The sequence below is a fragment of the Petaurus breviceps genome, unplaced genomic scaffold, assembly GCF_028583685.1.
Source record: "Petaurus breviceps papuanus isolate PSGF00001 unplaced genomic scaffold, PetGlider_PUasm1.0 90775, whole genome shotgun sequence".
Taxonomy (NCBI): Eukaryota; Metazoa; Chordata; class Mammalia; order Diprotodontia; family Petauridae; genus Petaurus; species Petaurus breviceps.
In genome coordinates, this window is record NW_027187342.1 from 368093 (window position 1) to 429287 (window position 61195).

A 61195-nucleotide genomic window follows, 5' to 3' on the forward strand; every position below is an offset into this window, starting at 1 on the left:
ACACGGTGTATCTGATGTAGAAGGGACCTTAGAACAAAGAAGTCAATTTAATGAATAATGACTAAGTTCCAGATATGTACATAGCACTGTGCTTAAAACTAGAAATATAAACTAGTTCCTGTCCTCAAGGAGTTTATATCCTAAAGGGGGAAATAATGCTTTGTATACAAGTAGGCATCATTATGATCATTTTTTTTTTTGGAAGAGGAAATGGCTAACCACTCTAGTGTCTTTGCCAAGAAAACTCAAAATGGGTCATGAAGAGTTGGACACAACTGATAACGACTGAATAACAACAAATAGTTGCATTTTAACATTCTGAACATTTGCACAAATAAGTGTAATGGAAGGACCTCAGAGTAGAAGCAGAGGGAGGTGGAAAGACACAAGGGAAGGTTTAACAAAGCATAGGGTTCCTGAGCTGAGCCTTCAGCAAAAAATAAAGATTATCAGAGATATAAGTGATGAGCAATTGAGCGTATTCCAGGCATTAGGGACATTCAAAGGGATGGAGATGAGAGACGAAGTGCTGAGTCCAAATTCCCTGGAATATGGACCTCATAACGGGTGAGTGGGATGAAATAAGGCTGGAAAGCAAGTGAAGAGCCAGACTAGGGATGGCCTTACACTCCAGGCTGAGGAGTTTGTATTTTATCCTAAGAGCAGTGGGAAGCCACTGAGGCAGGCTGGCACAAACTATGGTCCACAGGCCACTTGCCATCTGCCCAAGGATTTGGGGCAGCTGGAGAAAAATGTAGGGTTGCCATTGCCCGTCTCTCTGTTTATCACATGACCCGTGGCCACCAACCATCATCTGTCTGTCTCTAACCTATCTGCAGCCGGAAGAAGTTTAGCCCATTTTAATTTTGGCCCCTACCTACTGCTAAGTTGTGCAGGTCTGCACTGAGAGTTTTTGAAGGGGAAGGTGACATGGTCAAACCTGCCTGTGCCTTAGGAATATTCAACTAGCAACAGTATGGAGAGAAACTGCAAGTGGAGAGACCAATTCAGTCAATCAATCAATAAGTATTTGCTAAATACTAATTATGCAGCAGGCATTGTGCTAAGTGCTAGGGATGCAAATATAAGCAGAAAGAAAAAGAGTCCCTGCCCACAAAGAGCTTACATTCTAACAGGGAAAAGACAACATAAAAGGAAGGGAAAGGGGGCAGATACATGATAAACAGGCACAGTAGAAAAAGTCCAGAATGTAGCCTGGAGAAACATGAGACAGGAGACACGGCTGCCCTGGACACCCTGAACAATGGCTCTGGTAGGAGCTGGCCTGTCAGATGGAGAGGCTGGGAAGATGCTTCTGATGTGTGAATGGCAGTCTGGAGGGAGGCTTCAAAATGAGCAGGCTCCTGGAGCGTGGCAGAAGTCCTGAGCGTATCTGGAGAAGGATGAGGAATTAAGAAGCTGCCTCAGTTAGAATGGCAGCAATGTGAATACCAAGAGAAGAGGAGAGATGTGAGAGATGTAGTGAAGGTAGAATCAAAAGGATCTGAAAACTAAATACAGAAACCAAGGAGAAGCAAAAAGTCAAGGATGCATCTGAGTTTAGAAACGTGACTGGCTGAGGCAAAGGGACCATTGGACAGAAATGGGTAAGGTTAGAGGAAGAATAGGTGGATGGGAAAAGATAAGTTCTATTCTGAATGTGCTAAATTGGAGGCCTTCGAGATTACACAGCCAAGTTGAATTTGGGGATAGTTAAGCCAAACTCTTTCAAGTGATGATGGATCTCATTTGGGGGCCCTTTTATGTTTCAAGATGTGATCCAATCAGCACAGCATCATCTGCAAACAGAAACATAATGAAGCACCTCACCATCAATCGCAGGTGTCATTTTTTTATGTCATAGACCCTTTAAGAATAGTCTGGCAGAACCTATGAATCCCTTCTTGAAATAATGTTTGTAAATGCATAATATCAAATACACAAGATGACAAAGGAAACCAATTATGTTGAAATCATTATCAAAACATTTTTTGAACTCAAAAACCACTGATTAAGATCTCCAGTGCACAATGTTTCTTTCATTTAGACCCAGAACATGCTGGTGACGAACCCTTTTGGCAAGAATATGTCTCCCTCTTTTATTCTTCACCTGATATTAATAAACAGAGGATCATCCATTACTCTATTGTTATATCCATCAAGGAATCATTTATGATCTTAATGTGAGAATGGAAGACATATTGTTGGAAGATAGCCTATAAGGAAGAATTTTGTTCTACTCAATCAAATTATAGCCAAAGCACAGTAAAACTGGTGGGATGTTGTATTCTCTTACCTTTTAGTCTATGTATTTGTATATTACATTATATATTAATATATTACATTATATAGCCTATAGCTATATATTATATTATTACATTATATTGTATTCATGATATTTGTATATTTGTAATATTGTATATTATATTTATATATTTGTGTCACTATAAAGATATGGTCTTTCACATATAATTTTCAAATATCTGTCCTCTTTTCTTATTTTCGTCATGGATGCTTTCAACACATGTGTAAATAATTCTCATAATGGTCTTGTAGAGATAAAAAATGTATGCACATGCATAAGCAGTTATTGATATTTTTCAGTCACCTTTTTAAAGAAATAATATTATAATTTTTCAGCATAATTTTGGCTATTTTGAGCCTCAATCCTTAAAAATTGTTCTCAAAATTGGGTCATATCTAGGATGCACCTCCTCTCTTTATACAACTGCTCTTTCTTATCTTTGTTTTCATCAGTTCCACTTCCCCATGTGATGCAATAGACCAAAAGTGGTAGTTCTGCTGTCATTTGAGAAAAGAGTTTGTTATAGAAATATTGATGAAGGTAGAGTGGTGTGCTGGCTAGTGCAGAGGACTATATTTGTTTGTTACACAAGGAAGACTCCTATTAAGTGCTGTGAAGACATGTAGAGAGTGATTTAGTTGGCAGAGATAGACATACAAAAAAAAAGATCAATAAAACATTAAAAAGTACACAGAAAAAAATAAGAAGTTTAAAAGGTCAGAAGGATACAAAGAAGGCAATTGTATTACTACATCATTAAACTTAATATACTTTAAAAAAAAAACTGTACAGTTTAATCTGATGGACCCTGAACCCAAGAGCCTTTGGAATAACAATGCTTCCAACCCAGTGTCAGATGGTTCAATATCAGAAACCGATGGAATTTTTTTTTTAATAATTTTTTATTGCTAGAAATCAGTACTTGGATTCCAAGGCTGTTCTGAAATCATGCAATCAAGAACCAGCACAATCACTGTTAAAAAAAAAAAAAAAAACAGAAAACATGCCAACAACAAACCAGGAAGTAAACTAAGATCACAGTATAATTAATGCAGAGCACAAGTCAATAGAAATATTAACATGTGCTTAATCATCAATTTTACAAATAAAATTAAATACTAACAAGAAGTGATGGGGAATAAGTGGCAGGGGAATAACTATTTACAACCTTGTCATTCCAAGGAACCTCCCCAACCCCAGATAAGACGTCCTCTCCTATACCATGTGTTTGGATTGAAATCCCCTGGATTTCCTATTGTGACTATTCATGGGATCATTAGATCTCAGAGTCACTGGATTGGAACTAAAACTAAAAAGCCTCAAAATATCATAGCTTAGAAAATAGCTATTATGTACATGAGCACCACAACAGAATTAGGGACAAGAAGTTTTCCTTTTGGGGAGGCTAGGTGGTGCAGTGAATAGAGACCGGCTCTGGAGTCAAGAGGACCTGAGTTCAAATGTGGCCTCAGACACTTAATACAAAAAACTAGCCATGTGACCTTGGGCAAGTCACTTACCCCCAACTGCCCTACCTTCTCCGTCCAAAAAAAACCCCAACAATTTTCCTTCCAAGATTAAACAAACTTTAAGTAAACTTTTCTAAAATAATCCAATTTTTCAGTACAAAAATATAAAATGCTGATTACAGACATGGCACAAATTAAATTTATTGTGATATATATACATACATATGTATACACACACACATACACATATATATATATTTCAAAGGGCAATGAGAACTGCTGATGGAAAGGGTTTTTGAAAGGATAAAAACACAACTAGAAACCTATATGATTTTACCAATTTGTTGTTGTTGTTCAGTTCTGTTCAACTCTTTCTGACTCAATTTAGGGTTTTCTTGGCAAGAATACTAGAATGTTTTGCCATTTCCTTTTCCAGTTCATTTTGAAGATGAGGAAACTGAGACAAACAGGGTTAATTGACTTGCCCAAGGTCACACAGTAAGTATCTGAGTCCAGATCTGAACTCAGGTCTTCCTGACTCCAGGCCTGGCACTCTATCCACTGTATCACCTAGCTGCCCTGATTCTATCAGTGGAATGATAATAATGAAGAAGTATTACCATCTTTTTTTGTCCTTGCATTTTAAGAACTATGGGACTTTTGGTCTGACCTTAGCATGTGAGCTACCTGAGAGTACAGACTTCTGCTTTTTCTATTTGTATCCCTCAGACTTCAGTACAGTGCTTCGCACATAGTAAGCATTTAATAAATGCTTTATGCATTCATTTAAAAACATAAATTCACACTTCCCCATATGAGCCTTTTTTAAAAATTCCTTTTGTATGTTGAAATGTCCGTGTTTGTTAAGGACTGTTAGGTTCACAATTTTTAAAATAGAACTCTGTGCATGGAGTCAGGAAGATCTGAGTTTGTGTCTAACCTTAAAATGCACACTAACTACAAATTAATTAAACTTCCTTAGACTCAGTTTCCTTATTTGTAAAATTGTGATAAGACCACTTATCTCAAGATGTTGTGAGAATCAAATCAGATAAAGTGTTAATATACATGAAGCTGTTTGGAAGCCTTAAGGTGCTACGTGTCAGATAGAATTATCTTTTCCATTTTTTTTTGTCTGTTGCCTTTCAGTTTCATTCTTCTATAAATAGGGACTTTCTCAAAGCTTTCCATAAAATAATTACTAATTCTCACTATTTTGTGAAGCAATATTGCTCATAATCTTCGGCCACAAAAATTTACAAATGACTTTTTATTTTAAACTGATGTTACCCTTGGCTACCATATATCTCTTGGCAAATAAATCTAATGTTTGTTGATTAAGATGGTTTCTAGACAATTTTTGACCTGCTCAAGCTGCTCCTCTATTTCCTTTCACCTTCAGGAACATCACACCTTCCCCAAAATAAACTGTCACCTGAAATCTCATCAGCATGAAGATTGATACAGATTTAATACTTATCAACTTCTTAATACCCTCAGTTGCCTCCCTCCACCCCACATTGGAAGCCTGGAGGACAAAGCAATAAGCTTCTCCTGAAGCTTTCCCTTTATAGAGGATTCTGAACTTCTCAACTAATTTCATTTTCCCTCAGCTGCTCTGCTTGATCTCAGCTCCACAAATATCATGTCCCCTGCAGAGGGTAACCCCTGATACTACCCCCTAACTCCTTTCCAGACTCCTTTTATACATTGTCTTCCCCCATTAGATTTGTAATGAGAGCAGGGACTGTTGGGTTTTTTTCCTTCTAATTTATCTCCCAGAACTTAGCACAGTGCTTGGCGCAAAATAATTGCTTAATAAATGTTAATTGACTATTGGTTGTCGATAACTACTTAATCAGTTAAATTTCCTTAGAAAACTATGATATTACATGTCAATGTTTGTTCTTATATCCATTTCCTACTTGGACCTTAAATAGTTTGCCTAAATAAATTAAGATGACTATGATATCATATTCAACCCATCTTAGTTCTCCTAATTTGGTATTGGTTTTGATCTTTGCTCTAAATGGTTCAGAATCTACTTATACAAAAGCAACTAATTTGTATTTGAACCCCACAGAAATCAGTTATCTCCAGTTTGTTGAGATTATAGGCAACTCTATTTTGTTCAGTGTTCTCCTTTGTAGGTTATATACCATGCCTTCCAAATCCTTTAGAACTCTCTTCTTAAAGAGTTGTTGTCATTCAGTTCTCTGACTCTTTGTGATCCCATTTGGGGTTTTCTTGGCAAAGATACTAGAGTGATTTCCCATTTCCTTCTCCAGCTTATTTTACAGATGAGGAAAGTAAGTAAACAGAGTTAAGTGACTTGCCCAGGGTCACACAGCTAGTAAGTCTCTAAGGGTAAATTTGAACTCAGGATGATGAGTCTTCCTGACTCCAGGCTCTGAGCTCTATCCACTGCACCACTTAACCACCCCTTCTTGAAGAGACTATCCATGATATACAGGCATGATAACTCTGTAAGCTATCAGTGTTTGTTATGGGAATCTCAACGATATATTTCTCCTTTATTCCCATCTTTTCAATGTATTCACTGAATATCATCAGTATATTTGTTGATTAAAATTGGAGAGCTTTCCTAAGTTCTCTAGAGTATTTCTCTCTTTTCATCTTCTGCAGCGAAAATTGGTCCATAAGCCGAAACTGTCTTCATGATGGTATTATTGCTTATGACTAAGCATCCCATAAAGTGATATTTCTTTGCCTTTGGAAATACATTAAAACCAACTTTAGTCTCCTCCTTTATGTGCAAATGTGCTTCATTATGGCAGAAAGAGGGGATGAGTAATGATGGACCTCTCTATCCCCCAAAACTCCAAGAATCATCTCTACTGAATGGCTGGAGGTGTCTTCCTGTCTTGTTCCACTTCTGTAGTTGGCTGGTGACATGGGGAGGTAGTCCTGGTGGCAGATGGAAGAGAATGAACAATGGATATGGAGTTCTATTACTTCCTATATGAATGACCTTGAATAAATTGTTTCCACTCTCTGGCCTTCAGTTTTCTCCTCTCTAAAATGAAGGGAGAATGAATGAATGAGTAGCATTTATTAATTGCTTACTGTGTACCAAGCACTGTGCTAAGCTCTTGGCATACTAAACAGAAATTGAAAGAGCACGACACTTAGAATCAAAAGACTCAGAAGACAGAGTCAATTTCACCTCCATGCTTCCTCCCCGTGTGATTCTAAGCACGTTAACTTCTGTCTGAGGCTCAGTTTCCTCATCTGGAAAATTAGGTGGTTGGACTAATAATCTTGAAAATCCCTTCCTGCGCTAGCATTCTGTAACTACATGTTTGCTGAGGTCGATTCCAGCTCCAAATCCTGTGACTAAGAAGTAACTCAGCTGGTTCTAAAAACTACCTGGCATTCATCTCTATACAATAATCCCTCCTTCCTTTGACCTCTCCTGGCACTTTGTTTTTGTTTCTGTGATGCACTTATGACCTATTTTTTTTATCATAATTGTTCCTACCTGTGTTGCATCCAAGTACTAGACAGTGAGTTCCAGAAGAAAATAGAGCAAAGCTAATTAATGTATTTTACATTAATTTTGCCCAGTAGGTACTGCATAAACATGTTATAACTGAATCAGCCCATGCTCTCACTCCTGTTGTCCACAAAGTAAAGGGGTCTGAACACGTCCGCCTCTAAAATAATGTCACATTATCTAGCTATTTGGGTTTACCCACAACACTGAAAGGAAAGCTGTATTGCTGTCCCTAATGGGGAGAGAAAGAAACTAAGTCTCAGAGATGTGAAGTAATATGCCCAGGACAACACGGCTGGTCTGTGTCAGAGGCAGAGTTCCTGGTTCCACATCCAGCACTCTTTTCATTACCCTAGCTACTCTGGCTGGCTGGCTGGCTCAGTCTTATCCCCTTGTGTCATCTCCACCCCTTCCCTTCCCTTCCAACACTGCTCTTGACCAGTCACGTGTAGCAAGGACCAGCACATGCTTCCAGCACCTCTGATGGAATTTCTTGATAAGGAAAAGTTGAGGGGACTGCTTCCACGAGAGTCGAGACGATGAACGATGAAGGAGCCTTGAAGAGATTGTGACCTATATGTCTAGACATTCTGTGGAAGGAAGAAGGCTTCTTCTCCATCATGTCTTCATGACTGTTCTGGAAGAAGTCTCTCTGTGGATGCTGTCAAAGGCGCTTTGTGCATGTGCCTTTCTTGAATTTTGGGGGGGAGGCAATCTGGGTTAAGTGACTTTGCCCAGGGTCTCACAGCTAGTAAGTGTCTGAGGGTGGATTTGAACTCAGGTTCTCCTGACTCGAGGACCAGTACTCTATCCACTGTACCATGTAGCTGCCCAACACCACCACTCCCACACACGATCAATGAACAAGTATTTATTAAGCTCTTACCATGTGTCAGGCACTCTGCTAAGTACTGGGAATACACTTTTTAAAAAAGGGCAAAAATGGTCCCTCTTTTCAAGGTGTTTACAAGGATGACAACATGTAATTGAATAGGTGTGTAAAGATATGTACAGTGTGGGCAGAAAGTAACTTTATTGTTCACTCTAATCTAATTTTACCTGGATACAAACTTTGAAAGGGGAACAAGTGACACAATGTAATCTGCCCTGAGGGAGAGAACCCCAGAGGTTTACCATCACAGGTGGACAAGATGATTTCTTAAAATCACAGCACTGTTGACCTAGAGTCAGACTAAAAGCTGTTTGTTCCCAACTCCTGCCCCCATTTTACAAATGAGGAAACTGTGTCCCAAGGAGGCTGTGATTTACCTAAGGTCACACAGGTAATAAGCATCAGAGGTAGGATTTGAACCCAGATCCCATGACTCCAGAGTCAATGCTTTTTTCTATTGTATTCCTCTTATAGCCTGATGGCTCCTAAGATTTTCATACCCTCTGTGCCCAAGCTAGCTGTGGCAACTTTAGCCCATTTTGAACCATCACTATGAAGAGGCAGGGCACAGTGAGAAAAAAAATGGATTTGGCATCAGAGAACTGGGGTGTTAATCGAGCTGTGTCAGTTATAAGTCATGAGATCTCAGCCAAGTCATTTCCCCTTCCTTGGCCTCAGTTTCTTCAACTGTAGTCCAACATTTCATGATTTCACTAGGTGTGGGTGTTCCCTCCTCTGACACAGATTGCAATCCTTCTCTGACTAGAAGATGACCCTCAGGAATTGCAATACCCATGGAATTCCTCCCACTGTGGCCAGTCTTGTGAGACTCTCCACACTCAACAAGCCTCTCCACACTATTTGGCAGCAGCCAAACAGCCTATCCCTAGGCCTCTACTGAAAGTCTTCCCAATGTGGTAGCACCAGCCAGAGATCAAGGCTCACTGGCCAGGCTTTGGAGGGCCCACCTTCACAGCAGGATGAGTCATGAGAGCTCTTTAGCTGAGTTTCCTCATCTGTAAAATGGGGATAATAAAACTTGCAATACCTCCCTCACAGGGTTGTTTGAACAAAGGCTTTACAAACCTCAAACTGCTAAAAGAAATTTGGGGCCGCTTTCCTGCATCACAGGATCAACATGTTGAGGGAGAGGGTGGGGCTCAGGTGTCCCTCCTGCCCAAGCTCCTGAGGCCTTCTGTCACCAGCTACTGTAGAAAATGAAATTGTTTTCACAGGTGGAGGAAGTGTGTGTGCGCGTGTGTGTGTTTGTGTGTGTGTGTGTGTGTGTGTGTTGGGCTCCCTCCTGATCAGAGCATCCCAATACCTGGGGCTTTCCTGCCTGCTTCTCCTGCCCTGTCAGAAGCATGCACTAAAGTCTAGAAATAACTCTCCTAGGCCAGCTGGGGTAGGGAAGGTGAATTTAGAAAACTGATTGAAAGAAAACAGGAAACCGAGTTCTCCTCACACTCCTGTCATTTCCTTGTTATATGGCCTTGGGCAAATCCCTACCTCTCTCTGGGTCTCCGTTTCCTTCATCTGCAAAATCAAAGTTTGGGCTAGCAGGTGGGGAACCAAAGTTTGGATTCAGTCAAAGGGCCACACTTAAGGACCTAGAGGGCCTCATGTGACCTTGAGGCCCTCAGGTTCCTCATCCCTGGTTACATAATTGCCCCCAGGTCTGCTGTTGTTCCTTATCCTTCATTCTAGAAAAGGACCAATGACATTAGGTTTATTCCAAAGGTAAATCCAGGGACCTTAGAGGATTTCCAAGAAACCTTTCTAGTTCTAACAGCCTGTGTGTCTGTTAAGTTTACTAAGTGCTGAATTTGTGGTTGAGGGAATGAAGGGGGGAAAGACAGGCAGCTGTAGGAACAGGGCTGTGGAGGGAAGGCCTTGTTTGTACAGAGATGCTGTGGTCAGTGGGAGAATACACAGAACTCAGGGTGGCCTGTGATACACACACACATCTGTCAACAAAGGCTGTTATTACAACAACCAAGTGGCTTATCCAGAAACAAAGAGGTCTTCTAAATGCCCCAGCTGTGGACAGCGTTAAGAACAATTGGTTGGCCAAGAAGGAAGTATTTGGGGGCAACAAGGCAAATGAACCACCTCCTACCTAGAATTTCAGGGAGAAAGCCTGGCTTTATGGCTCCCCAGCCCAGCACGTCTAAAAGAGCCCAGCACCCTGACACTGCTCCAGTAAATCACAAGACCATGCGATTTTTAAATTGAAAGAGAAGAAAGTCATTTATAGAGGAAACTGAGTCTTAGAAGCAGAACTTGGATTCAAACCCAGGTCCTCTGATTACAGATTCAGAGTTCTTTCCACCGTACCAGACTTCCTACTAGGAACTCAGCACTGTGCTAGGTGCTCTGAGGAGCAGTAGAGAATAAGGAGCTCCTGCCCTCGAGATTAAAGCCTCACTCAGGAGATAACACATAAAAATTCACTAACAATACAAGAAGTGTCTGGCTGCCTAAGGGAGGGCTGAGTGTGGGATGTGGTTTCATCATCCTTCTTATTACAAACAAACGTTCACTGAACACCTGCTGAGGTAGCCTGGTACAGTTAAAAGGGTAGGGAGGGGTCTCAGAGGCAAAAGAACTCGGTGGTCAAGAGTCAGAGGAGCCGAGTTCAAATTATACTTCTGTTCCTTAATACCGGTACCTATACTAACTATCTCATGCAAGTCACTAACTCTCAGACTCTGTTTCTCCACCTTTAAAATGAAAGACGGAGGGGCGGCCAGGTAGCACAGCAAGTAAGAGCACCGGCTCCAGTGTCGAGAAGACCTGGAGATCGAATCCCGGGCTCAGACACTTAGAACCCACCCAGAAACACCTGGCCGTGTAACCTTGAGCAAGTTACTTAACCCCAATTGTTTAGGGGTGGCCAGGTGGCTCAGCGAGTAAGAGCACCGGCTCCAGTGTCGGGATGACCTGGATCAAATCCGGGCTCAGATACTCAGCACCACATCCAGAAATAACTGGCCGGGTAACCTTGAGCAAGTTATCTAACCCCGATTGCTTTTAAAAATAAAATAAAATAAAATAAAATGAGAGACGGAGGGAAGGAGGAAATAAACATTTATATAAGACCTACTATGCACCAGACACTGTGCCAAGCACTTTACAAATATTATCTCATTTGATTCTCACAACTCTGGGAAGTAGGTGCTGTTATTAGAAGCTCAGATGAAATCAGGGGCTCTTAACCTAGGGGTTAACTCTCAGGTGAGTGGGCAAAAATGTCAAGAAATCTGTGCATTTAGGGAAGAAAATGCCCCTTTATTTTCAGTAATCTCTAACTAAAATTTACGATTTCTTTCCATTATTTAAAAGTATTATTCTGAGAATAAGCTTCCCCAGATTGCCAAAGGAGTTCACCCAGTCTGTCAATATTAAGCACCTACTACATTTCCAGGAACTATGCTAAGTGCTAAGGAATACAAAAGGAGGCAAGCATTCTCTGCCCTCAAGGAGCTCACATTTTGGGGAGAGAGACCACAGCAAACTAATATGTACAAACAAGTTCTATGCAGGATAAACAGGAAGTTATTCAGAGAGGGAAGGCGTTAGAATTAAGAAAGACTGGGAAATGCTGACACCAAAAAAGGTTAAGAACCCCGGGGTTAGATGGTACCTGGGTTCTCTTCTGGCTCTGAATTCTATGGTCCTATAAGCTGAGTGAGTTCCAGCTTTCATACTTAGTAACTGTGTCCCTGGACAAGTTGGCCCATCTCACTGGACCTCAATCTCTTTATCCAAGGATAATGGGGCTCCTCAAATGGGGATAATGGTTCTCTCACTCCCTTCCTCACAGTATGTTATTTGGAAAGGCTTTATAAAGACTAACATGCTGTGGGAAATATGAATCATTACTACATGCAGGATAAGTTGAAAACAAAGAAGTTTAAGGGTTCCTGGTTTCAAGAAGAATAGTCTAATTGGAGAAGTAGGACCTGGCAGTCTTAGAGTGATAGAGATCAGTAGGTATAGTGTGGGATTTGGATTCTGAAAGACCAGGGTACAAATCCCATCTCTGACATTTACTGTGTATGTGACCATGAGCAAATCACTTCAGTTTCTGAGTGAGCTTCAATTTCTTCACATGTAAAAATGAGAAGGATTGGAATAGATGGTCCCCAAAGTTTCCTCCTATAAATCAACAATCCTAAAATTGGGATAATAATGCCTACAGATCACAGGCTCATTGTGTGGCATTTATATGAAATTATCTGAAAACATTTTGCAAAAGCTTAGAGCATTATATAAATGTCAGATATCATTATGATACATTCAAAATATTCATGACAATTGAAGGTCAGCTATGTTAAGTGTCCAGTGAGTGGAACAGAGATTAGTAGAACAGCAGCCCAAGAGAAGGGGGGGAGGGTGCTGCCACAAGGGCTAAAGCATTCCAGAAAACCCCAGGAGGAGGTAGGACTTGAGCAGCTTGAAGGAAGGGCAGGATTTAATTGGTTAGGAGTGGGGAGGGCATTCCAGGTCAGGGTAAGTAGTGTGAGTAATAGTTCTTGAATACTCCAATGAATTCATGGCCTCATTGATGTTGGTACTCCCTCTAATGGTGCAAATCCCAACCCATCTAAGTATTCTCATCCTATGCAATTTTGGTCCATGTTACATATCCAATGCTTAGCACAGTGGCTGGCATGTAGCATATGGTTAATAAATGTTTATTGACTAAAGGTCATCAAAGGAGAATCCACCAACATTTTATGTATTTTCCTCTAAATCTCTTAACTTTACAGGAATACCAATGCAAAATTCAAATTGTCTATCTGTTATCCCTCTTTTTTCACAATGTACCTGTCACATGACCTCCTTTTCTCTAAACCACTTTTTCTGTTTTATGAGACAATCGATGTCATCATTTACCAAAAGTCTCCCCTGCAAGATCCTACAAATCAGTGTTGCTCTTAGCTATCATATCTCTCTAACAGGCAAGGAGAACAAGAGTTTGCTGGCTAGTGTAGTTTCTGAATTATTTGGTCACCTACTTATGGCGGTCAATGAGACCTTTATCAGAAAAGATTGCTGCAAAAATTAGACAGGTAGGTGGTCATTTGGAGGGAGCTCTGGACTTGAGTCAGGAAGACCTGCATTTGAAACTGCCAAAACCACTTAGTACTAATGTAATGATCAGAAGAAGAGATACAAGGACACTTTCAAGGTCTCTCTTGAGAATTTGGAAATTGATTGTGTGACATGGGAGACACTGGCACAGCACCACTCAGCTTGGTGTGCCCTCATCAAAGAAGGTGCTGTGCTCTATGAGCAAAGCAGGATTGAAGTAACTCCAAAGAAATGTGAGATGTGAAAATTTAGGGTATCCACCCCAAATGTTCACATGGACTATTTGTGCCCTACCTATGGTAGAGCATTCTGAGCTCACATCAGTCTTATCAACCATAGTTGGACACACTGTGACTTGACTCCAGCATAATGATGCCATTTTGGTCCTCTTTGAGAACAAAGGACAGCAACAACCAACCAACCAACTGAGCTGCGTGACCCTGGATAAATCACTTAATCTATTTGCGTCAGCTTTCTTATCTGTAAAATAGGAACAATAATAGTACCTACCTCCCAGGGTTATTGTGAGGATCAAGTGAGATGATATTTGTAAAGTGGTTAGCAAACCTTAAAATGTTTCTATAAATGCTAGCCATTATTTTTCCTAATTAATTGTTTCCCTTTTAATCTTAATAACCAATACAAAATTGTTCTCATTACCACTTTGTGTTTTTGAGATTGTAGAATAGTTTGGCACTACTAGGCCTCCTTTGTTCCCATTTTTTATTATTTCTCTTGGGATTCTTTAACTTTTTTCCCTCTTTGTGAATTTTACTATTTTTCCTAATTGTATAAATTCTATTAAGTATGTAAGGAATTAATTCAAATTTTAAAGAAAAAAGAGCCATTCTTCAGTTGATAAATGGTCTGAGGATATGAATAGATAATTCTTAAGGGGAGAAACTCAGGTTATCTATAACCATATTTTTAAATGCTCTAAATAGGGTAATGTAAATACTAATTAGGGAAATGCAAATTAAAGCAATTCCATGTCACACTCATCAGAGTGTCAAAGATGACATTTAACAATTGATTTATAGAGGCTAAACATCTGAAGGAAATGGTAATAATTCACGTTGAAGTCTGTTCCTTTATCCGTTTCTAATTTTTCATCATTGATGACATACTTGTTTTTTGAGGTCTCAACATTTTATTCAAGTCGTATTCTTAAGTGGTGGTAAATTCAGCACTTGAAGAAGAGGGTATTTCATACTACACAAAAGGAAGGCTAAAATGTATCTGTTTGTTTGCTAAAAAAAAATTAATGTGAGAATACCAACATAACTTCAATTTCGATTCCAAGTGATGTCACTATACAAACACCCTCTTTCCTTGCTTGTAATTCTGTGTCCTATAAGCCTTTTTGTTCATAACTCAATCAAAGAGAGTGGAATCACAATAAGAACTAGGAAGTAAGTGCTGCATGATTGACTTATTAATCACATCAAACTGGTTCCACAACAAAGTAGTATAAAGTCAACACCTAAAGGATTTTGCAGACTACTTTTGGCAGAAGAGGCATCTAATCAAGACTGGAACAATTCATGAGAATTTCTTTTCTTTTTTTCTTTTTAGATTCTATTTTCAGACAAGTTTTTATTCTATCAAGGAAGGAGTCTCTTTCTACCACTTAGGATAGACATGGAACCAAACTGATTACAATGAAGAAGTGAAAATTTGATTCATTTACTCACTACATATTAACAAAATACCTATATGTCATTATCCTCCACTAGCAACTATCTCTAGATATTAAGCGTAGCTAATGTCTCAGAGAATTCTGAAGGCTATTGTGGGAATCACCACATATCCCAAAGCCCTGGAGCTGAAAGAACCTTTTTACTGAGTTGGATTTTTCCTTTAACTCTGAAAAGATAACACGGCAAAGATGTAACATCTTTAACTCAGAGCTCTAACATGATTAATACACTGCAATACTTGTATCCCAGCCATGAAACATGGAAAGGTACACTAATTTCTGAATGTAGCTATCCTGCAAAAGTTTAAAATTAAATGATTGTACTATTTTTTATCCTTGAAATTCCAGTCCTAGACCAAGCTTGTGGCCACTAGCATTGGCGACGCCTAATTTAGACAGGTTGGCTTGGAGCTATTTGGATTATATGCCATATTGTCTCATTTTTGCTCTTTTTAAAATTTGGTGTGAATCTTAATCTTCATTCTAACAAGTTGATGTTTTTACTGTTGCTGTTCAATCATTTCATTCATGTCTGACTCTTTGTGACCCCATTTGGGGTTTTCTTGGCACAGATACTGGATTGCCATTTCCTTCTCCAGCTGATTTTACAGATAAGGAAACTGAGGCACACAACTGTTCCCAGGGTCACACAGCTAGTCAGTGTCTGAAACTGAATTTGAACCCAGGAAGGTGAGTCTTCCTAACTTCAAGACAGCCACTCTATCCATTGTGCCACCTAGCTGCCCTGAAGCCCTTACTATATGTAGACAATTGATTTGAAAGTGACTTCCATACCAGTAACTGGCATTTCCTGTATGTTAAAGATTAAGTCAAATCCATTTTTGTGATGTTATTCAATGTTCACTGTACTCACTGCCTCCCACCTTTCTTTTTTAATAGCATATTCGTGATTTATAGGCATGAAGCGTCTGGTAGTCTACAAGTCTTTTGGCTGCTTTTATTTCTTGATTGTGAACCATATTTTCCAACATGTTTTTTGCATCCTCCCCATGCCCACCTTAGCATTGAAAGTATCAGAGTATATGTTGATTTACTTTGGAAGGCCTTACCAAGGCATTTGGGGGGGGAATTTTTCTCCCTTCAAATCCTTTATAAGATGTGTTAGCACACTTCAATTATCTTCATAACGATCTTTTGATTATGTTTATCATGAACACTGGAACACAAACAACCAAGTATCCCATGAAATGATGTTTCTTATCGCCTTTGGACAAACAATAAAAACCAACTCTGCCAACTCTTGCTTCTCCCAAGAAATCCTTCAAGTCATCCCTCCATTTAGCTGTAACTTCTTTTGTGCAGATTTAGATCCATCTCCACTCCAAATGTTCCTACAGACTATTTGTGCTCGACCTATGGTAGAGCCTTCCAAGCTCATATTGGTCTGATCATCCACAGTCAGACACACTGTACATTGACCCCAACTTAGAGAGGTCATTTCGGTCCTCTTCAAGAACAAAGAACAACAACCGATCAACCAACTTCTTGTATTCTAGTTTCATTTATAGCAAAAATATAAAAATTGATATGATTTGAAACTGGAAAGCATCTTGAAGGTCATCTAGTCCAATGCCCTAATTTTAGAAATGTGTAAACTGAGGTTTGTAGAGGCTAAGTAACTTGCCCAAAGAACAGAAGTCATAAACATCAGAACTAGGAATTAAATCTAGATCTTCTACCTTCAAATCTAATTTTTTTTCTATTACATTGGATTGGGTTTCCACAAGAAGGAGGAAGTCAATAGACTCAGTGTAGTAGAGGGGTCAACAAAGATGAGTGTTAAGAAAATGTCATTGGGGAGGCCAGGTAGCACAGCAAGTAAGAGCACCGGCTCCAGTGTTGAGAAGACCTGGAGATCGAATCCCGGGCTCAGACACTTAGCACCCACCCAGAAACACCTGGCCGTGTAACCTTGAGCAAGTTACTTAACCCCAATTACTTAGGGGCGGCCAGGTGGCTCAGCGAGTAAGAGTACCAGCTCCAGTGTTGGGACGACCTGGAGATCGAATCCCGGGCTCAGACACTCAGCACCACACCCAGAAATAACTGGCCGTGTAACCTTGAGCAAGTTACTTAACCCCGATTGCTTAAAAAAAAAAAATGTCATTGGATCTAGGTATCATTAGAGACCTTTGGGAGAAGGGTTAAAAAAGGTGTGGGAACAAAAGTGCAAGGAGTTGTAGAGTGAACAGCTGGTGAGAAAATGGAGAAGGCAAATGTAGAACATTCTTTGAGACCTTCATAAATAGGATGGTAGCTCCAAGAAATAGTCTTGCTGAACGTTTGCTATTTTTAGGATAGGAAAGACCTGAAAATGGGCATAGATCCATAGAGAATGAGCTCATAAAAAGAGGGGAAATAAGAGATGAGAGATGATGTTATGCCCTCACAGAGATTACATTGTGCCAAGTGACTGTTACATGCATATAAGTAAATAAATACAAAGTAATTTACAAAGTACAAAATAGATATAAAGAAATTTCCAGGGGCGGCTAGGTGGCGCAGTGAGTAAGTAGAGCGTCGGCCCCAGAGTCAGGAGGACCCAAGTTCGGTTCAGGCCTCAGACACTTAACACCCACACAAAAATACGTGTAACCTTGGGCAAGTTACTTAACCCCAATTGCCCTCTAAAAAAACAAATAAACAAACAAACAAAAAATGAAATTTCCAAAGAAGATGCAAATAACTAGGAGATCAAGAAAAGTCCCATTTAAGAGGTGGTATTTGTGCTCAAATTAGATTTCCTCTAAGGACCTTTCCTAGTCTCAACCCTGAGAACCCAAGATACTGAGATACTGTGATTTGAAATTAGACATTCACACATTGGGTGAATGAAATACCTCCCAGGGTTTTGCCTCCCTTCCCCTGGGCATTTGTACTCTAAACAGTCCCTCTTTGTGTAGATCAAAGGTTTTGTCCCTATTAAAGGAACTTCAAGTCCACCACAGTGGAAAATATTGGGGACAGATTAAGGAGGAAAGTGGAAGAAAATACCCTTTCCTGTGGTACCTTAACATTTGAAAAAATGCTTTCCCCACAGCATTCCTGTAAGGTTGCTAGTTTATTATTCCCATTTTATAGATGAGGAAACTGAGGGTCTTCAAAGTTCCTGAAACCGAAACCATATCCCTGAGAGGCAGCTAGGTGATATAGTTGAATGGAACACTGAACCTTAACTCAGGAAGACATGAGTTTAAATCCAGCCTCAGAAACTTATTTAGCTATGTGACACCTTGGAGAGACATTTAATCTGTATGCCTTGGTTTCCTCAGTTGAAAAATGGGAATAATAAAAGCATCCATTTCCCAGAGTTGATTAGATGATAGGTGTAAAATGCTTAGTATAGTACCTTTAACAGAATAGGTACTTAACAAATACATGTTTTCTTCTCTCCACAGGGAGCAGCCTACTTCTGTTCTGAAAAAAAGGCCAGTGTGGGGGCAGCTAGGTGGTGCAGTGAATAGAGCACCAGTGCTGGAGCCAGGAGGACCTGAGTTCAAATCCGGCCTCAGACATTTAACACAAAACTAGCCGTGTGACCTTGGGCAAGTCACTTAACCCCAACTGCCCCACCCTCCCTCCTCCAAAAAGCAAAAAAAAAAAAAAGAGGCCAGTGTGGTCCAGATCACTTAGACTCTCAGGAGACCATGTTTGGGATCACGATTCTAATGTGTATTACTTTTGCGACTGTGGACAATGGACAAGTCCCTTTATTTCTCCACATCTTTTTTCTCTTCTATAAAATGAGGATAATGATGGGGAGAGACAGAATGGGGTAAACTATCTCATAAAGAAGAGGCAAGGGAAAATGGTTACAATGGAGGGGAAGAATAGGAAGGCAAAAGGGAATGGATCAGCCTTATTCTCATTGAATCTGGCTCGGGGAGGGAATGACATACACACTAAATAGGGTATCTCACTCTCCAGGAGAGTAGGGGGGAAAGGGGATGAGAAGGGAGATGATGGAAGGGAGGGCAGGCTGGCGGGGAGGGAAGTTGGAAGCACCCACTTTTGAAAAGGGATGGGATCAAAGTAGAGAATAGAACAAGTGGGAGGTGGAATAGGAGGAAGGGAAATATAGCCAATCTTTTACAATATATCCACTATGTTATTGTTTTGCATTAGCCATACATGTACAACCTATACTGAACTGCTTGTCTTCCCAGTAAGGGAGGGTGACAAGGGAGGAAGGGAATGAATCTGGAATTCAAAGTTTTAAAATCAAGTGTTTAAATATATACATATATATATATACACACACACACACACACACACTATTATTAATACTATTTTACATGTAATTGGGAAATAAGATATACAGGCACTGGGGCATAGAGATCCACCATGCCCTACTGGAAAAGTAGAAAGGGGTATGGGAGAAGATATGGGAGACAGCAGATTGGAGGAGGGGATATCCTGTGGGATCACTATTTTGGGGTGGTGGGTAAGGGAAAAACAGGAAGAAAATCTGTAACTCAAAATCTGGCGGAAATGAATGATGTAAATCAGAAGTTAATAAAGCATTTGAAAAATGAAAAAAAAATGAGGATATGATATTCCTACTACCTACCTCCCAGGGCTCCTATGTAGAAAAACCAGATTTGCAATCCAAGGACCCCTATTCCAATCTTGGCTCTGTCTCCTACCCTTTCCCTCTCTGGGTGTCAATTTCCTCATTTGTAAAATGATTTTGAAATTGAGCTAGACAACATCTAAGAGCCCTTTCAGCTCTTAATCTACTATCTTATGGTCCAACGATCTTAAAAGACCATAAAATATGACTTATCACTCAATGAATCAATCAACAAGCATTTATTAAGCACCTATTGTTTGCCAGGTACTCTGCTTGGTTCTGGGGATAAATGGGATCAGCTCTGTGTAAATGGGCATGTTGCCCCAGACCTCATTCTTCCAATGGGCCTGAAGGATAGTGTCTGGAATGTGGAGGAGGCTGGAAAGGAGACTTGCTTCTCTGCTCGGTGAATGGCTCCAGCACAGAAAACACAACATACCCCAGCCCCCTTTCCCCTCCCCTTTGAAGTCAGACCTCTTACTAAGTGGAGTCTCAACTCTCCACATTGCTATGTCTTCTCTGCCCTAGGCAGCTCTGCTCCCATTGTAAGCTGTCGGGCTAGAGCAGCCCAGTCTCCAAGGCAGCTGGGAGAAGCCTGAACTTGTTGACAGGCAGCTGTTTCATCAGAAGGCACATGCACAGTGTTGGAGAGGCTGGTTTCTACCCATCCCCCATCCCCACCTCCCAAGGAGCTGCTTGGCCTGTGATTCTAGTTCAATAACAATAGAAATAGGCATTTCCACAGTGCTTTAAGGCTCATCAAATGCTTTCCTTATAGCAACACCATGAGGTAATTAATTCCAGAGTCATCCTCATTTTACAGAAAAAGAAACTGAGTCTTGGAGAGGTGATTTTTCCAGGATCATACAGCTGAAGTTGGAACTGGGATTCAAGCACAGGTAACCTGAGGATCATAGATCTAGAAAACTTCTTTCTGCTCTATCATGTTGCCTCCCTGCCTGAGAAAGGTCCAGCATGCTTCCTCCCTTGTCTGGAAATCTTGGGTTTGGGGTTTGGGTTTTTTTGTTTTTTTGTCTTTATTTTTGTTTTTTTCAGACAAATTTGTTCCTAAAGGAGAGGGAGATAATGGTCTTAGGAGCATTCGACATTCTTGGTCTCTGATGACCGCATTTCTCAGTATGGATCTCAGTTTGATGGATTCTCACTAATTAGAAAGGGATTGTTTTAAAGCAAAGTTTATCTTCGAGGCAGTGCAAAGGATAGAGCTCTGGGTTTGGAGTCAGAAAGACCTGAGTTCAAATCCTCTGCCTCAAAAACATGTTAGCTGTATGACCCTGAGCAAAGAATTAAATTCTCTCAGCCTGTGGGTTTTTTTTTTATTTGTAAAACAGACATTAATAATAACACCCTCATCACAGGGTTGTTGAGAGGATCAAATGAGATTGCTCTGCAAACTTTAAAGCACTACATAAATGCTCCTTAGTCAGTCAATAAACATTTATTAAGCATTTATTATGTTCCAGGCACCTTGCTAGGTTCTAGGAATACAAAGAAAGGGAAAAGTTAGTCCCTGTTCTCCAGGAGCTCAGTCTAATGAGGGAGACCACAAGCAAACAACAGTACAAACAAGTTGTATGAAGATCAGTTAGAAATAGTCAACAGAGGAAAGGCATTAGAATCAAGAGGGATTGGAAAGGCTCTCCCTGTAGAAGGTGGGATTTTAACTAGGACTTGAAGGAAGCTGGAGAAGCCTGAAGGCGGAGGGAGATCATTCCAGGAATGGGGAGGACAGGGAGTGAACATGCTTAGATTCAGGAAATGGAGTTTCTTGTTTAAGCAATAGCAAGGAGACCACGAATATAATGGGTAGGAGATGAATTAATCCTGTAAACACTGCATCGCAGAATCTCAGATCTGGAAGGGAACTCAGAAGCCGTTGACCTTACTAACCAAGACTCCCCTCTTCAGCAATCCCAACAGAAAGACCTCTAAGAGACACATTCTGATTTCAGAAAGAGCTCCACAGGGAAGTAATATCCACTGAACAATGTTCTCCTGACTCAACTATCCTTTCTCCAAACATAGGATCTTAGATTTCAAGCTAAATAGGACCTATCGATAGCAGTTATTGACTCCAACCCTTTAAGCTTAAAGATGAAGAAACTGAAACTCAGACCATAAGTGACTTGTCCAAGGTCATATAGCTAGTAAGTATCTCAAGTGGGATTTGAATTCAGATCTTCCTGCCTTCAAGTCCAGTGCCCCATCCATTATGCCATACTGTCTCTCCATAGGATTTAGAGTTGAAGGGAATCTTAGAGATTATCTAATTCAACTCCCAACTTGCCATACTGTTTCAGTATAATCACTGATAATTGTTATGATCACATCATTCCCTCCACAAAAGCTTTCAGTGACTTCCCACTGCCTACTTGATAGAAAGTACAAAATCCTGATCTTGTCATTCAAGGCCTTCCACATTCTGGATCCAACTGACGTTTCCAGTCTTTTTTCATAGAAGTACATCCTTTCACATATTCTACATTCCAACCAAATCGAACTCTGTGTCCTTCATTCTCAACCTGCTCTATTCCCCAGCTCCTTGCCTTGGTCATACCATCCCTCAATACCGATGATGGAATCTCGCCTGATTTCCATTTGCTAAATTTTTCCCTTTCTCAAGGCCCAGCTGAGATCCCACTCTCTACACAACTTTTCTCCTAGGTCTTTGCCTGGGTCTCTCTTTTGCATATAAATTACTCTTTTTGGTTTAAGTTATTTGTACTCTTGTCCTACCCTCCATTACCCCATTTCAGACCCTTATCACCTCTTGCCTAAACAATGGTCTCTAAACTGATGTCCCTGCTTCCCATCTCTCCCCAATTCAATCCTTCCTCCATCCTGTGGTGGCTAAATTCAAATTCTTATGGCACGGGTTCCATCATGTTACTTCTCTATTTATGGCTCCCCATTGTTTCTAGGATAAAATATTTAACTTGACATTTAAAACCTGCCATCATCTGACTCCCACTTACCTTCCCAGATTTATTTCATCCCACTCCCCTTCGTATACTCTCGGTTCCAATCAAATTGGTCTACAGACTGTTCTCTGAACTTGACATGGCATCCCCCATCTCTGTTCCTTTGCACAAACTCTAGCCCAAAGCTGGAAGGCACTCCCTCCTCACAACCACCTCTTCTAGGCTCAGTTCAGGTGCTGCTTCCTCTAGAAACCTTTCCTGATCCTCCTAGCTCTCTTTCCTAGCTCCCTTTGCAATCTTCCTTGTACTATACTTGTTTGTGTATGTATTGTACCTTCAGCCCCTTCCCCGCCCCTCCTCCCTCATGGCACCAGAAGCTCATTGAATGCAGAGACTTTTGTTTTTGTCTTTGGATCTCTGTGTCTTACACATAGTAGGCATTATGATGAATTAATTTGAATTAAATTGGACAACTCCAATTGTTATAGAAGTTTTGTTTTACCTTACATAATTTCTTTTCAGTTTCCACCAGTTACTTCTAGATAAATTCCCTGATCCCAAGCAGAACTAATCTAATTCTTCAGCCCATATGACTCTTATTCAAACATTGTGACCATCCCACCCCATCCCATAAAGTCTTCTCTTTCCAAGGATAAAAATAATTTCCTTCAGTCTCTTCTCCTATGGCATAGTGTCCAGTTCCCTAATGGTTACCTTCTTCTAAACATGCTCCAACTTGTCAACCAAAAAACATTTATTAAAAACCTAATATATGCTGGGCATTGTGCTAATACAAAAAAAAAAAAAAGACAAAAGACAGCCCCTGCCCTCAAGGGGCTTACAATCTAATAACAATTTTCTAAACAATAATTTCCTAAAATGTAAGACCCAGAAGTGAACACAATATACTAGATTTGGTTTGACCAGGAGACAGCACAGCAGAATCAGCTTTTATCTCCCTGGCCCTGGACTCCATGCACCTCAATGTAGCCTAGGATCGAGTCAGTTTTTCAGTCTGTCATGTCACAACATTGATTCATATTGAGCTTAACCTAGATTAAAGCCCCTACTGTTTTTTTACGTGAACTATTCTCTAGTCACATTGTATCCTGAAGGTAATTTTTTTAAGGCCAACTTTAGACCTTACAAAGCAGCTAGGTTGTGCAGTGGATAGAGCTCCAGGCCGGAAGTCAGGAAGGCTCATCTTCCTGAGTTCAAATCTGGCCTCAGAAACTTACTAGCTGTGTGACCCTCTGCAAGTCACTTAATTCTGCTTGCCTCAGTTTCCTCATCTATCAAATGAGCTGGAGAAGGAAATGACAAACTACTCTAGTGTCTTTACCAAGAAAACCCCAAATGGAGTTGTAAAGAGTCAGACAAAACTGAAATGACTCCACAAAAACAAGTTAGATTTTATATTCAGACTATTCACTGGAAGGTCAAATACTGAAGCTGAAACTCAGATGCTTTGCTACATAATGAGAAGACAGGACTCATTGGATAAGACCTTGATGCTGGAAAAAAATTGAAGGCTAAAGAAAGGGGGATGACAGAGGATGAGGTGGATAGATAGTAACACAGAATCAATGAGCATAAGCTTGACCAGACTTTGGGAGATAGCAGAAGATAGAAGGGCCTGACATGCTATAATCCATGGGGTCATGAAAAGTCAGATGGGACTGAGCAACTGAACGGCAAAAACAACAACATTGGGTTTTACGTATTCTCCTAGTAAATTTATTGCTATTTAAATGGTACTTAAATAAATTTCATTTTGTTGAGAGGCCATGTGGTATAATGGATAGGGAGCTGGCTTTGGAGTCAGAAAAGTTGAGATTCAACTTCCACTTTTGACGCAACGATCTAGAAGGTTTTCAGTATTCCAATAATAAGTCACATCCTAAGAAAGAAGGCATCCTGTGAAGGACTGAATTGTCGTCCCCCCCCCACCCCCATCCTGCCTTTCAGTCATTGTTGTTGCTGTTGTTGACCCTTCATTCTCAAAGAGGACCAGTGGCATCACAAGGTCTTGACTTGTGTATTAATCTGATTTAAGTGAGGCAGAGCTGTGCAAAGCCTTCAGTCTCACTTTCTCCTCCGGAGTCATCAAAGTCCACTGACAAGACAAAAGTCAGTCTTCTGAGCTTACTACCAAAAGAAGAATTAGATCCAACTTCCTCTTTTCCCCTGCTGGTATAAATCCCTAATCTTTGAGATCAAATCATGTAATACTGAGAGCAAAACAAAGTTGAATAATGTCTAGATGTGACATTTGGTAGCAGTTAAAATAAGATTGAATTATCCGGGAATGTCTCCCCCTCCTTTTCCCAGTTCCCTCCTCCATCCCTACCACCATTGACCTATAAAAGACTAAAGTCATGTAGACAATTCAATCCTATTTTATTGCTGATAAACTTCCCACCAACTAATTAGTCACTAAGAAAGCTAAAAAGACATCAAAATGATCATGCCATGACCCGCTCCACCACAGAGAAGAAACACAAATACACTTTTCTAAACAACTGAGAAAATAAAAATCTGCAGGGCATCTAGACCAGAACTTCTCAAACTTTTTGGTCTCAGGACTTCTATACTCTTAAAAATTGAGGATGGGGCAGCTAGGTGGTGCAGTGAGTAGAGCACCAGCCATAGAGTCAGGAGGACCGGAGTTCAAATGTGGCCTCAGACACTTAACACTTACTAGCCATGTGACCTTGGGCAAGTCACTTAACCCCAATTACCCTGCCTTCCCCTCTGCAAAAAAAATAATAAAATAAAAAAAAATTGAGGACTCCAAAGAATTTTGTTCATGGGGGTTATGTCTATCGATATTTGCTGTACTAGATAGAAATATCTTAGTACTATTATGGAAATAATTTGACCTCACAGACTGCCTGAAAGGGTATCAGGATCCCTCAATGGCCGCTGGATCACACTTTGTGAGCTACTGATCTAGACTTTCCATGTAGCTTCCAAAGCATTTCCAAGATTTGTTCAGGTTTTTGTTAAGAGTTTTCTCCCACTGACTCAAGAAGACTTATAGATGAGACACCTTCCAAAAGAAATGCAGAATCACAGAGTCTCTGAGTTAGAAGCTTTCTCAGGGGCAATCCAGTCCAACCCATCCCTGAACAGGAATCCCCCTGCAGTGTACCAGACAAGTGGCCATCTGGTCTTTGCTTGAGGACTTCAAGGGAGAGGGACTCCCTACCTCTGAAGGTGGCCTGCTCTACTTGTGGAAAGAACATAAATCTTAAATCTGTCCCTTTGTAATTCCTACCCACTTAATCTTTAGCTAGTCTTTCTTAGGTCAAAAAAGATTTAAAACTCGGGCCAGAGAATCTCATTATGGGCAACTCCAGTGCTCCAGATGTTCAAACCATTATTAAAAAAGTAGGAGAGACAGAGAGAAGTTTCCTCAAGCCTTGGGATAGATTCTCCTACTCCAGTTATACCATTTGGCTCTGAGTAATCTGTCACTGCTGGTCCAGTGCTTTAAAGATGAAAAGCCCCATATACATGATAATTATTAGTAGTAAGCATGGTAATTACTCATTTCTACAGGGGAAGATTCATCAAAATGAGTTGTGAGCTAGAGACATATGGTCTAGGAATATAGGTGCCTGGCCTGGGTTGCTGAGAACTCTCAAACTGGCTCAAGCCCTGTTTGTAATATTATACTCAGAAGACTCTGAATGTTCTGTCTCCAGGAGTTTGAAATAGAGAGAGGGAAAGATAATACGCCACACACTCTAACTTGTATGTACTCTTGATGATCCTGTTTACCCTGTTCAATTGTGTCCAACTCTTCTTGACCCCATTTGTGGTTTTCTGTGTGTGTGTGTCTGTCTGTCTGTCTCAAAATATGTCTGAATACATGTATGTGTGTATACATGTGCACCTATGTGGTATATTTATTATGCTATATACATGTACTACAAAATAATATGCAATATTAGTATCATACAGTTTAGTGTATTAGAGAGCAAATTGCTTCTTGAGTTCAGAGAAAGAAAGTTGTTGTATCAAGGAAGCCCATGAGGAAGAAGGAGCATTTAATTGAGTGGGATTCTGAAGGATGGGTAGGAATCCAACAGGAGAAGGAGAAGGTTTTTACAGCCTTAGGAAACATCCTGGTCAAAGGCTTGGAGACAGGAAAGTACATTCATATTATAGAAACTCGAATGTTTGGGGCACATCCCTCATTTTTGAAATTAAGAAACATTCTCTCATAGTATTCTTTTCAGTGTCACCATAAGGAAAAAAATAAGGGGATGATGGACCATGGGACCAATGCAGTTTTTATGTGGTCTTGTGGGGAAAAAAAGAATGAGGGGAAAAGAGAACGGGAGGATGGTTTAAAAGTACCATCCTGGGATGTTTTGGGGCTGCTAAATATAAGGCTGATTTCTTCTTCATTATTTAAAAAGATTCTCTAATATCACCAGTGTGGGTGATTTCTACCCTGATGAAGATCAGGAGCCTTCTATGCTGTAGTAGCTTCTGTGCTCAAAAAGATGGGTCGTGACTAAAATAAACAGTAGAGGGATGATTGCTCATCCCCCTTTCCCATACTCACACCTCTGCTTTTCTCTAAAGATATGACCAGATCAGAATCCTTGCATCCTTTGATCTTACATGTGAGTCAAATGCAGAGCTTTCTGCAACCCCCTTTCAGAACTGAGTTGTTGGGAAGCTAGAGACAGAGGGCACACACCTCTATTGTTTGTCTCCTTGACTGCACTTCAGTAGAGAAACCCCATCGCCTAAGAATTTGGACTTCAGTTTGCCAATAGAATCAAATCTCCACTCCCAATCTGCCACTGCCCCACTCTACTTTTACAGGTTGGATCCAATGTCTTCAGAAGTCTTAAGGAATACTAACACTCTTAAGGAATAATAACACTTATCAAATTCACAAAGTGCTCTACCCACAAAAACACTATAAATAGAATAAATGGGTCCATGACAAATGTACGTTATTCATGATGGGCACTCACTATTGCATGGCAATCCTTTTATTCATCTCTTATTGATTCTATAATTCTCTCCCCTGCAGCTATTCCAAAGCTTCTATCTCATCCAACTTCATGACTCAGCCATCCATTTTTCTCAAGAAATGATCTCACGTCCATCTATTGTAAACTCCCTTATCTTCCTTATCCCACACCTCAGTATCTTTCTATATTTACCTATTCTCTCCTTCTTTGTTTCAGTCTCAGAGGTTGAAGTAGCTAGATCTTATCCTTACAAAGATTAATCCCTTCACTCATCTCCTGTGTTAGCGTGTGGTGGTTTTACCTGGTCCTTTACTAATTGTTTTAGCTTCAATCCAATGTAATTTTTCTTGTAAATTCCTTGCTTGGTTGGTGACCTGGAGAAAACTGAGTTTAGATTACACTGCCACCATCATGTCTCATTTGGTCTATTGCAATAGCTTCTTAATTGTTCTTTCTTACCTCCATGGTCCCATTTCCAATGCATTCTCCACATAGACAACAAATTGATATTTCTGAAGCACAAGTCTGACCATGTTGCTCCTCAACTCAAGACATTTCAATGGTTCCTCATTTCTTTTAAAGAGTTGAGAGTTTGGTAGAGTGAATTTCACTCACATAGACTTTGAGAACCCATGGTTACCACTACATCACTAGGCATATCAGAGAATAGTATTATTTGCTTTGTGGAACTAAGGAAAAGTTGGGTCATCTCCAGTCGTTCTGATCTATATTTGGCCACTGGACCCAGATGGCTCCAGAGGAGAAAATGAGGCTGGTGACTTTGCATAGCCTCCCTCACTTAAATCCAATTCACCTCCCTGATGTCATGGTCATCTTCAAGAACAAAGGACAAACCACCACCACCTTTAAATTAAAATACCAATTCCTGTCCCTATGCACCCTCCTGACTGAACCTTTCCCTCCTACTCTGCTTTTTCTCTCTCTCCAACCTTTCCCTTCTCTTTAAGGTGACCCTCCCAAATCCAAGTGTCCCTAGTCAGTATCTGCTCCTTCCCCAAGACCTTGACTCCTCAGCCACCAGTGGCTTAGGGACTTCCCCATACATGTTCCCCCACTCTCAGCCCTGGACCTCAGATTGATATGTTTCATTCTTCCCCTTTCCCTCTCTTGCTTCCGTGACATTCATGTTTTCATAGGCACTAGTCTTACAAGATAACATGGGATATTAGCTTTGAGAATGAGCTTTCTGACTGGGCTGCAGCCAAGGCATTCTACCAGAAGTATGACTCCAAGGACATTAACAGTGGTACAAGAAGCTCTGTAGCTAGGTGCTATATTCACAGAAATTCTCAGTGAAGATCGTGGAGATTATTGCTGAAAGGTGGAGCCCCAATCAATTCAATTCAATAAACATTTATTACATGTCTACTATATGCTCAGCAAGACCTAGCTATCTCTCATCCGATCCTCACAAATATCCTTTGAAATAGATATTGTTAACACCCCCATTTTATAGATGAGGAAAGTGATTAAATTGTAAGCTCCTTGAGAGCGTGCACTATCTTTTGCCTCTTTTTGTATCCCCGGGATTTAGTAGGTGCTTAATGAATGTTGATTGATTGCTGATGATGCTCCTACAAAAGAGTAGCTCTCTGCCCCCATCCCTGCTGCTCAGCACTATAAAATTCGAATAGAAGAAAAGGGGACCAGCTAAGAATATTCATATCTTTCCTGTTGCTATCCATTTTTTGTGTTAAATAAAGCATCTTTTACATTCTGGAGGAGTGGACCCGAAACTCCTTCATTATTTAAAGTTCTTCATTGTCTAGACACAAACTATTTTCCAGGCAGATTATACCCTCTACACTCTAACCAGACTAGCCTGCTTTCTGTTCCCTATAGGGGTATTCTGTCCCTATGTCTTGGCAGAGATGTTCTCACTCCTCAGAATCATCCCCACAGAACCCAAAACTTTCATCAAGGCTTATATTAAGTGCCACTTCCTTCAATAAGCCTTTACTGGTTCCCCCAATTGTTAAAGGCCCTCTCCCCATCACTGTATGTGTGTTTTAAAAATATAATATTTACTTATCTGTGAACATGCCATATTCCCCAGTAGAAGGTAAGCTTCTTGAGGGCAGGCACTGCATCACTTTTGCATTTGATGGATTGGTAAGAAGTGCTAGACAAAGAGTAATTAATTAATAGAATCCATGTCCATTCCAATAGTGTGCCTGGAGGATTCCAGTAGCTCCAACACAACTGCAAACCACACTGATACGATAAGTATGTCTGGCCCTTGATTCCTCTGGTTCTGGTGTGTGGTCCAAGGTGTGTGTGTCCAAGATCAGAGAGATGAAAGAGAAGATCAGAGGCCATGGTGGATGGCAACCTGACCATCAGAGGCTTTAGAGCCAGAGGGGACCTTAGGGACGATCATCAAGTCCAGCCCCCTCATTTGACAGATTAAGGAACTGAGGCTCAGGGAGATAAAGTGATTGCCCAAGGTCACAAGGTAATAAGTAGGAGAGCTGAAAACTGAATCTGTCCTCGGACTTCAGAATCACCTCTCTCCACTCCCCCCACATCGCTTCCTTTTCAGACAGAGTTTTCCTTAGTGCTCTCAGATTTGATGCAGGAGAATTTTTTGCCCCTTTCATGGACACAAAGATGAGAGGAGCCCCAGATGGCAACCCTGTGAATCCCTGCCACAGATCCTCCCACAAAGTCTACCATCCTCATTCCATCACGGCTCAGATACACTCAAGGAAGGGTGGAGAGTCGCGGTGGGAGGAGAGCACAGCTCCTGGCAGCCACCGACAGGGAATCTACAGAGGCAGGTGCCAAGACCTAATCCGTCCCTTGTTATTCAGAGATCCTGGTATTCCATGGGCATGGCTCTGGAATCTATGCAGAATGCGGCAATGATTGCTAGAGAGGATTCTTGGGAGGGTCCAGCGGACTCCTAGTTCAGAGCTCCTTCAGGAAAGGTAGCCGTGGATAAAACACGACATTGGGAATAAGGTAAGCTGGGTTCTGGTCCCAGCGTTCTGTAGCTGTTGGACCTTGGGCCAAATAACCTCATCTCTATATTTAAAGGTCCCTTTCTGTAAAATGAAGGGTTTGGCTTGACTAAATGATTCCTAAGGCCTTTCCAGCTCTAAATTCTATGATCCTTGCTCTCAAGAAGCTTACAGTCTAATGATGTGGCCAGTACACACACAGAAAGAGGAAGAGAGGGAGGGAAAGAGAGAGAGAGAGAGAGAGAGAGAGAGAGAGAGAGAGAGAGAGAGAGAGAGTGTCAGAGTCATGTGGTGCAGTAAAAAAAGTCCTGGACTTCAAACATGGGTTGGAATCCTCTCTATATTATTATAATAGGCAGCTATATGGGACAGCAGATAGAACAATGGACTTAAAATATCATCAAATCTAGCCTCAGATACTTCCTAGCTATGAGACCCTGGGCAAGTCAACCTCAGTTTCTTCAACTGTAAAATGAGAACAATAAAAGCATTTACCTCATGGGATTGTTGTGAGGATTGAATGAGATCATACTCATAAAGCACTAAACACAGCACCTGGCATATACTAGGTGCTTAATGCTTGTTTCCATCTTTCCATAATGAGCAATCTACTTCTGTCCTGAAATAAGAGCAGTGTGGCACAGACCATTAGGACTCTCAGGAGGGGCAGCTAGGTGGCAAAGTAGATAGAGTCCTGGCCCTGGAGTCAGGAGGACCTGTGTTCAAATTGGACTTCAGATTTTACTAGCTGTGTGACCCTGGGCAAGTCACTTAAAGAAAGAAAGAAAGAACTCTCAGGAGACAGCAGACTTACTTAAAAAAAGAGAGAGAGATACAGTCAGTCCATAATAGTCCCATATAATCTTAAGTGATTCAGCCAAGAGGTAAACAAAAAAGATTTCACAGGAGGGAGAGGGCTCATCTGTGAGGGAAGAGGAGAAATAAGAGAGGTACTAGATATAATAGAAAAAGCCATGCGTTTGGAGTCAGAGGAATCGGGTTCAAGTTTTGACTCTCTCACTTACTATTTGTATGATCCCAGGCAAGTCACTTGATCTTTAAATTTCCTCAGTTGTAAAATGAAGCTTTGGACTAGAGTAACTCTAAGGTCCTTCCAGATTTAAATCAGTGACTGTATGATGCCAGAAACAGCTAGACCCCTGACTCTAGAGTCAAAAAAACCTGAGTTCAAATCTAAACTCAGACTTCTACTAGCAATGCAATACTGGGAAAATGCCTTAACTTCTATCTACCTCCATTTCCCCATTAGCAAAATGGCAAGATAATATTTTTCAAGAGCTTTACAAACCTTAAAGTATTATATAAAAGCTAGCTATTAATAATAATAATAACTAACATTGACATAGTACTTAAAGGTACCAAAATCACATTACAAACATTTCATTTGATCCTGACAATAACCCTGAGGGGAAGGTGCCACAGGTATTATAATCTCAAATTAACAAAATAAGACACTGAAACACTGAGAAATGACTTTTCCATGGCGTCAAGGCTTGTAAATTGTAGAGGTGCCAGGACAAAAATAGGGCAATCAAGGCCCTCGTGGAGTCTACATTCTGTCAAGGGAGACAACATGTACATAGAAGGATGTGCCAGAGCCAGCTCCAACCTGTTTTTGAGAGCATGTCATTAGGGTTCTAATTAGTTTGTTTTTTTTTTTAACTTTTTTTCAAGGTGGGCATTTACACCTTCACAGTCAGCAAACCAACAAATGAAAGACTTGATTTGTTATTTTCTTAATTATCTAGATTTAAGAAAGTGATGGAGAAAATGGCAATAATGCAAATTAAACTCAGAAGTGTGTAGTGTGAACTTCTCCCCCTCCCCTTCCCCAGAAAGCTAGCTGTTAAATACCCCTGTTACATGTCTAAGTATAAACAAAATAAACGTAAGGTTATGGGAGGACACTAGCTTCATGTAGTGAATAGCAGAAACAAGATTCAAGCTCGGGTTTTCTAGTGATCCTTTGATTGAATCATATTATCACATTTCTCACCCAAGGTGGAGGTGGGGAGGGGCAGGTGTGCTTTATACAGAGTGTTCCTAAAGTCCGGACACATAGGAAATCTCATTAATTATGCATATTTTCAAGAAATGAAATGAATGAAATTTTCAACATTTTATTTAATTAGCATAAATGAGATTTCATAGGAAGACATAGGAAACACACAGGAAATGTCATTAATTTAATTTAATTAATCTCATTAATATGGAAAATAGTCCAATAGCTAATGAAAGCTTTTATTCCATATGAAATTGTCATGGCTAAAATTTGTGCTAATTAAATAAAATGTTGTTAAAAATTTCATTCATTTCATTTCTTGAAAATATGCATAGTTAGTGAGATTTCCTATGTGTCTGGACTTTAGGGACATCCTGTATATCTATACTTGCTAGCTCCCTTCCTCCAGTTTTTCCTTCTCCTCAACCTCCTCTATATTCCTTATCCTAACTCTTAATTAATTAACCCTTAGTCTTCTCTCCTTCCCTGCAAACTTTTTCCAAGCACCTATTGTCTGCTTTATGCAAAGCTTCAAGCATAAAAAAAGAAAAATACAAGTGTGGATTCCGTCTCTAGCAGCTAGCCTCAGGGGGTTATTCTCCTTGCCGGGGATGGCTGGGACCCAGCTCGCCAACCATATGTTGCAGTCTTCCAATTACACTTCTCCAGGGGGAATACACGCTGAGGGCACTCTTGTACTGCTCCTGGTTATTACTGTTTTCATGGTGTCTCTGGAAAGACTTGAGACTCCGGACTGAGCAGTAGCAATAGCCTTCTTCTTCATCCCTTTTGCCAGCCCCTCCAGCCCCCACAACTGAGAGGTAAGCCAGTCTCATCACTGGCAGTAGATGCCTGACTCCAGTGGAGACCCAGGACGGTCACGTGCTTTCAGAAACCGCTTTGCACACTACCAATGTGACTTCAAGAGCGTCTGAGATACGCTCCTGCTCCCCACATGTTCGTCCAATATTCAACAAACCTTTATTACCATGCCTGCTGAGCTTCCAGGGAGCTCTAGAATTTAGATCACAGGGGGAGCTAGGATGCCTAGAGCCATTGAGTTAAAAGGGTCCTTAGATATTAATTGCCTTGGTTGGAGCTGAGGAAGCAGAGGCTTAGGAGAGAATCTATTGGCCTGAGGTCAAACAACCAATAAACTAAGATGTCAGCCCATCAACCTCCAAATTTGGACTCTTCACACCACTAAGACATGGTCATGCCACTGTGGAGCATGCAGTCTAGGAGGCTGACACAAACACAGATAAGTATAAGGCATAAAGATAATAATAAATAATAATAACTGACATTTAGATAGCATATTAAAGTTTGCAAAGTGCTTTACAAATGTCACGATATTGTAGTTGGGTGTAATAAATATTTGTTGACTGACAACAGACCTGGTAGGTGAGTGCTATTATTATTAATTATTATTTTTCTCATTTTATATTTGAAGAAACTGAAGCTGACCAATGCTAAGTGACAGGAACAAACCTCTAATAAATATCTAAGGAAGAGTTTGAACTCTGTTCTCTATCGCTCCAAGTCCAGAATTCTGTTCACTGTACCACCAAACTGTACACACAATAAATGCATCAGACACGTGTAAAGTGCTGTGGGAGGTTCAAAGGTTCTGTCAGAGGGATTAGAAAAAAAGTTCCCCAGAAGGTGGCCTCTCTGTCAGGTTTTAAGGGATGGATAAGAATACAACAGGTGAAGATGGGGAGGGGGAGGGGAACAGTCCAAGCAAAAGGAATCATGTGAGAAAAGGTTCCAAAATGAACCTTTGCCAATATTAGAAATTCCTCTCATGGGACAAATGTCTTTTATTCTCATTTGCAATGAAAACAAAGTCTGAAAGTGGGAGAGCACTAGGAAGGGACCACACAGGGACTTAAATCCAGTTTCACTAAGACTAAAAAGACTGATATAAAAATGCTTTTGTTGTTTGTTGTTGTTGTGGGGATAGGTTTCAGTGGGTAAAAGAAAACCCTCAAAAATGCTGGATGCCTGAAGGAACTGCAAAAAAGGAGAGTGAAGAATTCAAATCTAGGTTCTGACACTTAGGGGCTGTTTCTACCACTTACTTCACTTCAGATTCCTCATCTGAAAAAGGAAGATAATGATACTTGTTCTACGTTCTTCACAGGATTACTGGGAGGAAAGCACCTTAAAAACCCTAAAATGGTATGAAAATGTGAGTGATTCTTGTTGTTGCCATTATAATGTGGTTAGTTTCTAAAGTCCCACTTTCTCCATGAAACCTCCCCTGTCTACACCACCACTAAATAACTTTGAAACTAGTCCACTCTCATGCTGATATCTACCCCAGATTTTGGGAGAGCAGTAGAGGGGACCCCTGGCCTGAAAAAAAAAGTCTAGCCCATAAGGGATGGCAATCCTGAAGACTAACACTTTCCCTCAAAAAGAAACAAGCAAAAGCTGAAATCATTTCAGTGAAGAGGCAAAGAGGGAGCTGTCCAAAGAACCTGATGAAAATGGCCCCAGAAATTCTCTGACTAGCTTAGATTTTAAAAGATCTGCAGAAGAAGCAAAGTGAATGTGCATCTGTGGATAGTGTTGGGAAATTTAAAGCTCAAAATGAGCAGATGATGGCAACAAAAAAGGGTTGTTTCGTTTTGTTTTTTAAAAAGCGATATTGAAAAGAAAAAAGAGGATAAAGAAAGACTTAGGACATCTACTCAGTATGGATCTCAAGGGAACAGATGGCAATAAAAAGGCAGAAATATTAAACTCTTAGTTTGCTTCTGCAAAGGTGAATGATCTTGTTCCTGGGAACGACAGAGATAAAGGAATAAAGACATAAAACACAAGCGTAAACAAATTACAAGAAAGCACTTAGCTGCCCTTGATGAGGTCAAGTCTCAAGATTCAGGCAAGCTACATAGACAGGGCACTAAAAAATATGGCAGGCATGAATGTCGAGCAGCTGTCAGTGATCATAGGATGACTGTGGAGAATAGACTATAAGCCTGGAAAGGTGATAATGTTTTCTCAATTTAAAAAAAAAAGTCCTTGTCAAGCTCTAGACTAAATTGCTAAAGGTATGATTAGCAAAAATCTAAAAAAGAAAGCAATGTTCACTTCCACAAGAATAGTAAAGTCAATAAGTATATTTATTTATTTATTGCTTTTTGGAGAGCAGTTAGGGTCAAATGACTTGCCCAAGATCACATGGCTAGTTTTTGTGTTAAGTGTCTGAGGTCAGATTTGAACTCAGGTCCTCCTGACTCCAAGGCCAGTGCTCTATTCACTGCAATAAGTATTTATTAAACAATTAATTTCTTTTTTTTTTTTACCTAGACTGGTAGCTGAAGGAAGTGCTATTGACAAAATTTACCTGGATACTGGCAAAACATTTGAGAAAGTCCCCCATGTTTTTCTTTTTGGAAAATACAAAATGGGAGTACAGCTGTCATTAAAATCATAAATTTCAGAATTGGTAGAATAATTCAACCCGGAAAGTAATTGATGGCTCCCTATCAACTTGTAGATGCTCTGTGGAATGTCCAAGTATTTGGACCTATGCTTTTTAATATTTTCATCAGTGACCTTAATGAAGAATTGATGGCACATTTATCAGATTTGTAGATGACTCAAAGCTAGGAGGTCCAGTTCAGTGGCGTCAAACTCAAACACTAAATAATACACAAGGATCCCTGTGGCCCACACATAGACTTAGCTATGTTCTATTGTGTTTTTATTGGTTTTGTTAAAAATTTCCTAATTACATCTTACACTGGTTCAGGCCACACTCTGGAGAACTGAGCCTGGGCAGTGTGTTTGACATCTCTGGTTTAGGTAATCTGTTAGACGGAAGTCAGAATCCAAAAAGATCTCTTATCGACTAGAATAATCGACCTATTAGAAATTAGAATCAGAAAGCTAATTTCTAATGAAATTTTGTTGGGATATACCAGAAATCCTACAATTGAGTTTTTTAAATCAACTTCATATAATAAGTAAAATAAATAATAAAAATTTTTTAAAATAGGAGACATGAATAGCCATTTATTTTAGGGGAAAAACGAGTTCATGCTTGATGAGGCAAAAGTGAAATAGGGCAGACAAGAAAAGCCCCCAAAAGCCTTTTAGATCTCTTTTTTTTTTAACCAGACCTGTGATTTCACTGGAGTTGGGAACTCCCAATGAGGAAATACTTCAACCAATGCACACTTGCCACTGTTCTGCATTCTATGGTATTAGAGAGTGTTTGAGGCAAAGGGGGTAAGTGTTTTTGTCTATCCTTATCCAGCCAAAACGTCCTAGAGACAGGATTTCGCTCTTGGTCTTGCTGACTCTGAGCTTGGACTCCATCCAGTATACCACCTTGCTTCTCTCACACGTAAAACCAGAAAGGCGTACCATTCAGAATAAGGGAAGTGACAGTCACCACAATATACTGCCTTGGTCAGCCACATCTATGGAATCATTTTCAGTCTGGGACACTACATTTTAGATCAGTATAAAAAAATTCTCTACAATTGGAGCTACCCACAAGTGAATTGAGGTACCTCTAGAGGTAGGGAGAACCCCATCACTGGAGGGCTTTGAGCAAAGCCTGGATGGCTGCTTGCCAAGGATGCCATAGAAGGAATTCTTATTAAGATACATATTGGATTTGATAACCTTGGTGTTTCTTCCTAACTAAGATTCTGTGATTAAATTTGAGACTGATGAGGATATGAGATTATAGAGGCAGCTTCCTTGCAGTTTGTTGGGAATTACACCATCACAAGAGTGTTCTTTGTTCCTTTTGGAGGGAAGGGCACAGGGAGGGGCTCAGATATCTCCACTAGGCAAGCAGGGCAGGGAGGTGGTATTTCTGTGTACAAGTATCCCCTTTGAGAATAGCAGCCATGGTCACTGGTCATGTCCATCAAGGGCCATAGAACCAGTGTCCCCTGGCCTCTGACTCTGGCACACCACAAAGAGGAGACAAAGGCTTGGCAGGCATTGCCAACTATACATGGCTCTGATCTTGTTACAAGCCCTTTAAAGTCTGATGTGCATAAGATTTCCAGAAGTTTACAGTATGGCTCCAGGCATGACTCCCCAGGAATACCAATAAGATATGGAAATGAAAGTCAGACATCCACAGGGAAAACCACACATGTAACCTGGCTCCCCAGAGCTGGTCTGTTTGGTCACAAAGAGGTGTCACCACACTTTATTTTTTTCCCTGATTTCAAAACCTTTAGCTGCACAGTCCCCAGTAGAAGGGCAAGCCTAAACACCAACCCAGAAGCCTGGACTGGCTCTGCTTTTATATGCTTATTGATAAGCTTCACAATGGAAGAGTCACCAGCAGCACACTTGTTTTCTTCCTGACCCACAAGTCAACTACCTTGCCTCCCTCCCTGGTAATGGCAATGTGAGTTGAGTGGTTTACCAAGACCTACCGCAGGGCACTGATATTGCCAATAGAATATGCCAGTGAAGAAACAAGAGTCCCTGGACTTCTTGTTGCTTACTTGAGAAGCATTTCCTTGTGCCTTGTATTACAGGGGCTTCCAGTCCTTAAGAAGGGTGACAGTGGGGGGTGGGCAGCAATTAAACTCTGTCTACCACAGGAGGCACAAGCAGTGATTTGTCATTTGAGGTTTAGCAGGAGTGCCAGATTTAGGTCATCAAACTGTCCCACCTAGTCTGCCACTAATGACCCTGAACCTGAGTTATCCATCATTCCACCTACTAGTTTGGGGACATAGAAGGTACATCAAAAGACCCTCCTGTACCTGAGGGCAGTGTGAATAAGTTCTCAACACATACAGAAAGTTCCATTCTGATCAGACTAAAGAAATCTTCTTTATCAGCAATTTGAAGATAGGAGGCACACATTAGATTGGGCTTTGACCCTAATGAAGGAGGTCATGGGACACTGACATACATGACCAGTGATCACGGATGCTCTCACAAGGAAACTCAAATACAGAAATGGCCCCTCACATCTTGCTTGCCTAAAGGAGGCAACTGAACCCCTCCCCATTCTCCCTGGAGGAACAAAGAACCCTCACATGATGGTGGGATCTCCAAGAAACTGAGGTTCACAAGGAGGAATATTCTTCCCTGGAAAAATGGTAGCTCTTCCTCTGGGGAGTTACCAACAGTCTCAAAACAGTTCCTGAAATATCTTTGTAGGGTCACATCACCCAGCCCAGGTCCAATTCCCACAATCCCTGTCTTTTATCCATTCTATATACCCCGGCCCCTTCCTCTTGGTCCAGGCTTCTTACACATTAGCCCCCTTCATGCCCTCTGTGGTCCAGTCTTACCGGCCAAGAAACTCAGCCCGGGCACCACCTTCTCTATGCAGCCTTTCCCCCTCATCCTCCTAATTGCTAATGCTGTTTAGAGGGAGTGAGGCTAAAGGACTTTGCACAACACTGTCTCACTTCAATTCACCCACAGGTTAAAACATCACCCCGTGATGTCATTGATCCTCTTTGAAAACCGAGGACAAACAACTCCTTCCATTCTCCGTGATTTCTCACAGAAGTCATCAGTCACTGGAGACAAGCATTTTCAGTGCCCTGGCTTGTAAGTTGTCTGGATATAAAGACTTGCACTTGTGCCCCTGTCCAGGGGAAGCAGGAGAGATCAGAAGTCTTGCTCACGGACACCAATAACTTCACCTCATTATGTTTTATCCAGATTGGGTCAGAGGAGAGTCAGAGAGAGACTCTGGGTAATCCCCCACATTTCCCAATCTCTGGAGGTTTATCATGGGTGTTCAGGTTGTGGGTTTGTTTTCATCTTCCCTCTGTGGGGAACCACTGTGATTTTCTGGAGCCTGGGGGTAGAGGGTGTGGTAACTACCTCCCCACCCCCAACTTCATTGCAAGGCCTGCTTGTGTGATGTGTAATTATGACAGGGTCCTAGCACTTAATTGCTAATGAGTAAACAAGAGCTGCCCCTATGGCTCCTCTAGGAAAGATAGAATGAGTCTGGGTCTCAGCAAACAATCAAAGATCAAAGAACACAGGTGTCTGAACAGGAGACAGACCAGTTAGAGAAAGAGACCCAAAAAAAAAAAAAAAGGAAAGGGGGAGGGGCGTCCTGTGGAAGCTTTGAAGCAGACACCATGTCAACTTAACCACCTCTATTTACAGATGGGGAAACTGAGGCTCTAGGGAGGTTAAAGTATCCCATGGGTTAATATATAACAGAGATGGGATTCCAGATTATTCCTTTTACTTTGAATCATAAAAAGAAACCAAGGAAAGCCCTCAATGCTTTAGGTAGATCCTCTATGGAGAGGCAAGGACAAGAGGATACAGATGTGTTGTGATCAGTATTGATCATGAGGAAGGAGTGCTGTCCTTCAAGTCCTTAAAGAGATCTTTATTGTGGCTGAGTAGGAAAAGCCCTGATGCTGGGTTCAAATCCCACCTGTGACACTCCTTACCTGCAAATGCTTAAGCATCTCTAGGCCCTGGTTCCCTCATCTGTAAAATGAAGGGCTGGCACTATGTGGCCTTCCAGTTTTGGCTCTGGTCAGTCAACATGCACTTATTACGTGCTTGCTATCTAACTAACAAATATAGGGTAAGGGACTGGGTGGTTGTTTTTGAGTTGTTTTAGTCATATCCTACTCTTTGTGACCCCATTTGGGGTTTTCTGGAGTGGTTTGCCATTTCCTTCTCCATCTCATTTTATAGATGAGGGAACTGAGGCAAATAGTGTTAAGTGATTTACCCAGTCAGACAACCAGGAAGTGTCTAAGGCCAGATTTGAATTCATGAGGATGAGTCTTCCTGATTCCCAGACCAGTGCTCTATCCACTGCACCACTTAGTTACCCAGAGGGGCTGGGTATGCACAGACAAAAGTGAAAGAAATCCTATACTCAAGGAGTTCTGATGGAAGAGATATTTACTTATAGGTGTCCCAAAAGTCTTAGTGCAATTTTAAGTTTTAATAGCTTGATGAAGCAGTTAAATGGAGAGTACATCAGTCCTGGAGTCAGGAAGGATATACCTGAGACATTAAACTCCAGCAGCAGGACAAAAATCAAGAGGACTAGCAATGGCCCTGAGATGCAATGGACAACCTTGGTGTCTTCAACATCTGACCAAGCTCTAAGCTCTCCACAGGGTCTGCTTCAGCCACCTTCATGGCCACTGGAACAAATCCACTGGGAGAAGCCCTCACATGCTTGGGGTAGACAGCCTCCAGCTCACCAACAGGTTTGTGTCTGGTCAGTTGCCCTCAACCTGGTTTAACCCATCTGCAGATACAGTTTGCCAGGGTGCGGCTGCTGCACATGCTACAGCTTCTTGGAACCACAGGTGGGCACCAAAAATGGCTGAATGGCCTTCACACCAGAGGTACCAGTCCTCCCTGAACACCCCTTGCACCCCAATGGAAGGTATATCGAAAGACTGGAGGTGAGCAAGTACCATACAGGGACAGTCTAGTACAAGGGAAAGAACCTGGATTCATCATCAAAGAACCTGGGCCCTGACACCATTTATTGGATCTTGGGCCCTCTACAGTTCTTCATCTGCAGCATAAAAGAACAGAACTTGGTGACCTCTAAGGTCTCTTGTAGCCCTAAATCCATGATCCCACAATCCCTGTTCTCAAAAAGTCTGGTCAATCCAGAAAACATTCACTGAGCATCTAGAGTACTGGTGAATCCCAGAAAATGTAGACCATGACCTTAATATAGATCACTGACAAAACTCTAGAAAATACTACTAAATGGGTAACTTATGAACACCTAAGAAGGGAAGAGGTTCCTTCAGATAAAGCATGCTAAAATTACCTGATTGTGTCATAATGGAAAGAACACTGAATTTAGAATCAGGACCTGAGTTCAAATCTTGGCCCTACCACTGTGTTGCCTTGAGCAAGTCACTTGATTTTTCTGGTGTTTCCAAAGAACTTCTACCTCTTTAAAATGTAGTGGTTGGACTAGATAAGGGGTTCTTCATCTTCTTTTGTGTCATGGATTCCTGTTCCCCCAGTACCCTATCTCCTATTTCTGTGCATTGCACAGGTTGCCCCTATGCCTAGAACACCTTTATCACCTGTGGAATAGGACCAGGGTTCCCCCTTTCCACAATAGGTATTAGTTTTTCCTAAAAGTCAATAAAGCTGTCCCTGAGACTTGGTTGGCCCCTGCCTCCCTTGTTACAGCTTCCTGGTCACCTCACATCACCTACATGGAATTGGGCCTTTCTGACTTGGTGGATTTCCTTACTGACCAGACAGGTTTTTCACATGGAGACAAGGTCAGGGTGGAAGTCACTGTTCAGAAAAGCCACAGTAGGGGTGGCTAGGTGGCACAGTGAATAGAGCACCATCCCTGGAGTCAGGAGGACCTGAGTTCAAATCTAGCCTCAGACACTTAACATACACACACAAAAAAACTAGCTGTGTGACCTTGGGAAAGTCATTTAACCTCAACTGCCCTCCAAAAAAGCAAAAAAAAAAAAAAAAGAATCCTTATCTTCCTCCAAGACTCAGCTCACCTACTTTCTCCTCCACAAAGTTTTCCCTCAACCATTCTCCCCCCAAGGTGTTAGTGCTTCCTCCCATCTCATTTTTTTGTCCTATATTTACTTGTGTATGTTTGTACTCCCTAATAGAAAGTAAGCTACTTGAGGGCAGGACTTGATTTGTTCTTGTCTGCATCTCCAGTGTGCAGCGCAGTGTCTTTCACATAATAGAAGCCTTAAAAATGTTGGTTAGGTTTAATTGAATTGTAAGGAACTAGGTCAGAAATCTTGTACTTTTTCCAAGAGACCTTGGGCTCACAGGGATTATCACCAGGTATGTTACCTAGAAGATTTGTCAAAATTTTGTAAATGAAATATTAAAATGTCAATGCAATGTTAACTGGCCCAAATGTCAAGACAAATACTCAGAGGGCCCACATCAAATGCAGAGCACCATCTCCCAGTAGTCTTTGATACTTTATCGGGGTCAGTGCTGGGAGGAGCTTTTGAGGCCATTTATTCTAACATACCTCACACAGGAATCCTCTCCACAACTACCCTAACCATACTAACAAAATTTTCAATCTTTATGCAAAGCCAAGACTGACCCAGCTACTTTAAAATACATTTAAACCTACATGTATGGGTATATGTATATATAATTTACATATGTGTATATAGTTATACATAATATATTCATGTATGTCTATAATATACTATAATGGTAACAGAATTTGAAAATCTTCCCTGACCTTTAATAGGCCAAAAGTAATCATATGGGGCCCGTGGTGGGAGGAATTTGCTGAAAGGTGGAGCAGAGGCCAAAGGAAACTGGGACCCAAAGCAGTTAGAACAGAGGGAGGAGAGAGGACACAGGCAAGAAGTCAAATAGGCTTGTGAGTATTTGTGGAAAGGCTTTAGGATGATGTTGTTCTCTGCAGTGTTATTGTGTATAGATTTCTTTGTTGCTATGATGAATTTGGTTTTCCGGTTTGGGATTCTGATGTCTGAATAAATGTTTTGCTTCTGTCTTCTATGTGGAAAATCTGTTATATTTTATGATTCAGAACTATACTGGTATATTCATAGTTGCCATTGATGCTGTGAATATTGTGTTGGTGTTATATATGCACATTGTGTGATATACACATGCATGCATGTATTATAACATATGTGTGTTTGCTGTGTGCAAATGTATATATGTGTGTGAATACATACACATGTGATGTGTGTGATGTATATTGTGTGATATACATGTGTGTTGCATGTTATGTTGTCTGGTGTATGTGTGATATACATATATGCTACTGTTCAGTCATATCTGACTCTTTGTGACCCCATTTGGGTTATCTTGGAAAAGATACTTGCCATTTTCTTCTCCAGCTCATTTTTAGATGAGGAAACTAAGGAAAACAGGGTAAAGTGACTTGCCCATGATCCCACAGCTATTAAGTGTCTGAAGTCAGATTTGAACTCATGGAGATAAGTCTTCCTGACTGGCACTCAGTCCACTGTGCCATCTAGTTGTCAGATAGATATAGATACAGATATGGATATGGATATATATGCACACACATATATGCCATTTACATATGTACGACACACACACAAACAATACCCAACACTAACATGCACAAAGCACTGTTTTAGGTCTTGGGGGGGGGACATCTAATGTTTAGGTAAGACAGGATCTTGCCCTCATGGAGTTTGCAGTCTCAAAAGCGAATGTTGATAGATAGCTATAAACACAATATTATGGGAAGAGTGCTGTGTGAAATGAGAAAGTTATAGAGCAAAGTACTGTGTGAAGGCTGAGACAGAAGGTCACTCCCAGCTAGAGGAGTCAGGGGACGCTCCAGCAGTCTGTGTCCTCATGGCCCTTCCAGCTGCAATCGTCTTTGTACCTTTCAGCTCCGCTTTTCTGTCTTCCGAGTCAAAAGGTCCCTCCCAACTCCGACGTTCTACATTCTAAGGTCCGTTCCAATTCTAACATTCCACGTCCTAAGTCCTAAGCTCCTTTTCACAGGAGACTATCACCTCTTTCAGGTGGTTCCTTAAATTCCCCATCTCATAGAAGACAATTCGTTCTCAGAATGGCCAGGAATCATGTGAGAGAATAGTGTATGTAGTTCACAGGCCACGAAGTTTGTTCCTTAGATAATTTTTCATTGCTCAGACCCAAATCTGAAATGAATCTATGAAGCAATAGTTATCAAAGACTATACAGTACTGGTTAGTCAATAAATATTTCTTAAGAACCCATTATGTGGCAGCTATCAATCAGAACTCATGAGGCGAAATAGGTTATTTTGATTACTTAAAAATAAAAGTCTTTTGCAAAAAAAAGCAATGTAACCAAAATAAAAAAGAAACAGAGAAAAAAAAATTGGCCAAAATAAATGATAAAATCACTCAAATCTAAAAGGAATTGGTACATATTTATTATAGTATGGAGTCATTTGCTATTGAGCAAGGAGTCAAAGGATATGAGTAGGAATTTCTAGGAAAAAATACAAATTAACTTTAAAAAGTCCAAACTCCTAAAAATGAGAGAAACCAAAACAACTCTGAGATGCCACCTTTTACACATCAAGGACAAGTAAAACATAATAAAATTCAACACTGGTCCAGATTTGGAAAAATATGCATGCTAATGCACTGTTAGTAGACCTACAAATTCATTCAATCTTCTTGGAAAGCAGTTAGGAATTATATAATGTCATAAAAATGTTCATATATTTTGACCCAATGATCCCATTACTAGAACAATACCCCTAAGGAGGTTATTGATAGGAAAAATAAAGCCCTGTTTGTGCAAAAGTATAGCAACATTATCTGCTATAGGGGGGAAAATGGTTACAAACTATGTGTCCAATGTTTGGAAAATGGCTAAACAAATTAGAGGGAATATGAATGGTATGGAATTTTTTGCCATAAGAAATAATGAATATGAAGCATATAAAAGAACATGGTAAAAAATTAACATAATGTTATGCAGAGTGAAGCCAGGATGGAAAGAAAAATATACATACTGAATATAACTTCTTTAATAAAGACAACAATAATATCAGCAAAACCCTGAAATTAAATTGAGGAGTCATAGAAACAGACAGAATGGGTTTGCTACAACCTTGTTAAAGTTAATATGCATGTTGTTAGTGACCTTTTAAAAAATATATATACTATAAATAACAGAAGTTTTGGGCAAATTTATAATAATTTAGAATCAATTTTTTCTTTCGTTTTTTATTTTCATTTATTGATTTGAACATTTGTAGTTATTGATGGAAAGATCAATTTTTTTTAAATCACAAGGTCCCTTCCCTCTGTTACATCCTATTAATATTCTTTCTTTTAAGATCCTTTCCAGGTCTGTATTCTATGCCTGAGACTGTCTCATAACATGAAAAATTTGTAATCCTTCTACTCAGGAAAAGTGGGAAAATAAATTCATGGTACCCCCAGAATCCTGAGACCAGTTGTCTGTTCACAAACATACACTTCGCCATATTGCAGAATAACGTTATGTTGACATAAGAAGCAAAATAAAAAGAAACCCTTGAAAGAGCAAACATTGATCCCCCAGTGTTTTCTCAATCTGCAGTCACACTGCCAAATTTGAGGGTTCCTCAGACCCTGTTTCCCAAAAGTCTTCTCTTGGTCCACTGTTTCTTACTAATCCCTAAAGTGTGAAAAGCAATTTCTTAATTCTTTCTCTCCTTATCTTCCAGCCCTTAGATTGTAAGCTCCTTGAGGGCAGGGACTGTCTTTTGTCTCTCTTTGTACAGCCCAATCCTTAGCACAGCACTTACTGTTTACTGATTGCTTGATTGATTTCTCCTGGTCTTTCCAACACCTTATCACCAGTTTCTCAGATAAGGCAAATCTCATCTTTTTGCCACATGAAGACTGGGAGACAGTGCAATAAGGTCTTTGATTAAAATTTCCTTCAGGCAGCTTCTTAGGTTCCCCAACAACATATATATATTTTTACATATATGTATACTTATTTATAGCTACATATACATACATTATATATGCAAAATTTAAAATAGGGGTGAAGCCCTAGCTGACTCATGATAAAGATGTAGATTTGAGACACACAGCTTCTTCCTCTAAGAAGTTTAAAGCACTTTAATTAATTAATTACAATCACAGCTCATATTTCTATAGCACTTGAAGAAGGTGGAGGGGAGGCAGACAGGCTTGTGGTTTCATTGCTTTAGGGAACTTCTGCTGAGAAAATTCCCTCTCTAAGTTCAGTCAATGCAAGCCTCTAGAAAGAGGGCTTAGATTCTTTCTCACTGTTTGGCTCAACATTGTCCCTCCTCCAGAATAAAGCTTTGGGAAAACATAAACAAAATTTAACTTTGGCTTATGTTTAGGGCCTCTCCAAAAGGAATAGGGAGGGAAAATTCAATATGTCGTGTAGATCAGACTTGGAACAGCTGCCTCCTTCACACAAAAGAAATGATCAACTCACATTGACAAAGCTTTAAAGTATGAGGCAATATACCATAATTTCTCTTATACTTTCCAGAAAGGTTGATATTTAAAATATTAAGACATGGAATACTTAGTAGGACTACTTAGCATTTTCACCAGAGTACTGTACTGTGTGAACAGCTTTTGCAGAGTCTATACTTTTTAGTAAACCAGGGCCTAGTTTGAGCATCATCTCCAAATGAAGTATAGATGTGGAAAAACATCTGTTACCTGTTGGGGTTCCTTCAACTGAGGAACTCCAGAACTCCAAAACTCCTAAGGTAGCCATAGGTCTCAGAAATGCTTCTCAGGGTCAACAATTTTTCACCTGTGCTCAGGAAAAGGTATAAAAAGAGGTATCCAGGGTCCATCAAGGTCACTTAGACGGCACATATGATCCTGCTACCATGTTTGAGAGGTCAAGATGGAAGGCAGTGGGGCGGCTAGATGGTGCAGTGAATAGAGCCCTTGCCCTGGAGTCAGGAGCACCTGAGTTCAAATTTGACTTCAGACATTTATCACTTAACTAACCATGTGACCTTGGGCAAGTCAAAACCCCAATTGACCTTCCTTCCCCCCCTCCAAAAAGCAAAAAAAAAAAATGGAAAGCAGGGTGGGGAGGGGGCAGAGAAGACAAAAGAGGGGGAAACCCTTGAAAGCCCAAGAGAGAAGCCCCCAGAGTCCCCACAATCTGCACAAATAGTAAGAGAGAACACAACAGGGCAAAGTCACTCTCTTTTTGGGCCATTGAGTCAGCAGATCCTTGAGACTCAGTGACAAATCCTCTTTCCTCTAAAAGGAGGGGGGGTCACAAGAGGTACACACAGGGATGCATTGGGGTGAATAGTGTCTGGAGCTCCCTGTTCATGTCTTTCAGAAAGAGGTGCAAACTCCTAAAGCCATGCTCCAATGGGATAACCTCTATTGTGTCTCCCAGCTCGGAACCTTACCTGTCACTCTGACAAGTTGAGGTAGGCATGCTACAGTTATCCTTTCCACATCTGACTTTCCCCATCACAGTTTTCATATATCAAAGGTCAGCATAAGAAGTTAAATGGGAATTTTAGGGGAAGTTTTTTTCAGAAGCCACAGACAACACATGAAGGCCAGCAGACAACACAGAGCCTATGACCAAATACTTCACCCAAATTTTACAATAAAGTACTGTAAACACCCCAAAAAAGAAAAAAATTCTGATTTCTTCTCTGGTACAAAGGGAAGACCAAACGATCTTACACAGATCTTCCAGATCACAGACATGCTGCATCCCCAACCTGGAGATGTGGAAAGGAAAACTGCATTTCTTTTCCTCATTACTTCAAAGACAGTAGAAAGGTGAAAGCATCCCAACCCTCACTGTATATTCTGTGAACTCCCTTGCAGCTCTAATATTCAAGCCTTTCTCCAAGACTAACTTCTTATCAGGCTACTGATAGCTTGACCTCATGCACATTGTGGTCACCTCTGCCCTGATGCCCAGATGTGCCGCCAGGGGTTCCCTTTCCTTTCCCACCCCATGGCTCTAACTGCATTACACAAAGCCTGCTCCCAAGTTAATGCATGTTTCATTTTCATTTATCATAAAAGTTTCCTTTTTAAGTCTTTTATTCTAAAAGAGGAAAGGAGAGAGAAAGAAAATTTTATTTGGCTCTCAGTAAGACATTTCAAACTCAATGACACCTCATTGATCCAGGGTTTACTGGTAAATCAAGAACGACTGGATCTTTGGGGGGGGGGGAGAATGTATCCATGAAACGTTTTTAGGTTTAAGCTACATCATAAACACTTTTTTTCCTATCACTTTAAGTCTAGACAGTGAACAAAACAGTACATTAAGCCTTGATTTGCAGCATTTGCTGATTTCTAAGGCATAAATGCTCACACTGACAATTTAATAGGAGCTAGGGTAACACATCACTGATTATTTGGCAGCCTCAGCTACCAGAGACCTTGTAAGTACCTTGAGGGCAGGGCCTGTGCCTCATTCATCATTATAGAACTGATCAGGACCTTATACAAGAAGCATCTTGGTATAAAGGGAAGAACAGCAGCCTGGGAATCCAAAGAATGTGGTACAGTGGAAATATCCCTGATCTTGGAGTCATAGGACCCGAGTTCAAATCCTGACTCTGCCACTTACTACTATGGTGACTTTGGATAAGTCATCTCAAGTCTCTGAGTCACCATTTCTTCATCTGTAAAATGACAGGGTTGGAATGGATGACCTTAACAGTTCTAGATCTATCATCTATGATCTTGGTTCTAGATCTGTCTGGGTTTGAATCCCACCTCTGACCCCTCACTTAAAATCTGTGTTCAAGTCACTTAACCTTTCTACACTTCAGTTTCCTCATCTATAAAATGGACCAAATACTATTTGCACTGTTTTTTAGGGTTGTTGTGAGGAAAGTGCTCTTCGTAAGGAATTAGAGCAGGTGGTGGTTGCTGTTTGCCCTTCATTATCCCAGAGGACCATGACATCAGGAAGTTGATGCCATGACTTGTAAATTAATTAGATTTAAGTGAGGGAGGGCTGTGCAAAGTCACCAGCCTCACTTTCTCTTCCGGAGCCATCTGGGTCCAGTGGCTATATATCGATCAGGACAACAGGAGATGGCCTCCATAGAGCACAGGACTTATAATGTGGAAGACCCAACTTCACATCTTGTCCAGTACTTAATGATTATGTGACTCCAGGCAAATCCTTTAACTTCTGTTGGCCTCAAGCTTCCTCATCTGCAAGAGGGGCATAATCATTGCTCCTGACTCCCAGAGTTGCTATGATCAAACAAGATAATGTTTGTAGCATGTTTTGCAAACTTCAAAGAACTATATAAATGCAAACTATTGCTATTATTATTAGGGCAGCTAGGTGGTACAATAGATAGAGTGCTGGGTCTGGACTTAGGAAGACCTGAGTTCAAATCCTGCCTCAAGCACTAGCTGCGTGACCCTGGGCAAGTACTTAACCCTGTTTGCCTCATTTTTATTATCTGTAAAATGAGCTGGGGAAGGAAACAACAAACTACTCCAGCATCTTTTCCGAGAAAACTCCAAATGGGGTTACAGAGAATCAGACAAGACTGACCAACAACAACTTTTTTTGTTGAGTCATTTTTTAAGGGAATTTATACAGATTTCGCATTCCCATTGTACAGATGAGGAAACTGAGGCTCAGAAAGATTAAGGAACTGGTCCATTATCACACAGTCAGTAAGTATCTGAGGCAAAATTCAAACCCAGGTGCTCTCTCCATCACCCCCATGAGGCTAACAATTCCATTCACCTGGTATGGTGAATCCTCTCTGCATTTAATTAGCTCTAGGCTGGTCCTCAGTAACCAACACACAAGGTGTCCCAGGCCATCCTTAAAACCTTCCCAGCTTAGTAGGACCCACTCTGTTTTGCTCCAGTAACACAGCCTTTGAGAACCCAGAGTCACCTCCGTGCCATGCGACATTCATTATTAGTGGAGGCCAGCACAGAGCAGCTACTTAATGAATGTTCAGTTAATCAACAAGCATTTATTCAGTATCCAATACATACAAAACACTCCTAGATAAAAAATGAAATGATACTGGGAAGAGGGGGCTGAGTCACTGTACAGATTTAGTCTGTTGGGACAAACAGTTCCCTTCTCTAAGGAGTCCAAAATACTTTAGAATTCTGACCCCAAGATCAAGGATATTTCCACTGTAATACTCAGTGGGTGGGGATGAAAGGGAAAGTAGATCTGTGGTTTCACTGGTGTAGGGAACTTGAGGTAAGAAACCCCCTTCTGTACAGTACAGATCATAGATAGCACCTTCTTTACAGCTTAGTCTGGGGGAGTTGTCTGGCTCACTAAGGGATTGTGACTTGTCCAGGATCACACAGAATTTGTCAGAGATGGGACTTGACCCCAGATGTGCCTGACTCTGAGGTCAGCACTCTTCATATTAGGCCAAACTCTCTCTCTATAAATCACCCAGATTTCTCAGATGATCTCCCAACCAAGTTACTAGCCGGGCTTGACCCTGTTTATCATACAAGACCAGACTGGACCAGGTACATTAACGGTGATATAGAGCTTTAAGGTTGAAAAATATTTTTTCTCAAAACTACCTGGTAAGGTAGGAACTTTAAGTATCACTGTTGTTTAGTTGTTTTCAGTCATTTCCAACTCTCTGTGATACCTTTTGGTTATTTTTTTTTTTGCAAACATACTGGAGAGGGTTGCCATTTCCTCCCCCAGTTCATTTTACAGATAAGGAAACTGAGGCAAACAGGGTTAAGTGGCTTGCCCAGGGTCACACAGCTAGTAAGTGTCTGAGGCCAGATTTGAACTCAGGAACATGAGTCTTCCTGACTCCAGACTTGGCACTCTATCTGTTGTACCACCTAACTGCTCAGTAAGTTTCATTAATCATTTTTTATGCTAAAAAAGAAGACCTGAGACATAGAGAAATAGAGGGTCTCTAAGGACCCTTATAGATCTAAATATTATATGTGATTTGCCCACTGTCATCCAGCTAGTAAATGTTACAGATACTGAGGCACAAACCCAAGTGTTCTATCTCTGGACTCCACACTCTTTCCCCTAGTCCCTAATGCCTCTTAGAAATACCATATTCATTTTTACTCTTGTTTATATCAGACAAAGAAGGAACCCAGAGAGACAAAAGGGAAGTTACTGGCCTTACATCACTTAGCAAATCACTGAAAAGGCATGAGCCAATCCTGGGGATGTAGAAACCAAGGGCTTATTGGGGAGAGCCTCTGACCTACAGATGTCCAACAGAAGTTTGCAAGAGCCATTCAGACAGAGAAAGGGGACCTGCATTACAAGCTCATTTACTCCCTTGTCATCTTGGACAAGCCACTCAGAATTTTATCATTTTTAAAATGAGGGGATTGGCCTAGAACAGCAGTCCTCAGTGTGGACCAAGGACTCCTGAGGTTCCCCAACACCCTTTCAGGGAGTCTGAGAGGTCAAAACTATTTTGATAATACTTAGATGCTTTAGTCTCCCTCGTGGCAGAATTCAATAGCTATGACCCACCAGGAACACATCTCTTTAAGGGAATCTTTAGTAAATTTTAATTGTGGAACCTGAGAACAAAATGTTTAAGAACCACTAGACAAGATCCCAGGTCTTAATCTATAATCCTAGAGCCTCCCTCTGTTATCTCCAATTCACCTTCTCTGTACATAGTTATTTGTATATTTTCTCCCCCCATTAAACTGTGAGATCTGTAAGAGCAGAGATAGCCTTTTGCCTTTCTTTGCAACCCCAGTGTTTAGCATAATACCTGGCACATGGTAAGCTTCAATAAATGTTTATTGACAGATCAACTGAATAGTTCTGTGACTCAAGGCCCAGGCACTCCCTATACCTTCTGGGTTCACTTGGACTTCTGTCAATTTCAGGTGAATGACTGCAAACCATCCATTTCTCTTTTTGAATCTTGCCCCTCAAATTCTCCAAGAAAATTTCTAGAGAATACTCAAAGTGTAGCTTCTGATAGGGCTGTGGTGTACCAGGTAGGGGACCAGACTATGTGTCAAGAAGCCCTAGAATTAAATCCCATCTCTGACATATTCTATCTACATCATTCTGGGCAAATCAGTGCTGCCCAAGCAATTATTTAAGACCTCCATTTATAGCAAAGGCATTGGTTTGCTTTTGGAGGAATGTGGAGGAATTTTCCTTACCAGGAAATTCGGATCATAAATTTAGAGCCAGAAGGTACCGTAGAAGTTATCAAGTCCAAGACTTTTATTTTCCATATGTGGGAAAACTGAGGCACAGAGAAAAGTTCCATAAATGGATGAAGGAAATCAGAGATTTGGTCTTCTCTCCCTCCTCAAAGTAGCTTGTGTTTGCTTCGCCAAAGTTGGGGAACATCGTCTCCAACTCCCAAACAGGCACCCAATTACAATACAGGTATCAAATATGGGAGAGCTTTTATATCACCTAACTTTGTAAGACTCACAGGATCTTATGAATACACACAGAGACATAAAGTATTAAAACAATCTACCAGATAGCTTCCAGAATGTGAAGGCATTTTTGAGGTGGCTAAATAGTATTCTCCATTCACCTTGACTTGTGCTGAAACAGCAATAGCACAGAGAGTTATCGAGTGCCAGATCTACTGAGGCCCGGTGGCATGATTTTAGCCCTTTAGCCTCAGGGTAAATATCTTCCTTCTCCAAGGACCAGACCATTGAGGAAATCTCTGTCTAGGATGTCCTACTGAATAACTTACTAACCCTCAAATTCAGTATAACTAATGAGGTAACCCCCAGGGCCAGGAAGGGTAATTTTCAGTAACTTTAACCTGAAACCTGTGCTCAGAAAAAGAAGCAAGATAAAAGGGAGAAGGTCACCATGAACCGAAGACCACTGGGCCAGGCACAGATAGCTTTCTATGTGCCTCTCCAGCACGTTAACAATTTTCGGTTCTTTGTTGTACTCCAGCCTACAAGTCCAAGGGAGAGAAAGGAAAGGGACTAAGCCATTTCAATCAACCAATACACATTTATTAAGGGCCTACTATTTTCCAGGCACTGTGCTAAGTGTTGGGGATACAGAAAGAACAAAAGCTTCTCTTCCCTTAAGGAAGAGAAATCTAACAGGGGAGACAACATGCAAACAAATTTGTACAAAGTTAATTATATACAGGATAAATAGGAAATACTTTTAAATTTTTTTTTAATTTTACACTTAAATACAAAATGAAAAAAGAAAAAAAAACATTGCCATCTATACAGCAGACCATTCAATACAAAACAATAAATTTCCAAGTCAAGAAAACCTATATAATAAATACTACACATTGTTTTCCTAGCTGCCCAGCTTTTCTTTCTTTCTTTCTGGTTTTCTTTTGTTCTCTGCTATGTACTTTTTACTTTATTTTCCCCTCCCCCCTACCGTAAAGAGGGCTACAATTAAGCATGGGTATGTGTACATATACATAGAAATCTATAAAATTACACATATATGTAAGATTGTACTATGATTATTTCCTCCTATCATCTGTTTTTCTGAAGGTGGATAGCATCTTCCTTTGTAAGTCCAGATCTTTCCACATTTTTCTAAATCAACCAGCTCATCATTTCTTACACCACAGCAATATTCCTTTCTGTATTTAAACAGAATCTTCCTTCATAGGATCTTGGAGGTTAATCTGGGTATTTATAATAGTCAGAATGGCTTGTTGCTTAAAATTATTCTTAAAACAATACTACTGTTACTGTGTATGATGTTCTCTTGATTCTTCTTGTTTCACTCCTCATTATTTTGTGGAGGTCTGTAATGGGAATGCAAATTTGGAAGATCTTCCCTGCCCCTAGGCTAAAATGCACCTGAAGCCTGGGGAGGGAGGCTTGTTTTTCAGTAGATATTTCTTGATTGGCCAGTGAGTCAATAAGGTTGTTACATTCTCTGAGCCAGGAGAAGGCTATATAAGCCCTGATGTGTAGCTTTGTTTTGGGGCACACTTTGAGAAGTGTTCTGTGATTTGATCTGAATTCTGGGAAGCTGTTGTTGAGAGTCCCCCGGCTTTGAAAAACCCAGATGTGGAAACCCAGATGTTGACTGGGTATGGATGTAAAGGTTGGACAGTTTGGAAAGCTGTCTACTTGATCTGTTAATGTCTTGATAATTCTGTCTGTATATTTTGAAGTTTGGGGTGCTGACCTTTTTCCCCTGAACAAGGTAAACGATATATGTCTGACTGATTAAAGTAAGCTTGTTAACCCATTTTGAGTTGCTTTCCTTTAACAAAGCAGATCCAAGAACCTGTGTGAGCAGGCACCCTGGGGACACTGGGGTGCTTGCTGCTACAAGGTCTCTCCATGCTTTTCTAAAATCATCGAGCTCATCTTCTCTTATAGCAGAGTAATTAACATATTTAACATCATTAACATATAGCACAATTTGTTTAGCCATTCCCCAATTGATGGGCATCGTTGCAATTTCCAGTTCTTTGCCATTATAAAGAGAGCTGCTCTAAATATTTTAGAACATGTAAATTCTCTTCCATTTTCCCTAATAATCTTGAGAAACAGACCTAATAGTGATATTGCTGAGTCAAAAGGTATAGGCAGTTTAATAATTCTTTGGGCATAAATCCAAATCTCTCTCTAAAATGGTTGGAACAGCTCACAGATCCACCAACAATGAATTAAGGTTCCAATTTTTCAACATCCCCTCCAACATTTGTCATTTTCCCCTTCTATCATTTTATTTTATTTTATGCTTTTTTGGAGGGGGGACGGCAGGGCAATTGGGGTTAAGTGGCTTGCCCAAGGTCACACAGCTAGTACATGTTAAATGTCTGAGACCAGATCCCTTCTATCATTTTAGCCAATCTTTGAAGTGCAAAATGATATCTCAAGGTTGTTTTAATTTGCATTTCTCTAATTAATAATTATTTAGAACATTTTTCATATGCCTATAAATTGTTTAAACTTCTCCATCAGAAAACCACCTGTAGGGGTGGCCAGGTGGTGCAGTGAGTAAGAGCGCCAGCCCCAGCGTTGGGAGACCTGGTATTGGTTCCGGCCTCAGATACTTGGCACCCACACAAAATAACTGGCCGTGTAACCTTGAGCAAGTTACTTAACCCCAATTGCTTTAAAAATAATAACAATAATAATAAATTAAAAAATAATAAAATCGCCTGTTCATAAATTTTGACCATTCATCAATTGGGGAATAACTCACATTCTTATAGATTTGACAAAGTTTTTAATATATTTGAAATATGAGACCTTTATCTGAGGAACTGTCCATAAATTTTTTTCCCCAGTTTTCTGGTTTCCTTCTGATCTTGGCTACATTTTTTTTTTATTTGTACATAATCTTTTTAATTTAATGTAATAAAATTACCCATTTTACATCTCACAACACTATCTCCTGTTCGTTCATAAATTGCTCACCTATCCATAAGTCTGACAGGTAATATGTCCCATGTTCTTCTAATTTTCTTGTAATATCTCCCTTTATATCTAGGTAATATATCCATTTTGACCTTATCTTGGTAAATGGTGTAAGATACTGATCTATACCCAATTTCTGCCAGACTGCTTCCCAGCTTTCCTAACAATTTTTACCAAATAATGAATTCTTATCCCCAGAACGTAAGTCTTTACATTTGTCAAACGCTTTGTAACCATATTCACTTGCTGCTATGGATTGTATGTCTACTCTGTTCCCATCTGCCTTTCTATTTCTTAGTACCAGATAGCTTTGGTAATTACTGACTTAAAATATAGTTTAAGATCTATTACTGCTAACTCTCCTTCCTTTACATTTTTTCCATTAGTTCCTTTGATATTCTTGATCTCTTTTTTCCAAATGAATTTTGTTATTATTTTTCTAGCTCCAAAAAATAATTTTTGGTCATTTAATTGAGATGGCATTGAGTCTATAGATAAATTTAGATTAAATTGTCATTTTTATTATATTAACCCTGCCTACCCATGAACAATTAATATTTCTCCATTTATTTAAATCTGATTTTATTTGTATACAAAGTTTTTTATTTTGATTTTGTTCATATTGACCCTGGTTTTGCTTTGGTAGGTGTATTCCCAGGTATATTATATTGTCTAGAGTTATTTTAATTGGGGTATCACTAGCTATATCTTCCTGCAGGATCCTGTTGGCAATATATAGGAATGCTAATGATTTATGATTTATCTTTATTAAAAGAGGTAAAGCACAAGAATTAAGAGGGGTTAGGAAAGGTTTCCTGTCTACTTGCTCTAATAGACTAAAGGGAAAGGGCAATTCTTAGGACAAGAATCCAACCTCTCTGACTCTCAGTCACCAATTATCTTGAAAGAAGCTATGTTCACTGGTACCCAAATGCAGGACTTTCCTGCATTTTCACAGCAAAGTGCTTGAACAAATCTCCACCTACATGAAAGGATCCCATCTCACAAAAGTCCACAACTTTCCATTTCATCAAGATGATTGAGGATGGGGGAGTCTCATCAAATGTATCAAGGGTTCCCTTGATCAATCTCCTTAATATGGCTCCTTGCTGGAAATATAGGACAAATTTGGGGGTGTTCAGTCATTTTTCAGTTGTGTCCAACTCTTCATGACCCCATTTGAGGTGTTCTTCATAAAGATAGTGGAGTGGTTTGCAATTTCCTTCTTCAGCTCATTTTACAGATGGGGACACTGAAGCAAACAGGGTTAAGTGACTTGTGCAGGGTCACACTAGTAGTAAATGTCTGAGGCTGGTATTGAACTCAAGTCTTCATGACTCCAGGCCCAGTGCTCTATCAACTTCACCACCTTGCTGCCTGTATCTCCATTTATTCATCTGCAAAATGAGGAGTTTGAACTAAATGACCTTTGAGGCCCCTTTCAGTTACAATTCTATAATCCTACGTAATGTTAAGATGCCAGTTCCCCTATGCCATGAACATGTGTGCATAGGGTAGGTGCTGATGTCCTCTGGAGGAAACATTGCCATCAGCCAACTCTCTTCCACCAGAACATCTATCAGACGTGTTCCCTTCCCCTTCCCCTCCTTCCTATATACATGCTGTTCCCTCTTGTCTAAGGTCACTTCATTTTGTTGTGTTCTCACGTGTTTGGAAGCAGGAATTCCTGCTTTAAGTATAACTCTCCCTCCCTCCATGTGAGGTATGTTTTAGGGGTATTGATGTGGTTCCCACTTGTAGAGTTTTGTTTCCTTTATAGCGAGTTTTTCAAGGGAAGGACCAAGAGTAATACCAACATACCTGGCCCACCCTTTATTTCTTCATATGCCATGAATTTGTGGTTACTCCAGCCTTCAGTCTTTTAACAGATAACTTCCTTGTATGCCCTTTCCTATGGCACTGATCTTTCTGAGCAGAATCAGTTACATTTTTTCATAATTGTCAACTACCAGGTATTTGCGTCAAGGAGTATATCATAAACTCATGTATTTAGGACTGAAAAGCTTTACAGGGGCATCAGAAACACGCTCACAAAATTTGGAAATCAGAAGGGACCTCCACAGTCCAACCTATTTACTAGAAGAATCCCCTTTATAATACGTGACACAAGTGATTACAGCCTTGGCTTGAAGACTTCCAAGGCAGAGAACGCCACCACCTCTTGGGCAGCCCATTGCACTTGTGGACGGTAATCATCTTTAGAAAGTTTTTCTTTAGTTCTGCTCATTTTGCTCTTCCATGACTTCATACAAGTATAGAATAATTTTATACACACACACCAGTTTGTATCCAATGGGAGCCATTGCTAGGGTGACAGAAGGAGGGAAGAAAAAAAGAAATAAAAAATTTACATTATAACTTTATTATATATTGAAAAGGAATAGCAAGTTGTACATAATAGATTTGCAGTTTCTTTTGGGGGGGGGAGGGTAATTGGGGTTAAGTGACTTGCCCAAGGTCACATGGCTAGCTTTTTTGTGTTAAGTGTCTGAGGCTGGATTTGAATTTAGGTCCTCCTGACTCCAGGGCTGGTGCTCTATTCACTGCACCACCTAGCCATCCCTAGATTTGCAGTTTTATCTTTTTTTATTATAGTATGCTATTAAAATGCATGTTTTATTCCATAAATTAAAAATAAAATAAATAATGTGGGGTGAGGGGGGAGAGGAGAAAGTTTTTCCTGACATAAAATCTAAATTAGAATCTTGGCAACTTCCACCCATTATAAAATAAATCTAATCCCTCTTCCATATCACAGCCCTTCAGATTCCTGAAGACAGCTGTCATGGCTCCCAGCTCCCCCACCCCCCATCAGCATTCCTGTTCTCCAGCTTAGATAGTCCAGTTCCTTCAACCAAACCTCATATGTCATGTCTCAAGCCCCTTCATCATCCTACTTGCCTCCAGTTTGCTAATGTCCTCCTTCAGTCATGGGGCCTGGAACACAATATTCCAGATGAGACCTGATAAGGCCAGGGCACAGTAGGACTAGAATCTCCCTATTCCAGGAAGCCATGCCCTTCCTATTGCAGTCCATGATCACATTCATTTTTTTTCCCATCACATCACATTGATGACTCCTGGAACTCTCAGTCCACCGGACCACAGGCCTTTTCTAAAACAACTGCTGTCTGACCACGCCTTCCCATACCATACTTGTGAGTTGAGTTTTTTGGGACCCAAATGTAAGACTTACATTTATAGTTACATGACATTAAATTGTATTCAGTAGGTCTCCCCATTTAATCTCAGAGTATTAGGTTCAGCCCAATGTTCTAACCTGACAAGATTCTTTTGAATTCTGACTCTGCTTGTTGTCATCTACAAGTGTGATGAGGATCCCATCTATACCTTTAGTCAAATGATTAATAATAAGACTAAATAGAATAGGGCCAAGTATAGATCCCTGGAGTACTTCAGCAGGGACCTCCTGTTATTGTGACGCCAAGCCATTAACAATTCCTTGGAGTCCAACCAGAATCCATTTGATTGCATTATCATCTAATCTATACCTCTCCATCTTCTCCATCAGAATAGTCTTAGATACTTTATCAAAAACTTTGCTAAAAGAGTGGTAAATCACATCCATAGCATTTCTCTAACCTACTACTTTAATAATGATAATAATTGTTGTGGTTGTTCAATCTTTTCGGTCATGTCTGACTCTTCATGACCCCATTTGGGGTTTTCTTAGCAAAGATAATGGTGCAGTTTGCCATTTCCTTCTCCAATTCTTTTAAAAGGTGGGGGAACTGAGGCAGAGTGAAGTGACTTGCCCAGGGTCACACAGCTAGTAAGTACCTAAGGCTAGATTTGAGCTCAGGAAGGTGAGTCTTCCTGATTCTAGGCCTTGTGCTCTATCCACTGTACCACCTAAGTATCATAAATAATGATAATAATTATAACAACTAACATTTATAAAGTGCTTACTATGAGTCAGGCACTATGCTAAGCCCTTTAGTATTATCTCATTTGGTCCTCTCATTACTCTGGGAGCCAGGCAGGATTATTGCCCCCATTTTGCAGATGAGAAACTCAAAACAAACAGAGGCTGAGTGACTTGGCTAGTAAGTGTCTGAGGCCAGATTTGAATTCAGGTCTTCCTGACTCAAAGCGCAATGTTCAACCCATCGCACCACCAAGGTGCCCCAGCAAAGATTCTATCCCCTCTGCGATCCTCCTTTTTCTCTCACTACAACTAAAAAGCCCTTTTGTTGATCTTATCTTCCTGCACCATCCTCAGCTCATCCTGAGTGTTAATATTTCTGACATTACTTTTAAAAGACTGGGACACACTCATTTAGGAATTTTCTATTAGCTTACTTTGCTTCTACTATACATTTCTTTTGTTTTTGGTTTTGGTTTGTGAATTCCCTGTGCATTTTGTTGATCTCAGACAAGTCCCAATTTTTCTTCTCTTTGGCACTGTTTTCTTTTGAATCTTCAGAATTTCATTCTTGAGCCCATTTCCCTCCTCAGTCAACTTTCTGCAAAGCATTCTAGTCCATGGGCTCTGACTATGTTTTCTCTGATTCCATTGGCATCTCATTCTCAAAGGCAAGGGTATATTTCAGACTGTGCCTCTGGTCCACCATAGACTAGGATGGAGTGGCCACTTCACCTCAGGGTTTCCATCATTTCCTCTTCAGGAAGTAGTTCTTCTCTATTTGTAAAAATCAGATCCAGAATAGAATTTCCCCTTCAGTCCATCTCCTCATTTTACAGACAAGGAAGCCAGAAAAAAGCTGTGTTATCCAGAAGAAGCCAGGATTTCAACAGAGGGGAAGAGATATTTCTCTAGGGGTCTAGAAAAATAGTCATAATTATAGCTAACATTTATATCATACTTTGCATAGGCGATTTGATGTAAAGCAACCTGGTGAGCTAGATGCATAACTTTTATCTCCTTTTACAGATAAATAATCCAAGATTAAGAGAAGCTAAATCACTCCCCCAAGGCTACACAGACAGGAAGTTGCAGAGCCAAGACTCAAACTACACCTGGTGTTTGCCTCTGTCCCCTGGTTAAGTCTACTTCATGGAGGCCAAGAAAGAAAAATGGAAACAGGACACCCTGCCCTGGGACTCTGGCATCACAGACATTTTCAGGGCAGTGGAATAAAACTCAGACTTCTCATATGGCTCCAGTCATAATTTCTTAAGCCCCAGGGTTCGCAAACTTTTGCAATAACTCTTCAATTTCCCCCTTTCTGAGACTCTCTCAGACACTGTTGAAATATATCTTATATAATAAATGCACTTTATGTAAGAAATGCCTATTGACTAAATGGCATCTTTTATTGGCAGCAAAGGTTCTCGTGAATTAATTGTCCAAATATATATATCATGTGTGTTGTTTTTAGCTAGCTTGGGGGAACATCTAAGGTCACTGCAAGTCTTTGGATCCATGTGCATTTAATAGAGAAAGACCACAGGTGAATGCCTCCAACCGTTCTAACAGCCAATCCCAGAGCTGGGTCCTCTCCTTGAGGATGAAACCAATTTACTCAAGCACTTATTGTGTACAAGAAGCTGGGCTAGATGCCAGGGACAGAAAGACAAAAAGTAAGTAGTCCCTGTATCGAAGGAAATTCTACTGGATGGCTACATGATGTGTACACAGAAAAAGTAATATATTATATGTGTATGAAAGTAAGAGAAGAAGAAAAAGGAAGGAGAAAAGAAAGAGAGAGAGAAGAGGAGGAGAAGAAAGGAAGGAAGGAAAGAAGGAAGGAAGGAAGGAAGGAAGGAAGGAAGGAAGGAAGGAAGGAA

At 40.5% G+C, this 61195-nt stretch overlaps 2 long non-coding RNA genes across 7 annotated transcripts; both read left to right on the forward strand.

Annotated features, from left to right (window-relative positions):
- Positions 1-14787: 14787 nt before the first annotated feature.
- Positions 14788-18499, forward strand: LOC138146918 (uncharacterized). The gene is made up of 3 exons (XR_011164642.1): positions 14788-15249; positions 15555-15672; positions 18402-18499. It is a non-coding gene; the product is annotated as an uncharacterized lncRNA (long non-coding RNA).
- Positions 18500-30211: 11712 nt separating this feature from the next.
- On the forward strand, positions 30212-60696 carry LOC138146794 (uncharacterized). Of its 6 annotated transcripts, XR_011164600.1 has the most exons (5): positions 30212-30503; positions 34492-34719; positions 38955-39083; positions 40640-40732; positions 60339-60696. It is a non-coding gene; the product is annotated as an uncharacterized lncRNA (long non-coding RNA). The 6 variants fall into 6 exon arrangements; XR_011164601.1 differs by lacking the exon at positions 40640-40732; XR_011164597.1 differs by lacking the exons at positions 40640-40732; positions 60339-60696 and adding an exon at positions 36660-36770 and having other exon boundaries at positions 38955-39524.
- Positions 60697-61195: the final 499 nt, after the last annotated feature.